This window comes from Gymnoscopelus braueri (genome assembly GCF_963280865.1).
Source record: "Gymnoscopelus braueri genome assembly, chromosome: 6".
NCBI classification, from domain to species: domain Eukaryota; kingdom Metazoa; phylum Chordata; class Actinopteri; order Myctophiformes; family Myctophidae; genus Gymnoscopelus; species Gymnoscopelus braueri.
Window position 1 is genome coordinate 12,752,998 of NC_137607.1, and position 72,089 is coordinate 12,825,086.

A 72,089-nucleotide genomic window follows, 5' to 3' on the forward strand; every position below is an offset into this window, starting at 1 on the left:
ACTGTTAAGGTCCTTACACACCGGGGCGATTTTTTTCATGTGAATAATACGTTTTTTTAAAAAACCTTATAAAGTCAATGCAAGCTTACATGGAGCGAAAAAGCGTCTTTTAATTATTTGGAACGAGTCCGAATTTTGCGTATATTCGCATATTCGCCGGTGTGTAACCGCCTTAAGGATTTAGAAGACATTTGTAGAATCCCCAGGAGCAAAGATTTGAGTTAAAAATTATTTTCATGATTTAAAAAAAAAATAGTAGATCTACAAGCTCATAGGGCGATGAGCTTGTATATCTGCTATTTTTGAATAGCCAAAGTATAAGATAATGATTAAAGTGGTTAAAATCTAAAATAATGAGAGATGCTTTCCTGGTCTTAATGGGTTAAGTCAGAACGAAGAAAACTCCATTGACCTCCACTGTAGACAGCAGAAAGGTCCATACCACAGCGAAGAAAAACAAGAAATAGGTTTTGTACTGTATGTGTTTTAGGTGAACTGTCCATTCAAAAACAACAATAGTTTATATTAAGCTGAGACTGGGGCTGCCTGGTGCATTGCATACACAGTAAACAGTGCAACAATTCTGAATAACTTACGACTGGAACACATTTCACAGCTTTTAGTCAGAGAGCAAGTCATATTTAAAGGTAGGATAAGTGATATTCCTTTGTTAAAACCAGTGTTAAATAACTATATATTCTGATAGTAATCATTGCTATAGAGAGTTTGTTCAGTAACAGGAGTCTCCATGTCTCTCCAGCTCTTTAATAAACAGAAAAATGCATTGTCAGGTTCGGGACACCAATTTGATCCAATCAGGAGAGAGAAATCATACAGGATAAATAAGTGAAATTGGAAGTGATGACATTAAGAAATGGGCAGACACATTTGCACTGGAACAATAGAACATTTAAGCTGATAAATGGGTATTCTCCTCTGATTGGCTGAATTTGGCAACCCACCTGAATTGTTTTCTTTATTAAAGAGCTGGAGAGATGAGGGGACTCCTGTTATTGAAAGACACTCTATAGCAATGAATACTATCAGAATATAGTGCTTTAACCTTTAACATTTTGTTTTGACAAAAAAATAGATCACTTACCCCTACATTTAAGGACGGCACTTTCTGCATCTGACAGTTTTTTCTGTCCTAAAGGGGGTCTAACTATAGACTCATTTCAGGAGTTTTTTCTGTCCTAAAGGGGGTCTAACTAATTATAGACTCATTTCAGGATTCCCTCATGATTGATTTTTCACCATGATCCCAACATCTGAGAGTCCCGTGAGGTAACCAATCATTGTTTAGCACAGTGGTTCTCAACCAGTGGTCCTTGAGGGGGTTCCAGGTGGTCCCCAGCTAAATGATGGAGAGTTGGTGACCAAATTGACCCTTATAGATCTTTAACTCTTGAGTGTAAAATGAAACCAAATGGACCGTTTAATTTTATGCTCTCAAGAGTCAAATTATTGTTAAACATCTGCATTACTTAATTAAAGAATTGGCATTTTGATCAACGTTTGCCTTATACGTTCTCTCCTATTGGTACCAACATCAATACAGCATGGAATTGTGGACAAAATCGTATCCAACAACAACAAAATATTCTAAGTTTTGGGTCTGAGAGGCTAAATCTCATACAAATGGTGGTCTGTGGCTCAAATGCCCAATAAAATATGGACCTTGATATGAAAAGGGTTGAAAACCACTGGGATAGGATGAGGAACGTAAACGAAGGAAAAGCAGAAGAGGCTACTTCCTGTTACCTTTCCTTGTTCCTTTCCTTTCCATGTTGCAGCATCTGTGTCTCCTCATTTGTACTGGATTAAAACAAAGGCAATGTTCTCTTCACAGAGTACACTGTGAGAGTGTACAAATGGAACCTTACGGGTCCATTTGTTTCCATTTGTACACTCTCACAGTTATGATGGTCCTTGGAATTAAAACGTTTTAGAATCATCGGTATTGCAGTCGTATAGGGCATAGCAGTGGAGGCCATTTTCTGGTTCCACTCCAAACCAGAAAAATACTGACAGTGTGATAAAAATCGGTTCCGTAAACAATTCCATATGTGAGGGAGCCGATTGTGGTTCCTTGATGTTGGACCGGGTGTTCATCTGGGTTCCAGATCCAAACCTTAGTTGTATGCAGGACGTCTGCCGGGTTGAAGAATCCAGTTCATCATTCACACGGAGGCTCTTCTTTGTACAGCTGTCTGGTTGTGCTTTTGGGGGTGTGCAGGGAGAGCTGTGAGAGTGTGGAGCAACCCAGCGGTGATGGTTTCTCTGTCTCAGGCTCCGTCTGAAAACAGATTATTAACCCATTAAGACCTGAGGCAGATTCTACAAAATGTCTTCTAAATCAAACAGTTTTCTGGGGGGAAAAAAACACTTATGTTGCTATAACAGGGGTGGACAGCATTTATTTCCAGAGGGCCATGCTGACTTGGATAAAGTGAGTGAAGGGCCACACATTGTACAATTGAATTGAAACTTGGAACACATGCTGAATTATATCCTGGAGCCAAGGTATGGCACCTGCCATACGCCTTGCCAAGGTAGTCACGGAGAATATTCCATGATTTTTCAATGGTACAGTAAATCGCCGTTTTCGCTGGCAAGGGGACGGTAGACAGAAAAATGTATTAATTAATTCCTGGCAGTGAAAGAGTTAAAACTGCATGAATTTGGTAGACACCCCAGACTATCTTTACAATAAGGTCCTTGCTTTCACAACAGAAATTTTCAGTTACAAAATGTTGATATTATTATTATAATTTTTTTTACACCTGTATTGTACTGTATCACTCTGGGGGGGTAGTTTTGTTTTTCTTTGAGGACTTGGCGGGCCGGATTGAGATGGTCAAAGGGCCAGGTCCGGCCCCCGGGCCATATGTTGCCCATATGTGTGCTATAATATCAGTGGTTCTCAGACTATTTCATGTCAAGGACCCACAAAAATTATGTATTTGGCCGCAGACCCCTATCTCAAAATATGTTGTTCCAGGCCGCCCCCCCCCCCCCCCCCCCCCCCCCCAAGCCCAGATGCGTTCCTGGTTTTAAATGGGTTAAAAATACAAGATTATCATCAGTTGCAAGAAAGCAATGCTTTCACAGAGTGCCGCGCTACGAGCTTGTAGATCTGCAATTCTTGGGGAAAAACCTTGAAAATGAAACATTTTTAACTCAAATCTTTGCTTCTGGGGGATTCTACAAATGTCTTCTAAATCCTAACAGTTTCTTTTTTTTTTTACTTATGTTGCTATAATATCAGTGGTTCTCAAGTCAAGTACCACCCAAAATCACTTGCCCATACCTTTATCTGCTTGGGTGGGGTTCCCATCATCTTATCAGGGTGCAGCCTCTTACTGGCGGTCTCCTGAGAGACGGCAGGTCTGACCCGACCCGGCTGTTGGTCGTCCTCCGCCACACCATCGCTGGCACCCCTGGGTGACAGCTGCTCCTTGCGTGGCCCAAACTTCTCCTCTTCGCTATTCATGGGTGACCAGGAGTACGCCTGACTGAAAACCATGTCATCCATCACAGTCTGATCATCTGGAGCCTCGACCTTGACTTTCCCAACGGGCTTCCACAGGCTTTTACGAACGGTGGGTGTGGATGAGTGGACGCAGGGGTCTCTGGACCTGCCGGGGGTACATTATTACTATTATTAAAAGGGATAGTTCACCCCCAAAATAACCTTTTTTTCTATTGATTAGTCACCCCATGGAGACTTGAATTCATGAATATTGTTTTGTTTTTGTCGCATTCCTAAGCCAATAATTTGATGACCGGCAGCGGTTCCGGTAGGAGACACAAAGAGTCTCCTTTGTGTCTCCTACCGGAACCGCTGCCTACCGGTCCGCTGGTCATCAAATTATTGGCTTAGGAATGCGACAAAAAACATAAAATTATCCATGGGGTGACTAATCGATAGAAAAAAAAAGTAGTTTTTGGGGTTAAATATCCCTTTTAGTTTGATTTCATAGATTTATTTGGCTTTAACAACAACAATAGACGTACACCACAGGACTACATGTAACCACACAGTACATTAACAATACACTAAAATAACCCATTTAGACCTGAGGCCGATTTTAGTTTTCAGAAAATCTTCTATTTTTTATTCAACATCTAAAATAACACAGATGCTTTCCCGGTTTTAAAAGGTATAACAACGTATAGGCTTTCCCGGTCTTAATGGGATAAAATAAAAGACAGAGAAACCAAAGACAGAAAAATGTTTTATAGAAAACATAATCCTTATACAGATTGTCACTTGCCATACAGAAACTGTCCATCTAGTGATTCACCGTCCTATGCCTAAGTGTCCTCAGCCGGGAACTTTAGATTAAAATAATCAAAAAATGGCTGCCAAACCTTGTAAAATCAAAGATTGTTAATATATATATATAATATAATATAAGGGACAGAGCCGTCTCTATGTCTCGTCCGTCAGACTGCAGATGGACCGAGATGGACCCTTCAGATATCTTCCCAAATCTCGCGAGAGTGTGTTGCTGGGATAGAGAAAAGTCGATAACAAAGTAGATTTGTGTCACAAAAAAAAAGCCATTTTAGTATGAAAATCTTGTACATATAGTGTGGCTTGTGACGATCGGGTCCAATATTTAGTTCAGTAACCATGGAGCTAAAGAATTGTTCAGAAGCTGTGTTTACGTTCACTCTTCCATTGGAATCAATATACTCCAAGCTGCTTCCTGTCTCCTAAAAAGGCGTCCACCCACGTCACGCAGAAACGGGAAGTAAACCGGAGAATGCGACTCTTGCTATTTCCCTCTCGGGTAAAATCTCTGGACAGGAGCCCCTGGTAGAATATTTAAAGGTATAGCTTACCCCAAAAAAAAATCTTCTTTTCTATCAATAACACACCCCATGAAGCCTTGCATTCATGGAGATTTATTTTGTTTTTGTCCTGATCCAATAATTTGATGACCGGCGGAAAGATGCTTATGTCTCCGGAGCTGCCGTCAGTCATCAAATTATTGGCTTAGGAATGCGCAAAAAAAAAAAAAATCTCAATGAATTCAAGTCTCCATGGTGTGTGTAATCGATAGGAAAAAAAGTCACTTTGGGGGGTGAACTATCCCTTTAAGCTTCTCAAGTTATCTGTTGAGTTACCCGACATATTAACCCATTCAATCCGAGAATGCATCTGTGTCATTTTAGATTTCTTTGGCTATTCAAAAGGTGCCACGCTATGAGCTTGTGGATCTGCTATTTTTGAAAAATCTAGAAAATGGGCGCAAATCTTTGAATATACAGTATATATATATTCTACACATTTGTAACTCAATATTTGCTTCTGGGGGTCCCTAGAACAAAACATTTTGAGATGGGGGTCCGCGGCCAAATACATAATCTAAAAATGTTTTCTAAATCCTAACAGTATGTTGCTATATCAGTGGTGCTCCAACTTTTCCATGTCAAGGACCCCAAAAATGATTTGTATTTGGCCACGGACCCCCCCATCGCAAAATATGATGAAGTGTGGCTGCTGTTAAGTTACCTGCAGGGGGTCCATGAGGACAGAGGGGTGGACGGGCTTTGGAGGAGACCCGGGGGCCGTGCTGCCGTGCCGCGGGGTGTGCCGGGCGGACTGGGGATGATGTTTGCCCCGCCGCCAGCTCTGGACTCGTCCAGAACCTTTTTCACCAGGCCACTCAGGCGGGTGGTGCGCGGGGTCTCGCGTTTCGTGATGGCCGACGCGATGGCCTCTTGCTTGGCCACGACGTACACGCGCTTCTGTCCCCTGGTCACCGCCGTGTACACGTGCTTCCAGGTCTGGGCCTGGCTGTTTCCCAGCACGTACACGATGGTCTCGTTCTCTGAACCCTGGAGCGGATCAATCAGTACAACATACACCGTCAGGGAAATGAGGAATTTCAGTAGGCATGTAACGATTTATCGTAAATCGATTCAAATCGATTCAAACTGGTGACAATTTAAATCTATTTCATAAAAAATGTATCGCGATGCAAACAGCAGAGGGCGCATTTGAGATAAGACAAAAAAAAGAAGAAAATACATGATGTTTGTAAGAGAATTGATAAAAATAAGTTTTCAGTCATTTGATTCTGTATTGAAAAGAGGATACGAGACAACAGTATTTTAGTTTTTTTAATTAAAGAGAACAAAATACTGGATTTATGTAAGAGAAATAATTTGTCTGGAAAATAAATGTGTGTTTTTTGTGAAAAATCGTATCGTGAAGCTAGTATCGTTATTTGAATCGTATCGTGAGTTGAGTGAATAGTTACATGGATTCATAAAACGAATAGTAATGCCACAGTGGAATGGTCATGGAATGATGCAGGCCTGTATATCAACCTTTCATTACGATGTTCTATTTCAAAATGAATATGTTTGTAATCAGAGAAAAGAACAGAAATCTTGCACACCTAGGAGATCGACAGGAGCGTCAGAGAAGACCACGGGCCAACTAGTATAGAAGAAAAAGGACTCCCACACACTGCCCTCTTTTTTTTAAATTATATATGATTTACAGATACGTTGTTTCTGTAACTAATAAACCTTTTTAATTGCAAGTGAAGAGGGCAGTGTGCAGTTGTCCTTTCCTCTTTATGGAATGAGATCAAACTCGAAAAATATGCTCTTTGCCAGGACGGGTTGACTACCCAGGGACCATAACATTTGGAAGGCAGGCATATTGCCATTTGGAATGGAATCTGAAAAATCTGACAGATATATCTTGATCACATGACCCCCAGAGATACATTTTGAGTTTTGGAGAAAATCTGTAGGAGTAGTAGCAAAAAGTGTTTTGAAGAAAACGCGAAATGGCAGAAAATCTAGTCTAGTTGTTCACAGACACACGAGGACGGACAGGGGCAAAAACATAAGTCTCCGGGCTTGGACCAGCCGACCTGGCGGAGACAATTAGTTTGAATAATATTAATCTCTAATTAAAATGTGTACAATATGAATGATGAGGGAGGGTACCTGGAAGGTGTGGATGGTCCTGGCCCAGGCGTGCTGCAGTCTGCACTCTCTCTGCAGTTCCTTGAAGTCCGCTTTGATCATCCGCCCATCGCCGTCGTCCAGGGTGAGATACCTGCAGCGCCTCTTCCTGGAAGAGCCCTCCTCTTCCTTGGTCACGTCCTGCCAAAGACAAACGGGTTGAAGGTTGAACGTAACTTGCCGCTAGTTTTGCTGCATCCTTGGCCTAAATGACCAGACACAGTCAACAAACAATTAACCTATTATTTCACATATTAACCCATTCAATACGGGAACGCAGCTGTGTCATTTCAGATTTCTTGGGCTATTCAAAAGTCTTGAAAATGTGTGCAAATCTTTGAATATATTTTATTTTAAGTGCACATTTGTAACTCAAATATTTGCTTCTGGGGGTCCCCGGAAACATAACATTTTGAGATGGGGGTCCGCGGCCAAAATACATATCTAAAAATGTTTTAGATATATATGCAGTGGTGCTCCAACTTTTCCATGTCAAGGACCCCCAAAATGATATGTATTTGGCCCCAGATTCCCATCTCAAAATATGTTGTTCCAGGTTAAAGTAAAAAATGTTAAAACACATACCGGTACTGTATATTCAAAGATTTGCACACATTTTCCACGAGTGCCGCTCTATGAGCTTGTAGATCTGCAATTTTTTGAATCGTCAAAGAAATCTGAAAATGACACAGATGCGTTCCCGATCTTAATGGATTAAGATGCAGTTCAAATAAAAAATTATCCACAATTCAGACCTCCCTGATGAAAAATATCTCTCCGTTACAGAGGCGCAGTTTGTCTTTGTCTTTCTTTTCAGGGTCTCCAGTCTCTCCGCCATCACTGGACGTTAAGCTGGCTTCAGCATCCTCTGTGTTATTGATGTATCCGTTCTTGGTGCAGCACACCTTGTCTCTAAGTTGAAACAGCAGCTTACTCTTGTGATCTCTGCAAGCCAAGACAAGAAATCACAGGGGAAAAAAATTGCAAAAATGTTTTTCAAAACAATTTACAATGATAAATAAAATATAACACAATACTGTCAAACTGTAAATTATCACTAAAAATACAATACAAATACCCCAAAAAAATAAAAGAAGTGAGTAAATTTTTGTGTTCACCTGTTTTCTCTTTAATGGGGTGCAATATGGAGAATGGTATTGGATGTTATGTTATGTTATGTTACTGATGGGAAAGGAAAAAGGGGGGGGGGGATATATGTGCCATGCAAATGTCTTCTTAACACATACAGTGCCAAGATCGCATCGATGCGTTCTTTCAAATCCATCGCTTGAGTGCCAGGATCGCATTGATGCGTTCTTTTGAATTTTCATTGTTTAATCTGTGATCGCACGGCTGTGTTTATTTCTCATCAACACTTTCGTTTTCCACTTACGTCACACTCACCCGGAGCCGGATGTAAAAAAAAAAATTCATTTCCGGGTCACGTTGTTTTTCTCCGGTGATTTTCGGCCAGAATAAGGAAAAACACGTTTTTTCACACGGTATAAAAGACAAACGGACAGCTCAACTTCTATTTTCTTTGGTCCGGGTGACTAACAGTCATCGTCGTAGTGTATCACATCGTTTTTAGGCCGATCAGCGGGCCGGGAATTGTCGAAAACGTCACATCCTTTGAATGACCGGATATGACGTGGGCCTGTTTGGGAGGGGGCGAGCGAGGTGATCAATGTTTGGATGTGTTGCTCTCTACTGGTGGAACAATCGTAGGTGCTTGACAACACAATCAGAGAATGTATTTGAATGAAAAATTACAAAACAAAAAAATTAAAAAACACGCAAATTGCTGGCACAGGGGTGAGTACATTATGAATAAACTCTGGCAGTCAATGTGTTAAGTGTATTTTGATTTTGAGTTCATGACTTTTTTTATTGACCTACATTTTTATTTTATTCATGTCTGCCGAATTGTAAATAGCTATTTTCTAGATTTTGCTTATTTGCTGACAAAAATTTAAACTGTAAGATTTCACTGATGCATAAAGGTAAATACACATCTACCGTATGTTTAACAAAAGCTTACATTATAAAAGAAATACTTTCCCGAACAAGTGAATTTCAATTGCAAGTGATTTCAGTGATTTGGAAACCTTGGGACCTCTGACCGCAATGGTCTTTTCATAGAGATTTCTATTATATTCCGGTATACAACAATAACACATGTAGCAACAGCCTTTCGGTGAGACTGAGGTACAGTAGTGGCAGCAGTATCATGGTTCGGCATATACATATGAAAAGGTAAAAGACGTTATGAGTATAGTATGTAGTCACTTACTTGGTTGTGTGATCGTTGTAACGCTTACAACAAAGTTCATTGATCAGTTCAACATCCACCCTGCGAAAATAAAATAATATAATCTATAAATAATAAATGTATATCGTTAAATGTTGCTTTTCATTTTAAATTCTTTGTTGATTTCTTTACCTTCTGAAAGCAATGAACTGTGAGGTGTCATCATCCTTCAACCCAGGAGCAGAGTCTATCAGTAACTTGATGGCATTCTGTAAGTCTAAAACACAAATACTATATACTTTTAGTATACACTACAGCAGTGGTTCTAAAACTGATGTCATGGACCCCCAAAATGATATTTATTTGGCCGCGAACTCCCCATCTGAAATTGTTTTGTGCCAGGGACCCCCAGAGGCAAAGATTTGAGTTAAAAATGTTCGCTTAAAAAAATATACATATTCAAAGATTTGCACACATTCAAGATTTTTCAAAAATAGCAGATATACAAGCTTGCAGATCTGCCAAAGTATAAAATATGGATTAAGCGGTTAAAATGATCGAGACGCAAAATAAAATTGCTGGGGACCCCCTGGTACCCCCTCAAGGACCCATGGGGGTCCCCGGACCCCACTTTGAGAACCAATGCACTACAGTAGTTGTAATCTATCTATCATAAACTTGCTTCTTTAGTGTCAACACCTATGGTAACCAACCTTTTTGAGTACTTTATTCTGAAATAAAATCTTGTTTTTCTCCAAATCGTCACCTTGCTAAACTAATGGTCTAAGTCATTTTTTAAAGTTTTTCAGAAAAACAAAAAAACTGATCCAAAACAAAACTATATGATATTTCTTAATAATTTCACCCAAAATGTTTATAACAAATTATGACTATTTAAATAGAAATAACACTGTCTGTCAGTTATGTAACATAAGAGATTTAAATAGGATTAAATCTGACTTAGGCCCAAAAAAAAAGCAAAAGAATTTACAAAATGGCCTAAATCAGTAAATAATTTGGCTTAAGTCACAAAACCATGTGACTTAGTGACCAAAAAAAGGCCTATTTTGGCCTAAGTCACACTATGGAGTTAGGCCATTATACTAAAAGGGGAGTGAACAGCATGATCCTTTTCAATTAGGAGATGGGCGATTTTACCAGAGGTGGCCAGTGTCATGAGGAGCTGACTTAGGCAAAAATATAATTTTCCTCAAAAAATTACTTAGGCCATTAGTTTAGCAAGGTGACGAAATGCATTTCAGTGAAATCCAACAGATTTAGCTACAAAAGGTGGTAATGACACCATGAGTACTCACCGTCGTCAGACTCCTCCCTGGGTAGACGTATATGGATAAACTTTTTGTCAGCAGATGCCATCTTGCAGGGCCCATTCAGATCCACTATAGCATCGAACTCCAAGTTCCTGTATGAGCATTTTTTCAGTCCCATGTCTGCGATTCTGGAATTAATTGAGATAGTTGTTATTAAAGGGATAGTTCACCCTCAAAATGACTTGAATGAGGCCTCATATACACAGTTCCAAAAAAGGAAAATGAAGGATATTTACAGTCCGGCGTTTTTAACAATGAGCTCCGACTCAGCACGGTGGTTGGTCTTCATCTCGATGGCCCAGGAGCGAAGCTTCAGACTCTCAAACAGGTCGCACAGGGTGTTGCCAGGCTGGATGCTGGGCAGCTGTCTGACATCACCTGTAAGCAATGCAATTGGTTTTGCATGTTAGTCAGTGAGGTCCGTCGAACGTAGATAATAATAATAAACAAAAACTTTTATGCAAGGGATAATTGTCAGCGTGCTGACACTCATGGAGGGGGTTATTTTTAAACAACGATCAACGCGCTGACAATTATCCCGCTTATTACACGGCTACTTAATAAATAAATTAATACATTGACCCAAAATTAACAAATAAAAGTATTTCCTTGCTTAAGATAATGAAAGTATTCCTTAAGTGTTGCGCTGGCCATCTGTCCAGCGCAACACGGTTGCCTCCGAAAACAAGGAAGTGTTGATCAAATAGAATACATTTTCCGTTACTGCATTGTCTATTTCTCTCTTCAAATGTTTTCAAAAACATTCTTGAGAGCAACGTTTAGTTGTAAATGACATTGTGTGTTTGTTTACATGGCTGTCATGTTGGATACAGCATACAATTCAAGTAGTGCAGCAGGTGCTCTGAGCCTTTGATTAGACAGAGGTCTGTTATGGAGTTCATCGGTTGTTATCCAGGAATAACACATCACTGAATTCAGCGATTGACCAATCAGAATCAAGCATTCAACCAAGCCGTGTAATAAGCAAGGGATAATGTATGAGGAGGTGGTCATTATTGAAATGTAAAGCCCGACAGGGTGATTATGCACCGACGTGGAGCAGAGGTGCATAATCACCCTGAAGGGCTTTAAATTAACGGCTTCTTAATAAATTAATTAATTGACCCAAAAGTAACAACAAAACGAAGTATTTCCTTGCTTAATGCAATGAAAGTATTCCATAAGTATTGGGCTGGGCGGACAAGTTCGCCTCGGAAAACAAATGACAGTATTCAATAAGGTAACGGGAAGACTCGCCCCAAAACACACTCACTTCGTGCCGCGCTGCGAGCTTGTACATCTGCTATTTTTGTAAATATTTGAAAAATATCAAAAATATTTTATCATTTTTGAATAATTTAGAATTTATTTGAACACAAATCTTCTCTTCTGGAGGTCCCTTGCACAAAACATTTTCAGATGGGGGTCCGCGGCCAAATATATATCAATTTGATTTGACACAAAAAGGTTTGAGAACCACTGGTGTAGAATTGGTGTTTTCACTATTTTGTTTTAATTTTTATATTCTTTTGTTATTTCTTGAAAATGAGGAAAATGGCCAAAATGTGTATGCTAAGTTGAAAGTGCAGCAGCATGCAATGAGGGTGTAGAAGAAGAGGACGACGTGTGGGCCTCACCCAGTATGACAAACTTCTTGAGCTTGGCGTGCTTGGTGAGCATGGAGAGAACGTTGTGGAGGAGCTGAACACACACCAGGCTGCCCTCATCCACCACCAGCACACGCACACACTTAAACTTCCACTCCTTTGGACAGCCGTTCTCGTCTTTGTCCGACTTCATGAAACTCCACAGCACCTTCAAAGTGTGTGATGAGATGATAATGAACTCATTCAGTCTCCAGGAAAAACACCACAGGATTTCACACACAAAAAACAACAGCATGTCGTCGCACATGACGGTAGCATGCAAACAAACAAAAACTAAAGAATACTTACAAAAAGGGTTCCATCCTCCTATTGTTAAATTACAAATCAATGTGTTTCCATCGACTACTTTTATGTGAAAATTAAAAGGATGCAACAAGATTACAATTAAATTCAAAAATATTAGCATTTACGTTCAGTGCATTTAATGTTACTGCTATTAGAGTGGTTCTGACAGCGTTCGATCAGCTATGTATTACATCCGGCCCAGAGATGACAAAGAGAGCATTAAATGGCCTATTTAAAATGAGTTCTAAAATGTCATTATTTAGGGACAGTTAAGGAAGAGAAGACACATTGTATAGTACAGGACGGACTGATCCTCAGTCAGCTAAGGGTCCATGTGAGTCGGACTTGGTCAAGATCTTACCCATGCCAATAACCACGTGAACCCGATTCTGGGGGCGACGATACAGTGGAAAAGCACCTCTACAAGCTCACTAGCCCCATTACGAACCTCTCCCTCCGCTATACAGCTCCGAGATAAGGTTCCACTGGGCTGGCTACTGGAATCGGTGGAACACCGGGCAAAGGGTCTGTGGATTACCTTTTTCGCCACATCGTATCCAAAAACTAAAGGTAGTCCCCTAATTCTGCGGATGTCTGAGGATTTTCCGGAACCCTAACTTTTTAAAACGGGGCGAAACAACCGCTTCAAATCGTTTATTTAGTTAGCCTGTGGCCATGTTTTCCCATTGTAGCCGAAACGGGAGCAGTACTGGCACCTGACGTAGGGGGTTCTTCCGAGTTGAATGGGTATATTGTATATCATCTATTTGCAAATACATGTAGTCGAGGGAAAACGGGAGGCAGCCAAGTAGTTCGCTTCCATAATCCTACAATAATGTCCATAATTCAAAATGCCTCCCAAGCCTCATACAGTACCTGATGCAGAGTGTATGCAGTGAAGCAGGTCTTCTTGGTCAGCAGAGAGGCAGCTCTACCCGTAGGGGCGGTCAACAGAACCTCATCTGCACCGTGGACGGCTTTCTTCTCCTCCTCCTTCTCCCCCCCCCCTTCTAATCGGGAGAGGAAGCCCGGGGAGAGGGGAGGAGGAGCCTCCTCGTCCCCCCAGCCCTGGGATCCTCCGTCGGTGGTGTCGTTCTCAAAGGCGGCGCAGGCGTCCTTGATCTCGTCCGCGTCTCGGGCGCTCCGCTGCGCGATGGCCGCTTTGAACAGAAGGCTGACCACCGTGGTCTTCCCACAGCCACCCTTCCCGCTGATCACCGTCACCGGGTTGGCGCAGATCATCTCCGCCGCCCGCACCTGGTCCTCGTCCAACTCTATCGGGGGGAGGAGGCTCTCTGGGTCTTCCTCCTCCTCGCCTCCATCACCAGAGGGCTGTCACCATTGCAAAATTTAAGTTGACGATTAATTGTCCCTCAAATAATTGCAATTAACGATTTAATTGTGTGTTTGGCGTTGGAACATATGAATACTTTAATTTTTCCTGTTTGCCATTTAGGCTTCGTAATAAAAAGTTCCACAGTGCAGATATGACTTAAATATACAAAGAAATTATTGACATATTGAATAATTTTATACATGTAAAAATAGCAGATATAGTTGATAATAAGCTTACAACGCGTCACAAAGTGACGCATTGTAAGCCTGTAGATCAGCTATTTCTGCTTTTTTTTATATTCGGAAATGTGTGAAAAAATGTCAACATGGAAACGATTATGCAAAAGATAATTGCGATTATCTCAAATAATTGCGATTGGACGATTATGTCATAATTGTGACAGGCCTACATCACCGCTGGGCTCCGATTTGACCAAAGGCGTCTTTTCGTCACGAGGAGGCGGAATCGATATGGCGTCGCCATCTGACTCGCCGTTTTCATCTTGCCGGTCCGCCGCGGCGTTGGCGCCGGCCTGCATTTTGGACCTGCGGCGCTCCACGGCAGCCACACGCAGCACCTCTCTGGCGTCCAGAGGGATCGTCCACTGTTCGCCCTCCATCAGGCTGCGCAGGCACCCGGTGATGCCCGTCTCGTAGGAGTAGAAGTTGTGAAGCCCCACCTAACAATTGGAAGGAACAAATGAATAAAAAAAAAAAAAAAAAAGATTACCGTAATAAAAAATAGTAATGATAATTCTAAAAAGTGATGGTAGAAACGGTACTAGTGATAGAAGATATCGTTATAATATAATTAGTAAAAGGTAGATACAAATTGTTTACGTCTGAAAAACTAAAATGTAGCCGAAATGTTGTTTCTTTTTGTTTCGTATGTTCTGAAATGTAATATTTGAGGCTCTGTGTTAGTTCATTTTCTTGTGTTTGCTCTTACGTTTTCTCTAGGCTACGATGATAATTAATTTTAAATGGTCATAAGGTGGGCAAAATAAGCTTTGGCTTCAGGCCATACCTTTTCGGCCAAATAGTCATCTTGTTGACTAAGTTGTACAGTAGGTTCAACTGTTTTGTTTAAAAAGTTGTTCTGTATGTTCAACTGTTTTGTTTAAAAAAATCATAACTAACTAACTAACTAACCTTCTTCTGCCTGTCAAACACGACCACGCCGAGATCCCGGAGGAACTGGAGGGACTCCCACGTGTGCCAGTCGGTCATCCGCGCGTCGTCCCTCATCTTGTCGCATAGGAGCTTCTGGTCCATGTACGTGCTGCCCGTGCGATAGCAGTGCTTCTTCAGCCTGTCGTAGGCGCACAGCGCGTTGCGTTGTAACGGCGGGATTTGGTCGAGGAGGTTGCAGTCGATGAAGGCCTGGAGCTGGGCCTCGCAGCGCGTGAGTTTGAGTTCCTTGTTCATCACCTCGAGAGAGACGAGAAGTGGAAACAGAGTTAAAGGGATACTTCACTTTCGGGCCGGGGACACATTTAAAAAAAATATTAAAAATAAATGAAAAAAGTTATGGAAAATTCATGGCCCCCTCACGACACGCAGTGTCCTACTAATGTGTGAGGGGGCCATGAATTTTCCATAACTTTTTTCATTTATTTTTAATATTTTTTTTAAATGTGTCCCCGGCCCGAAAGTGAAGTATCCCTTTAAGCCTGATAGAGGAACACAAACACATTTCTGTGAGGATCAAAATAATAGATTTGAATTGCATTATTCTTAACCCATTCAATCCGGGAACGCATCCGTGTAATTTTAGATTTCTTTGGGCTATTCAAAAATAGCAGATATACAAGCTTGTAGATCTGATTTTTTTCTAATGCTTTTTATCTAGCAAGAATATGTGGCTAATATTGAGCCACTTGTTTGGGTTTAATCCAACTAAGACAAGTAGCATGTCCAATCCAACCTATTAATGCATGTAAAATGTATTAATTTCGCTGGCTGCAGACTGCAGAGACAGGGCAACAGCGCAGGCCAGCGCAGCCTCGCGCTCAATGGCAGATTAGCGACCCGACAAAATTATAATCGAAGGTCAGCCCTAGAAGGTCAGCCCTAGGGAGGCCCTAGTTCCCAGATTGAATGGGTTAAGCCAGTTTTTAGGTCTGATTGGCATGGCCCTGCCCTTCCACGCATATGCATGTAATTCCATAGAACAGAGCATGGCTAATAATATTATTTTTTTAGATCAAAAGCTATTAAAATATGTGATCTAACCTAAGGCCTATCCGCACACGTTTTAAGCTGTGGCGGACCAGGGGTGGAGTTATGAACATTTTCAACTGTAACATTCATCCTAAGATATCATAACATACAACAAGGTAAGAAAACTTTAGTCCAAAATTCTCCTTTAAGTGTTTAAATAAAATGTAAATGTTCTCACATAGAAAAAGTTCTAAGTTTTTCAAATTGATTAGAAAATATTGCACATTTTTTTGGACAAAATATCAGTAAAAATATGATGTATGTGGTCTAGGACTCTCCAACGGGTTGGGCTCTAACACCAACACAATGGAGCCTTACATAGTTAAATCCCAGCTTCCACACATCGGTTGTCAACATCTGCTCCAGTTGGTTCAGCAAGCTCAGATCCTCTGGTTGCAAATCTGCATCCATCTCCTGTTCATTCCCGCTCTGTGGGTCCGGGAGTCCCGGGACGGCTGGCGTAGCTTGTGTGGACACAGTGGCTGTTGGTTGTTGTGGGTGGCATGATGTCAACCTTTCCTTGCCCTTTTTAAGCAGCTCAAGGAAATGGCCAGGCAACAGTGTTGGGAGGTACATCATCACAAGAGGATAGAGCGAAGCTGCATACACCTGCATCCCTGCATCTGTGATAAAGCAGAATGAGTAAGAAAGAGAAAAGAAACAAGAAATTAAAGTCATATATACAGCGGTCACTCGATCTTGTAGGTTCACACTCTATAACATTCGAAGGATTAGACCCTTCCTCACCCAGGAGTCAGCCCAGCTCCTTATCCAGGCATCAGTCATATCAAAACTTGACTATTGAAACACTCTCCTTACCGGCCTCCCGGCATGTGCACTTAAGCCTCTCCAAATGATCCAGAATGCAGCAGCACGCTTGGTCTTCAACCAGACAAAATGTTCACATGTCACCCCCCTTTTCCGCTCCCTCCAATGGCTCCCAGTTACTGCCCGCACAGAGTACAAAACACTGACGTTGGCCTACAAAGCAAACAAAGGTATGGCACCCCCGTATCTTAAAAGCCTGATCCAACCCTACAACTCCTCCCGCTCTCTCAGATCAGCTAACACAGGGAAGGCTGTCAGAACCTTCGCTAAAACTGTCCGGGACAACGCTCCACACGTCCCAGACTCTCCCCATTGCAATTAGAACTGCAGACTCACTCCCAATCTTCTGCCGTAATCTGAAGACTCACCTCTTCAGACTCCATCTCAGCCCGTAGCACTTGCCCTCGCCTTGACGACCTTGCAGGATTATGCAAAGGCTAAAAATGTAACTTAGATAGCATGTTATGTAGACAGATGCCAGGTCAATGTTGACCTGGCATCCTATAGTGTGTATAGTTTCAATGTAGGCTAATGATAGGTTCTTGGTTTACTTATGTATTAGTTATTATTAGATTATCAGTTTACTTATGTATTACTTTATTATTAGATTACTATTGTTACGCATTTGATGTATTATGTGTATTATGATGTATTATGATGCATTACCTTGTCTCCTTGCTTACTGTAAGTCGCTCTGGATTAAGAGTGTCTGCTAAATGCCTAAACTGTAAACTGTATCAGCTTGCAGGAGGGGCCATCACTATGCCAGCTTGTGATGGACATTTTCATCGATATTTAATTTTGACCACAGACATACAAAATAAGTGATGAATAATTTTACCAGAAATATATAATGAACTCCTAATGTGCCATAGTGTCTATGCCCATGTGCTACACGTTTTACAATGATAGAATTTATGATTAACCACTAAGCCACAAAGAAATATAAGTCATTTTTTTAAAGCCAATTTACTACAGCCTATAATACCCAAAATGGGGATGCCAGGGTTAAATAGGTTACCTATTCTGAAAAAAACATTAAGACTGCCAGGTGGCTAAGACAGAACATTAAACGTGGCATGGAGAAACTCTATTCCATATTTGGGATTTCAATAATTGGGTCTTATCAGTACAGTAAATGCTTCCATCGCACGTTACATGAGCAAAGGGCCATTTAGGAGGAGAGGTGAGTGGGTGTGTGTCATATGGTTATTATAGAGATTGCTGGCTTTTCAGAGGACAGTGTTACTTGAGGTCAGTAGGAGATCAAGTTCTAGCAGTTCTATAAGCCATTCCAATGAGGAAAAAGTGACGAGAAAGTGACGACTAGTTGCAGCGTCTGCAAGCTGATAAAAAAGTGAGGCAACAAGAAGTGTAAGGTCCTATAACTTGAATAGCTGCCGGTCAACAAGCTCAGAATGCTATTTTTGTTATTTTAGTTTTTAAAATTGTTCGCCTACAATGACAGGTTGAAACTCTTTTACTGCCATGGATACGATAACACGTCCGTTGGTACTTGGTCCACAGTGCCATGGACGCGATAACGCGTCAAATAGCTTTTTAATTGTTTTATATGAGATTGCGCTGTGATCTTCAAGCCAGAGTGACCACTTTCACTGTAACTCACACGGATACGGAAATAACATCAATAACATAATTTCCGCCTCCATCGACTCTCTGTCTATTGGTTTCCTGCAGATGCCTGTAACTCGAGTTAATTTGTTTGGCCCTCGTTACGACGAGGCACAGCGTTTTCAATTGCCTCTGGCTAAGGGAGCTAGTTCCGGTTTAAAAAAAAATTCTCTGGGTGACGAATAGTGATCCCCTTTGTGTTTACCAACCGTCTTACAAGCGATCATAATGTATATAAATGTTCTGTGGCCAGTTGGGGAGGTGGGAAAGACGCTAATTTTTGACAAAACATGGTATTTTCACCATGCCAAAAAAGTTACCTCACGGGTGAAATTCCCCTTGAAAGGGGACAGAGATCCTGTCTGTGTCCACACACGGTGGATCGATCGATCATTATGGATCTACATCTTCTGTGATCATTTGAAAAGGTTATAAAACACGAATTTCTCTGGCATGGGTGAGTTTATTCATGTATATACTCTGGCAATAAAAGAGTACAAAAATTACAAAGAAAATAAAGTAGTATTCTAAGGCAGTGGTTTTCAAATTGATGTTCCAGAACACTCAGGGGACTCCTTTAGGGGGTTCCCAGCAAAATGGGGACATTTTTAAACACTAAAGGAAGGCCTATTTTATTTTTCGGCTATTTAAAAGTAGCCAATCCACGAGCTTATTGATCAGCTATTTCAAAACATTTTGCAAATCTTCTCTCCCTGGCACAATTATTTTTTCAAAATGGAGGTCCGCATCCACCACAGACATTTTGGGGGTATTTGACATTAAAATGTTTTGACAACCACTGTCTACGGGTGAGGGGGGACTAAGTCACTAAGCAACAACATACCTGACTTGGTGAATCTGGCTTTTAGGCACTGGGCTGCTCCAACATTGCCGCCTTGCTCAAATTCTTCCAGGACCTCCATCAGGTTGAACAGGGTCACGTCTCTGTGAGGCGGGAGCCACTGAAAGAACTGGGCGAGAAGCTCTGGCGGCTGGACGTCGCACGCGGTCAGGAACAGGGACACCATGGAACGCCATCCGTCCCGGTCCAGGTCACGGCGTAGTTTGTAGCTGGGATATCCCTGAACCAACAGCTTCTTCCCGCGGCGCCGTGCCATGCAGGTCACCTCCCACCAGGGGCTGCGCAGGGCAAAGCGGCCCTCCACCTGGTGCCTGTTACCAGACACCATGTCCTGGAATGTAACTGGATGGAGAGGAATGAAACATTTAACATAGGGCTGCAGCTATGGACTATTTTCTGACTGATTATTCTAATGATCATCAGTGGTGGAAAAAGTTACAAGTAAAAGTCCGGAATTCAAAATGTACTTGAGTAAAAGTACAAAAGTATTGGTATCAAAATGTACTTAAAGTACCAAAAGTGGAAAGTACTCATTATGCAGAATGTCCCATTTCACAAAGTTTTTTTTTTTTTTTTAAATAGCCGATCTACAAGCTCACAATGTGTCGCATTGCGACGCATTGTGAGCTTGTAGATCTGCTATTTTCAAATGGCCGAAATGTATATAGAGCTGAAGAGGTCTAGTAATATTGATCAAAATCTACAAAGTAAATAGTAACTAAAGTTTTCAAATAATTGTAGTCAGCGGTGTCATGGTGATTTCTTTACTGGCAGGACGGTACTTTAATGACGTCACATCCACGCGCGCGCACGGTACACGCACACCGCGCGCATGTTATTTTACCTTAAATTAGGAAACATGTTTGTATAGGAAATGTTGTTTAGCTTAGTTTTTGTCTTTTTAAACTAATACAAATTCAAGGAATGCCATGAATTATAGAGCTGAAACTAAAAGTTTGCTTTGAACGAGTATCTTTCTCTTCTTCGACGGTGGCTGAGGCATTGCTGCGTGCAGACAGGATACTGGCAGCAGATAGGATACATTTTCACACTCACTTGTAAACCTGTGATGCAAAGTAGCCATTTGGGTACTTGGCTTGTGAATCTACGGGGGGGCACGTTCTAGCGTGCACGCACGTGTACTGTACCGTGCCGTACCTTGTGCGTGACAAAATTACTGGCCACACGCCGTCCTACTCCGTGTGGCCTCCATGACACCACTGATTGTAGTGGAGTAAAAGTACAATATTTGCCTTTGAGATGCAGTGGAGTAGAAGTAAAAGTACTGAAAATTGGAAATACTCAAAATTGGGTTAGGTACAGTAAACATTTTTTATAATTGACTAAATCGAGTCTAATTAACAACTTAAAAGCCACATTTGATACTGCAAAAAAAGACAATACACACAAAGCTACACGTCCATGTTATGGGCTTGCAGATATTTTTGTTAATTTTGGTATTGTATTTGAAAAATAATAGAACATATAAATACAGAATCTTTTCTATTATTTTATTCCAGTATTTAAACGTTGCCACACTCAAGGCATGTGGGCTAGATGCAAACAACCACCAAGACATCAACAGTCCAAACTCTTTGCAGGTGTACTTTGCACTCCATCAGTTCACAACCTTTTATCCTTGGAGCCCCCCTTCTTGCATCTTTTACTGTACATATTCATGATGTTTTTGCATAGTATTGTATATCTGTCTGTCATTAAAGGGATATTTCACTTTCAAAAAAACTTTGGGTCATTTTATCGTCTACTCAGGCTTTTGTGAGCCCCCCCCATACCGTTTTTAAGTTGCTTGATTCAGTACTTAGATATTTGATATTCATTTTATCAGACACGCCCCCTTCCTAAACAAACCCATTATAACTTCAAACTCCATTTTTAGCATGTCAGAATCATCAAAAACACCCATCCTTGGTTCTGGTGACTCACCCTGCCCTCCTAACACGCGAGGGGCCGGGTTTTTTTCGATAACTTTTTTCATTTACTTTTTTCATGAATCTAACATGCTAAAAATGGAGTTTGAAGTTATAATGGGTTTGTATAGGAAGGGGGCGTGTCTGATAAAATGTATATCAAATATCTAAATACTGACTCGAGCAACTTAAAAACGGTCTGGGGGGGGCTCACAAAAGCTTGAGTAGACGATAAAATGACCCAAAGTTTTTTTTAAAGTGAATAAATGTTTAGATGAATTGAGTACAAAAGACCCCAATGGAAACAAGCCATAGTGCTTTCTTGGGTTTCAAATCCTCTTATTCACCTGACTTGTTTCCTATAGGCTGTGTTTTCCACTTCCTGTCGATTTGATCCAATAAAATCCAATGAAACTGGTCAGATGACCAATGATATCCAATGAAATCGACAGGAAGTGGAAAACACAGCCTAGGAAACAGGTGAATAGCAGACCTTGTATTGAACTGTACTTCCCTGTGCTTGTCTTTGCAAACTGTTAATAAAGTATTCAATCAATCAATGAGAATTTGAAAACAATGTTGCACATAAAGCTATAATCATCTGGGGAACCCCAGTTTGGGAACCACTGTCCTACATTAGCCTGGGATCAAGACTATCATAGATCTATTTTATCGAGTCTGACTTTTACTTTCGTATCTATGATAGTCTTGGTCTCTACCCCCCTAATAGTCACTGGACATCCGCGCGGAAAGGCGGTACTTCTCCGTACATGTACAAAAAAAATCATATAAAGTGCTGACCCTGTAGACACGGATGCTAACTCGACATTAGGAACCAGTGTTCACTGTATTAGCCCGTATTTTTCAATAGATATGCGTTTTAATCCCGTCTGTGGCCACCCCGATTCTGTCGGAAATTCCCAATGGGCGGTAGTGATGGAGCGCATCCGGTGAAAACCAGAATTACACTCAATGTAAACAGGAAGTAAAAGAGGGGTAAAGAGTGGCGTTCCGTCACACACGGGATTAAAACACTTCTTTATTGAAAAATACGGACTAATACATTGAACAAACACACCGGACACCGAGTAAACATTTGGGCCACGCGGGTAAGCACCTTATATTTTGCACGCGTACACGTTTGGAGAAGTACGGGCTTTGGAGCTGACATTCCAGGGAAATCTGGGAGGGGGGGGTGGTAGCTAAGACTCTCGTAGAGATATTCTACGAGAGTCTTGATCTAAGGCTAAGCCAAAGCCAAGGCTACTACAACATCATTCACCTTCATCACGAGAAGGCACGGAGGAGCGCAGCCTGTGTCCTCCTCCTCCCTGCATCTCACTCATGTCCAGGAACTCGGGTTCCTCCTCTGGCTCTTGGTCAGACCCAGAGTCCTCCTCCTCATCTCCTCCTCCTCCGTCCCCGGCGACAACGGCTCTCGTTTCGGGGGGTAAAATGTAACCGATCAAGGTGACGTCCCCCACGGGGGTCCCCAGAAGAGACATCTGGGACTGAGACATGTTGTTTATTGTTGTTGTGGATACATTGCATCTAGGCTAGGGTCTCTGCTGTCTGGGACTCCCGCCGCCTGAACGTGGGAGTTTGTTTTGGTGCGAAAGGTTGCCCACAGATCACGTGCACTGTTGCCAGATTTAGCGAGAGAAATAAGCAAGCAGGTCTATGAAAACAAGCCCAAAAGCACTTTAAACCTATTATTTTATGCATAGGCTGTTTGAAAATAGCAGATCTACAAGCTTGTAGGTAGGTCTGCTATTTGCAAAGAAATCTTGGGGGAAATATATGTATGTTTTAAACTTTTTGGCCTTTATTTTATAGTTGTTGTTTTTTTTACAGTAGAGACAAACAGGAAAGAGGGCGGGAGGGGTAGGGAGAGACACGCAGCAAAGATCGCCGGGAACGGGACTCAAACCCGCGATGCGCTGTCAAGCTGCTTATGAGCCTAGCGCCCGGACCGCTACGCCAGCAGCCCGTGAATGTTACATTTAGAAGAAAAAAAAAACTTAAACAATACAAATCTTGCATGGCGGTCCCTGGCACAAAATGAAAATGTTTGAGAACCATTTGTTTATACAACATTAGGAAACAAGCCCCAAATGATTAACTACACTTTAGAAACAAGCCCAAATAACTGCCCAAAAAACAACTTTACAGAAAAACAAGCCCAAAGTTGCTTATAATAATCAGACATGGCAATACTGAAGTCTTGTCACAGATCACGTGGTACGTGTTAAGGCAGGAAGTTATTTCGAGCATAATACAACAGAAGTGAAGGTTGCTGCCACCAACTGGTCAGGAAAGGAACTCAGGGTATCTGCAGGTTTAGGTATAAAGTCAGATAAAATGTAAAACCTTTTTAAGACTTTTTAATACCACTCAGAATTACATTTAAGTCCAATTTATCAATAGCAAAAAAGCACATAACGACAACTCAGATTTAGGGTACATTTTGTAACCATATTTCATTATAAAATATTTATCGATATATAAAGTATATATTCGTGCAAGCCATACACGTTTTTTTTTGTCTTGCCTTTTTGTTTGCATTTTCAGTTTAGTTTTGATTCGTTTTTAAAGTGTGTTTGCTAGTTTAGTAATAGTTATTTTTAAGACTTAGATTCAGTTTAGTGTTTTATCAGTTTTAGTTTTCATTGTAATATGGATTAGTCAAAGGCAAGATTGAACAATGACAGACATTTTGAAATAATAGCAAACTCAAACACATGCGGTGCGTTGTGAGCTATTTTTTGAAGATTTCTGATAAAGACTAAGGATATTTTCTCTATGATTTTAGTTAGTTTTGTTCAGTTAGCTATCTTTTTTTTGTAAAGCCTCATTTTTATTTGTATTTCAGTTAACTAAAATGTTTTTTTGTTTTTTTTTCAATTCTAGTTTGAGATATTTTGTTAGTTTGACTCAATAACTATAATAACCCTGTTTGGTTTTATGTTTGAATCTCTTGTCCTCCTCCTTGATGTGACAAAGATGCTTCATCCTCGTTGGAAAACTGACGTTCTGGTTGAAAAGAGGAACCTCCATTGCTGAGATCTCCTCCAAGGTCGGGGGCTGACGTTCATCAGTAGCAATTGGAAGCCATAATGTTGTAACGTCACATGGAGTTATACTGTGTTATGTTCAACTCCTTTCAACCAATGCTATTCTGCAAAAAAAAAATTACAAAGACAAGTACATTTTAAGAAAATGTCTCTATGGTTTTAGTTAGTTTTGTTAAGTTAGTTATCACGTTTTTTTATTAGTAAAGCCTAATTTTTATTTATTTTTCCAGTTAACTAAAATGTTTTTCCAATTCTAGTTTTATTCTAGTCATTTCCTTAGTTTTACTTAACTATAATAACCGTGTTTGGTACATGATGACAACTTGCTCAGTACTGGAAGCAGAAAGATGTGGAAGGTCTTGGTTATGAGCCAAGTGACCAGGGCTGCCAACACTCCTGGATCCAGCAGGAGTCTTCTGGATTTCAATCCATCATACAGAGATATTAACATTTTAAAGTAATGAATGGTTATTATTAAAGATGGGTCTTACATTGCTTCAGTCATCAAATCAATTTCTATAGACTTACTTTTAGCGTTTTAATGGATGAAATTGTACCTCCTTGATTCTCACATGCCACATATTGTAATGTTTATTTTGTTACTGTTGACTCTGTTTTTGATCATTGTAATGCAGTCAGAGTCTGTTACTTCTGTGTCTGTGGAACAGTTCATAACAAACACTGTAAGCTTTGTTGTAAACCCTTTCCTGTGAAAGTATAGGCTAATGTTTAGTTTGTAATGTTGACAATGCAATGTTATATATTGGTGTGTGGGTTGTGTGAGGGTGCTCAACATAACATAACATAACATAACATAACATAACATAACATGTCCAACATAACATGTCCAACATAACATGGATCCAATCTATTAAGACTGGTGTCCATAAGGTCAGTCTATGACATCAGTACTATGATGTCAATACTGTGTATGTTTGTCTATATCACTACCCAGGACCCAGGTTATTGTGTGGTAGTTGGAGGACAGTCTATGGAGTTAGTACTGTGTGGAGTCAGTACTGTGATGTCAGTACTGTGGAGTCAGTACTCTGGAGTCAGTACTGTGATGTCAGTACTGTGACGTCAGTACTGTGGAGTCAGTACTGTGATGTCAGTAGTGACGTCAGTACTGTGATGTTAGTACTGTGGAGTCAGTACTGTGATGTCAGTAGCCTACTGTGACGTCAGTACTGTGGAGTCAGTGGCCTGACGTCAGTACTGTGGAGTCAGTACTGTGGAGTCAGTGGCCTGATGTCAGTACTGTGGAGTCAGTACTGTGGAGTCGGTAGCCTACTGTGACGTCAGTGCTGCGACATCTAAAACAGCCACTATTAAAGTTGCGATTGGTACGTAACTGACATTAATGGGGTCAAAGGTATTCCTTGGAAATAATGTCAAATAAAACCTATATGGATAATAAAAGGAGATTCAAACGACCCAACACTGTGGCTGCCGTGTCAAAACGTGATGAACAAACAGAAAATAGTAACTCTAGTGACACCATGAATAATACATGAGGAATAAGGTAAAGTCCACCTAATGGATTCTTGGTATTCCCTGACACCTTGTATAAACTAAACTTTTTAAATAGACTTCTAAATAGAAACTAAAAAACCCAAGCATATGGCTAACATATAAAAACCTGATCTCCATCTTAATGGCAGCAACAATTCATCTTCATCATCATACATTGCGTAATATATAAATGTATTATATTTTTTACATAATGTATATATAGATATATATTACTCCTCTTCACCCTGCACTTCAGATCCAGCAGCTTGTGACAGATGTAATCTTTCACTAAATTGAAGCAGCATTTGCGTGTGTCAGATGGTTGAGTGTCGTCTGAGGTGAAGTTCCCTGCATCTTCAGCCAGCGGTTCATCCTGGACTGGAGGTGACGGAGGTGGAATGATGATGATGTTGATGTTTGAATCTCTTGTCCTCCTTGATGTGACAAAGAGATGCTTCTTCCTCCTCGTGGGGAAACTGACGTTCTGGTTGAAAAGAGGAACCTCCATTGCTGGGATCTCCTCCAAGGTCGGGGGCTGAGGTTCATCAGTAGCCATTGGAAGTCCTAATGGTTGTAACGTCACATGCAGTTATACTGGCCCTCATTTATCAACGCGGTAGACCAAATAATGGGCGTACGGCGAGATCACAGCAACTTTCGGCATTTATCAATATATCCTGGCTTTTAGTTTAGCGTACCGCACGCTCAGATCTCACGTCTGGTCGAAGGCAGTTGTTGACAAATTTACAACACATCTCAATAGACCAATTACTTGTTTACCAACATTGAGACTGGACGCACAGGTGATTGTTTCATGCAATCAATTGCAAAATATTGTTTCGGGGTGCGCTGGTTTCAGTATATTCAACCTCCTCTTGTGTGTTGGCTAGTGAGGTGCGCCCTAGCAAGACATGACAGAATGGGTTTCATTTGGTGCTGGCCTGCGCGCGCATACTGGTTCTTATCAGTGTGACGACGTCTGTTAAGGGGTCTATAGACCAACGTGCTGTGCAAAGCAACAACAACAAAGTCACAAGTCACATACATCAATCAGTTAGAACAACATTTTTAGACTCAAATGCAGTGGTGTACAGTGTAAAGTAACTAAGTACATCTACATCTGTACATCTACTCAAGTACTGTACTTAAGTACAATTTTGAGGTATTTTTACTTTACTGGAGTTTTTCCAATGTTCAGTATTTGTAATTCTACTCCACTGCATCTCAGACAAATATTGTACTTTTTACTCCACTACATTTATTTGAAAACTTTAATTAGTAATTTACTTTGTTCAGGGGAGGACATGAAAGAATTATTGAAAACAGTAGAAAGGGAATTGATGAAGTTAAAGAAATGGTTTGATAGGAAGTTGTCACTTAACCCTTCCATTGTGTTAGGGTAATTTTTTAACCGTTTTCAACTTTAAACAGGTAAAAAAGTACCCTTTACATTTGTTTATTGGAACAAGGCTTCTTGATATCCTCAAAAATAGCCATTTTAACGCAACAAAATTATTTATCATCATTTTAATTAATTCTGATGGTCTCTATAAAAAAGTGACACTTGTGGTGTTAGGGTCCGAAATGACCCGGCAGAGAAGTGTGGCTCAATTCCCCCCAAATTGTCAAAATTCAATGTTTACATGTTTGAGAGTGAGAGAGACTTGTCCTCAATTAGCATTTGCTATCAGGAGTAAAATAAAGTTTGAGTTTATGAAAAATAAATAAGTATCTTTTTTTTTCATTATTTCTTTTGGAAGTGTGTTCTAATGTTAGTCTATTATAACTATATAACATCATTATCCATTTTCTTCATTATAGGAAATGTAATGAGTGAATTTTAAGAAAATAATAAATTAAAATACATATTTTTTGAGTATTTTGGGCTGAGTTAAATCACAGGTCAAATTTGACCCGCTAACACCAAAAGTGGACCAAAATAAACCATTCATTCATTTACTTGTTACTTTGAAGATTGTGAATATTATTACAAAACATACATTAACCACTTCAACCCTATATATATTTTTGGCTAGTTGAAAATAGCAGATCTACAAGCTGTGAGTTTAGGCATGGGCAGTGGAACATTTCCAGAATAAATCTGTTATTTCAGCAATTCTTTTATACTCTGCAAACAGAGCTTTTTTTTTTTTCATCTCAGCAAGGCCGGAAGGAGGCAGAGATGATGTTTGTGACCTGTCTGTGTCTCTTTTGTGCCCATATACTGTATGGCGATATCTGTACGTGTCTCTCTGCCTGTGACCCTTATACAGTATGCCCATATATGGAGATCTCTGTATCCATCTGTCCATGTCCCTTTTATGTCTAGATTTGGAAATCCCTGATGTCATCAATATATGCCTATATATGGCCATGCCCATATATGGGCATATCGGTTGAATCGGCAGTTCTGGAAAACCGTCTAGCCGACCAGCTTGACACAGGGAGAGTTATTTTTAAACTACAGGGAGGTTGTTCTCCTCATCAGTCTTGCATGAAGATGGGCTAACCCCAGACCAGCATCACAGCTACTAGGCCTACAGCAAAGAGCCCCAGAAAGGTCCCCACCACAATGCCAAATATGAGCAGGCCCTGGTGCCCACTGTCATCCGAGGACCAGGACACAGAGACAGTCTTGGCATCCTCTCCCAGCCTGTTGCTCACGCTGCAAGTAACAGAGGTCAGGTTTGCTGCGGGCTCCACGGTGATCTTGTTGGTGGCCTTGCCAGTCTTCTCATTGTAGGAAATCTCCTCATTTGTGCCGTTGACGTTCCACGTGAACTGGGGTGCTGGTACTCCCTCTGCCTGGCAGGTCAGCTGGACGTCGTCTTGGGTCAGACTAGTGATCACTGGTGCACCTTCCACAACCAGTTCAAAGGACCGGTGACGTGTCCACGGAGCCATGGAGACCTCACACACATACAGGCCTGCATGTGCATAAGTCAGCTTTCTGAACAGGGGTGCCTCTGTCTTCTCACCATCCTTGGTCCATATCACTTGGGCATCGCCTGAAGCGTCCATCTCCAGCTTCACCACCAGGGGGTCCCTCACCATCTTCAGAACCTTCCCTGTGGGGCTCAGGCTCAGGTCCAAATAGCTAACAGCAATGTATCGTGAAGCTTCCATCTTCTCGTTGTCAACCAGTGAACACTTGTATTCGCCACTGCCGTCTCGTTCGATGGTCGGCAAGGTGTAGGTGTCCAAATTCTCCACCGAAACCGTCTGGCCCTTGAGGTGGAAGTTGTAACTACTGGGAGCAGGATTGCCGTCCCCATGGCACTTCAGTGTCACAGTGTCCCCTTCTGCGATGGGCCCTTCAGGTGTCACCGTCAGGCTCACCCTCTCTGTTGGATAGTGAACAGGAAAGGTCAGCGTCTCATCAGACTCCACTGGACCCAGCTCGTGGTCTGCCCGGCAGTTGAAACGGGCGTCTACGTCCTCCCTGGTGGCCGTGTACTGGAGAGAGGAGGAAGTGGTGGACAGACCTGTTGTGGAGTCTATCTTCACATTGGAGACGACAACGATGCGTTTCCCATAAGCTCTCAATGGCAGGCCATTCTTCTGCCACGTGATCTCAGCAGCAGGGTGGGCATCCCTCACAACGCACGTTCCCAACGTTGTGAGTTTATCCTTCTCCAGGAGTTCCGCTTTGTCCACGATCTCAGGTTGGACTGTCGTGTAAACCACAACAGAGATGCTACGCACCCGCACGTTGTGTTGAGAAACCACCACGCAGGTGTAGACCCTCCGGTCCGTCAGCGCGCTCTGGCCGATCGTCAGGCCGGATCTTTCGTCGATGCTGACCCGTGTGGCGTCATAGCTGTCTGTGGCCGGTGCACTGGCGGCCTTGTCGAAGTGTTTGATCAACACGACCGGGGTGCCGTCGTCTTGCACAAATTTCCACATGGTGAGAATCCGTTTGTCCCACAAAGGAGTTCTGTCGTCGCACGGCACTACGGTGGTTTCTCCGTATAGGCCGACAACAGTTTGCATGCTCCGCGCTTGATGAAGCATCCCGGTCCCGATGAGGAGGACAATTAACAGGAACGCAGACAAATTCATCCTCCTGAATCAATCTAAACTAGAAAATGTGCTCCTCGGAGCACAAGTCTCCGCCAGCAGACTATAGCAATTATATTATCATAGCAATAACTAATGACTGCGAGAGCAGCTTCATTAACTTCTAATTCTTGTGATCTGTACCGTTTCTTCTTACTCGTGTTATGTGCTTGTTGATGTTATCTTTCATTATTTGAATACTTTGACCAGTTCCTTTTTTTCCTTTCGATGTTCTCTTCAGACTCTTCTACTTTTTCTTCCAGAGATTGTAGCAATCTTTGCTGTGTCATATTGTCAGCATTCATGGCTAGTCTTCGTCTTTTGTCATTTAGCGATTCTTTGTCTCTGATTAATTTCATTCTTTCTTTATGATTCTTAGCTCTGTTTAATTGAAGCAATGCTCTGTTTACATTGAAGCAATCTATCATATGGGAGTCGTCGTAATTGACTGGTTTGTTCAAATACTTGTCTGTCTTCTTCATCTTCATTGTCTTGAACAGTTTCAGCAGTTGATTGGTGTGTTTGATCTATGTCAGTTTTCTCTAGTGCTACATAATGTATTTGATCAAGGTGGCCAATTGTTATAGTATTAAGACTTCGGCCTTGTTGTGGGATCAATTCAACTCTAGTCCTCTTCTGTGTTACTGTTGTAGATGAGTATGCTTTCTTAGCTTTGGCCTTCTGCGCCTTTGTTTGACCAATGTTACACACATACGCACAAGGGACACACACACGCACGGACGGGTGATTTGGACTAGAAGATACTGTTCCAATCAAGACTGATTGATCCTGTCTTACCTCGCTTCAAAAACGTAAACGGATTTTTGAAGTGACACACCTATTTATAGAATTGTATTTCGTCATGCATCCCTCTAGCCAATCAAAGGCATTGGTGTCAACATATTAACACGTATTAAGACTTCGGCCTTGTTGTGGGATCAATTCAACTCTAGTCCTCTTCTGTGTTACTGTTGTAGATGAGTATGCTTTCTTAGCTTTGGCCTTCTGCACCTTTGCTTGACCAATGTTAGGTGTTCTCAGAGGGACACACACACGCACGGACGGGTGATTTGGACTAGAAGATACTGTTCCAATCAAGACTGATTGATCCTGTCTTACCTCGCTTCAAAAACGTAAACGGCTTTTTGAAGTGACACACCTATTTATAGGATTGTATTTCGTCATAAAGGATAAGGATAATTCCTTTTAACAGGTCGTTCATGAAAGTCCTTGCGGTCTTGTTTCCAATGAGAACCTGTGAGCAATTGGGGTTAAGAGTCTTGCTCAGGGACAAATTTCATATCATCGGCACATATGCTGGGATAGTCTGGAATCGAACCTGGGGCAACCAGGGCCAGCTCTGGTTCCCTAGGCGGGCTCACTAACCACTCAGCTATGGCCGCCCCTATATGCGTCATGCGTCCCTCTAGCCAATCAGAGACATTGATGTCAACATATTGACACGTATTAAGACTTCGGCTTTGTTGTGGGATCATTTCAACTCTAGTCCTCTTCTGTGTTACAATTGTAGATGAGTATGCTTTCTTAGCTTTGGCCTTCTGCGCCTTTGCTTGACCAATGTTAGGTGTTCTCAGAGGGAAACACACACGCACAGACGGGTGATTTGGACTTACTGAAGGTACTGTTCCAATCAAGTCTGATTGATCCTGTTTTACCTCACTTCAAAAAGTAGTGGCTCTTTGAAGTGACACACCTATTTATAGAATTTTATTTCGTCACGCGTCCCTCTAGCCAATCAGAGGCATTGGTGTCAACAAATTGACACGTGTCACGTGGAGCTTGCCCAATGTTAGCTTGGCTAACAATGTTTGCTCACACACGGCGGGACGAAGCGAAAACATATTCTCCACCTTCGGCGGAGACAATTAGTATTATGTGAATAATGATTTCCGGGTCTTGCAAGTGGTCGTTGGAGAATCCGAGAGCGTTGGTTGAATTCAATACTGTATCTCTTGAGATTACTGTGATTACCTTTTATATCGTTGGCTGCAGTGCTAGAGTCATCACGGTGATGTCACTATGAGTCAGTCATAACCAATAGGGAGTCCTGATGTCAGCCATGCCCAAATATGGAGTCTATGATGTCAGACTATGTCAGTTAGCTCCATTTATGGAGTTCTCGGTTGTCTGTGACGTGGCGTGGAGTTCAATGATGTCAGACTGGCTTATAGTTACTCTGATGGCAATCAGGTTGCTATGGTAACCAAAGCAACTTGATATCAACAAACATGGACACGGCAAAAGGCCTTTTTAACTTCAACATGGGAATTAATTTTTGATTGGGTGTTTTCCATTTTGAAATACAGGACATACATACATAGACAGAAATAAAAAAATGAAAACCCTAACATAATATGTCTGAGTGTCCCTTTTGTGCCCATATATGGAGATCCCTGTATCTGTCAGTCCATGTAAGATGTATGCTCATATATGGAGATCTCTGATATTTCCCATATATTGGCATACCCATACATTGCTTTGCCCATATATGGACATATCGGTCGGATCGGCGGTTCTGGACAACCGCATATCCGAACAACTCGACAGCGAGCTCTTGCCGATGCACACAGCCGCATTTGAAGTCGGTCAGTCCGATACATGTGCACGACCATATATGGGCATAGAGCCTTCTATTGGAGAGCCTTCTATTGAATATATATGCTCATAGACCATATATATTATAGAGCCTTCTATTGGAGAGTTGCGTCACCTCCGTTCACTTCATCGGGCCAGAATTGCGGCTCAGGAGGAGCCGAATAGTGACAAAGTCCTGAACCGTAAGTTTAGGGAATGCACTGGAGTCTATGAGCGTTTGTCACTATTTCGAGTTTACATGAACAAATCACTCAGCTCATATGGAGCTGAGTGATTTGTTTGCGCCTGATGCCATGACGACACATTGAGGTTAGACAACACACTCCATGCCAGGCTACTCTCTCCCTATATAGGGATAATGGGTTCAAGTGGTTAATACATGACTCCTCCACTATGACTCATATAAGGAGTTCCCAATGCAGCTATGCCCAAATATGGAGTGTGTTGTCTAACCTCAATGTGCCGTGCCATCATGGCATCAGGCGCAAACTAATCACTCAGCTCCATATATATGGGCACAAAAGGGGGCATGCCCATATATGGGCATATACTGATGACATCAGGCCTCTCCATATATGGGCATAAGAGGGCCGCGTAGCCCTCACACCCTTCTATTGGAGAGTTGGGTCAATGAGGGGGCAGAAACAGCACCGGTCACGTGGTTCATGTAAACTCGAAACAGTGACAAACGCTCATAGACTCCAGTGCATTCCCTAAACTTACCGATTGGACGGGCCCGATGAAGTGAACGGAGGTGACGCAACTCTCCAATAGAAGGCTCTATAATATATATGTGGCATAAACAAACCTGATATGCCCATATATAGGCATATAGAGAGATCAGGTTGTCCAGAGCCATAGATCCGACCGATATCCCATATATGGTCGTGCACATCAGGGGCAGCCTTAATGATCTGGGGGCCCGTTTCAAGAGCTCATATGGGGCCCCCATATGCACCCCCCGCAAAAAAGGAAAAAAGAAAAAAAAAGTTATTATTATTATTTTCTTTTAATTAAAAAATAATTTGTGGACTGAAGTTGGTTTGCTTCCACAATCCATAATGATGCATTTTTGAACTAAATTAATTAGGCTATCTGCACTTCCACCATGGACAGACAGCTAAAACAACTCACTCACATGATTCACTTGAGCTGAGCCCTGATTTATTCAGATCTACATCCTCTTCTTGCATGAAATTCTTGGACGTCGGCCAGCCAGAGGCGGGCCCCGGACTGGGATGCGAGCAAAAAAAATAAAAAAAATAAATAAAATAATCCTTATATAGATATCCAGTTGTCCAGAACCGCTGATCCAACCGGTATGCCCATATATGGGCATGCCAATGTATGGGTATGCCAATATATGGGCAATATCAGAGATCTCCATATATGAGCATAAAATTTACAAGGAGTGACAGATACAGGGATCTCCATATATGGGCATTGGGCACAAAAGGGGGGACACAGACAGAAAGGGTACAAGGGGTACTCTGACACTATCACTCAGACATATTATGTTACGGTTTGTTTTGTTGTATTACGATTTTTTTATTGTTTTTTTGTGTCTATGTATGTTCTGCATTTTAAAATGGGGGCTGACGTTCATCAGTAGCCATTGGAAGTCCTAATGGTTGTAACGTCGCATGGAGTTATATTGTGTTCTGTGTTCAGCTCCTTTCAACCGATGAATCAGAATCTTCTACTTTTATTATATTAGTGTGGTTGCCCTGGCAACCAGACTATAGTACTCTTCCTACTTTATTTCATGTTTCTAGATAAACTTTATTTTGCCGCACTACTCCTCCTACAGTTTTTCTTTCCCAATTTCGTGCCATATGTAAAAAAAAAACGGCTGCACCGGGAATAGTGTGGTTGTATTTTGCTAAGACATTGGTTAAATAGTTTAATTGATATTGATTTAATAGTGCATTAAATGTCCCCATCCACTTTAATGGAAAAATGAAAAAACTCAAATTCTAAGTAACTAGTAACTAGAGTTACAAGACTTGGAGGGGAGGTTCATAATTTAGTGCGAAATTATTAAACAAATTATTACACCAGTCAGCCTCATGGTGGCGTTATAACAGCCCACTTTACCTTTTGGCCTATAACTCTTGAACCGTAGGTTGTAGAATAAAAATCTCTTTTCCCCTAGATAACTTGGGTCATGACGCAACTCCCCATGTAGACCACGCCCATTTTTGAATTTTCTTCAAAACACACTTTTAGCTCCTCCTCCCACATATTTTGTCCAAATGTCACAGAAATCGGTACACATGATCTCTGGACCCATAGAGACACACGGGGACTACAAATATCACGCCCACTTTTGAGACAGCGCCGCTACTCCAGGTCCGTTAGAACGATGAACAGCAGCTGCCAATGCATTCCCTATGAGAGGATATGAAAGTTAGCCTACTTTTAAAATGATCCTGCATTAACTGAAGACGATATTGATTTAAATAAAAATATGTTTCCAAATGTATGGAGTGTCTTTGTCAACATATCTTCTTGTTTTCTTAATAGTTGATGTGTTTCACATTTAATTTGCCACTTTAACGAGTTACCCATAATGCACAGCAGAGGGTAGACAGCAGACGGGCATTTCAGTGACATCACTATCTTTACGAGTGCCGAGCGCCGACCAGTGGCGTACCCACTGTAGAGGCAGGAGAGGCCGTCGCCTGCCCAACTAAGATCTCGCCTCCCCTAAAAAAAAAAAAAAAAACGAAAATGTGTCATTGCGTGCTTAATGTCCTCAAAGTCACGCATCCAACAAGCTTTGAACTGAGCAGATTTGACCTTCTGTTCCAGAGATAATGACCAAAACCTATTGAAAACGGCCACTTTCGCCGGTTTTCTGGGTATTGAAAACCTCAAGGGATGCGTCCGTGACGTATAGACCATGCGACCACTTAAACTCTGGATCTCCGATGCTAGTGGTTTTGACATACTGATGGAGTATATTATAGTATATTGTGGGTAGTATATCGAGATGAAAGATATGGGACATTAAAAAGGACAAATTAAACAAATGGGACAGATTATTAGAACACAACAAAAATCGCTACAGCCTCAGTAGTTAACCAGTGAAATGACGGTATTTTACAATGCCTCTCAGATTGCATTGAGAGCTGCAGTTCATCGTTCTAACGGACCCCGAGTGTCAAAAGTGGGCGTGGATTTGTAGGCCTTCCGCTTCCGGCCGTGTGTCTCTATGCGATAAACATATCCAAACAGCATTTTGATACTCCTTACCGTTCGTCCGTAATTGGCTTCCAAAGTTATTGGGAGGGGCCCGTTTTACAAAGAAGGCCAAAAATTACGAACGAAACGTCCGGTCGATCCCAAATTTTAATCACATGTCGAGGGTGTTTTACTCAACGAATCCCTAAAAGTATTTCCACTTTGATCCGTAGGGGGCGCCACAAATGCGCAAAACATAACTGTTCGATGCAAAAACATGATTTTTGGGGGGATCAATCCTCTCAAAATGAAACGCGAGTGATCTCAGGAGTGACGTGACAACACAATTAGCCCGTTACATTTGTGGGAGGGGCCTATTTCTTTAGTGGGAGGGGCCTATTTCTTAAAATCAAATCGGCACGTATCACGAACGTGGGATCCGATCGACACTGAATTCGAATCGCACGTCGCGCGGCCTCCGAGGGTATTCCTCCCGGCGTATCACTCAAGTCCCGGCGGCAGCGACCCACGACCGGCGTCGGGCGCAACCATACTTTGCAATTTCCCAGAATTGCGACGCGTCTAGTTTAGTTTAATGGTGGGGTGCAGTCAGCTATGACGTCATTGCTGTACGCGTACGAGTTTCTATTTTAATTTTGTCTTTCCTTTTTGTTTGCATTTTCAGTTTAGTTTTGATTCGTTTTTAAAGTGTGTTTGCTAGTTTAGTAATAGTTATTTTTAAGATTTAGGTTAGTTTTTATTAGTTTCACTTTTTTTTATTGTAATATGGATTAGTCAAAGGCAAGATTGAACAATGTCTGACAATTTTAAATAATAACAAGCTCACAACACGTAGCATGCGGTGCGTTGTGAGTTGTAGATCTGCTATTTCTGAAAATACTTTGTTTCAGGGGACCCCCCCCCTTACAATATTTGTGTTGTTAAAATGTTTCAAATTGATTCACTTAAATGACAAAAATGAGTTCAAGACAAACATACAACAAATATATGAGGTTAATTCAGAGGGTTTAACCCTCTAAGACCCATCGATCCCTTTTGGAAACAATTATATTTTATAAAGAAAGATGTTTAAATCTTTTTTTTTTCTGTTATTTTTTCACCTCTAAATCCTCATTGGGTCCTATTGTTTAGTCTTACAATGCCATTGGCCAGGATATTTGCATATAAATACCCCCCACAGAGCAGGGAATCATCACAACTGGAAACATCTCTGTTGGAACAGATCTCTTTTTTTCTCTGGAAGATATTCCTCACAAAAACGTAAGTAATATGCCTGTAATAATTGTTTTGGTGAACATTACAATGTCTAGAACATGTACATATGTTATTATTGTGAAATATATGTCCCAAATTTAAATTAGAGCTTGATTCATACTTGTGTCTTTTTGGAATCGTTGGGCCCTCTTGGTTGCAAAAAATACAAGGGCAGGCCTAATGTTCACCTGCTACTGTTCAGCCTTATATATAGTTTTCACAATAGATTTAAACAGTTATATGTGTATTTCCCCCACTTTGCATTACTATATATATATATATATATATATATATATATATATATATATATATATATATATATATATGAGAGAGAGAAACAGTGAGAGAGAGTAGGCTATATGTGCATTTTTACTTTAATTTCTAATTTCCAATGATATTTGTAACCATTGTTTTAACAGTCAGAACCATACAAGCTGGTTCCTTTGTTCACAAAAACTGAATTGTTTGCTTTGAGCAGTAAGCCTCAGAAAATGTCCACCCAAACTTTCTCTCTCCCCCTAAACAATACATATTCAACCATAGTTTAACCAATATATTCCCTTGTTATTTCTCAGTATGTTTAATTTGCTTTCAATACAACAAGGACAGTGGGACCACTGTGGTACTTGTTGGGGGTTGTGGGGGTTGTTCATTATTATTCAAGGTGTGGTGGGTACTTAGGGGCAATGGAATGATGCCCACTTAGGGGCAATCATCATCACACAATGGTTTGCCAGACAGTATTGTATGACTTGTGAAATGTTGTTTACTGCAGTGATGTGTAAGCACTACTAAATGTACTAATGGTGTGTCTTTATTTCATTTCAGAATGCCACAACTAAAGAAAGGGCCTTGCTTCACAGCCAGGGATGTTCTGGATATCGTGATGAACGGAGAGAGTGATGTTGACATAGACATCAATGAGACTGATGAAGAGTCAGATGAAGAGGACTGTGGCATGGGGTCCAAAGAAAACGAACCACCCAGTGAACCACCCAGTGAACCCACTGACCGCCCAGCAGACATTCAGCCGCCCCAACTGACCAAACCCGGTCAGCGCCGTGATTCAAGATATCAGCTCAGAAGAGACAACTGGAAGAGAGTCCGAGCCACACTCCATACAAGGTGGCACGACCGCATCAGCCATCAGATGTTTGCAAAGACCAAGTTGGACACTTCCCAATGAAGACACAGAAAGGGCGCTGCAGGAGTACTGGTTGTTCAAGTTACACCAGTATGAGCTGCGACAAGTGTGATGTCCGCCTGTGCATTGCAGAAGGGAAAAACTGTTTCTGGGACTATCACCACTGAAAAGAAAGTGATTGGGGGTGCCTGTGTCATTTTGCAGAGCAGGTGTGAATTGTCAGGAATGTGCAGGGTCATATTGGGTGGAGATCAGTTTGCATCCTTTGATCAATGCAAATCAGTGAGTTGGCCAGACAGTATTGTGTGACCACTGACAATGGTTTAGGTTAGGTTTCTTTACTACATATATTGTACAGATTTTTATTTTGTTGTTCTTTTAATAAAATTGATTAAAAAATATGGCTTATTGGTGTTATTATTCATAATGTATACTGTTCTGAGGCTAAATATTATTCATAATTGATCTGAGGCCAAATAATAAACCATATAAATGAATCCTTAAGTTGTTTTAGTGAAGTAATTACACATTTGCCATGTTATCCTTAAAAATGGCCTATAGGAAATTTTGCTACCTGATGGACCCAACGTTTCCATATGGAAACATTTGCGTAAAAACTTACCAAAACATAAAAAATAAAAAAACATTATATTTTCCTCTCCTAAGTACTCCTACAAGACCATCTGAAAGGTTTTTTTTTTTTTTTTGCAAGTAGAAATATGTCCGGGTCTTACAGGGTTAAAGAGTTTAGTTCCAAAATAAGTAATTTAAAAAAGTTTACACCCATAATGCTTAATGACAGATAAAAAGTAATTCATGTTCTTAATTGGCAGCTATGAATACACAGGGAACATTTGATTATGGCATGGGCCACCTTGAAACATTCGGTATACATTAAAATAAATAGATTTTGGCCTGGGCCGTAGCGTGATGGTCCAGGCACCCTAGGTTGCGATGCCTGACAGCGTGTCTAGGGTTCGACTCCCGTTCCCGACAACCTTTGCTGCGTGTCACCCACCATCTCTCTCCCCATTTCCTGTCAGCCTACTTTCCCTATCCCTCTCTAAATAAAGGCATCAAAAGCCCCCAAAAATATTAAAACAAAAAATAAATAAATAAAATGTTTCCCAGACACCACTACACTGTCCTTGTGTAACATCCATAGATGTGTTAGTTTATCATCATATCTTTCTTTTTCTTTTTTTCCTCCATGCTGCTGTTGTGCTGTGTTCTGTACAGCATGCTGTCAGTGGAGTCTGTGCAGTGCCATTCTTAATTGAAAGAAAACAAGTGTTTGGCACTCGGGTGGCACAGGGGTAAAGTACCTGTCCACAACCGTGGAGTGGTTTGAATCCACCGCGGGGCAAATGGTTTGCCAAGCGTCTATATGAACAATTGGCCTGTGTTTGGGGAGGGAAGCTGGGCATGGAGGGTGATCTTTGCCACTGCGAGTTCTCTTTATCTCCTTATCATGTCATAACGTGATAAGTATCTTGTTAAAAAAACAAACTTCTCCGAAAACTAGATCAGTATTTCAAAAATAAATTCAGATGCTGAAAAGAAAAAAAGAAAGGAAGAAACAAAGGAAGAAAGAAAGAAAGAAAGAGCGAGCACCATGTGTGTGGCGTTGGCAACCTCTACATTAATTTTATGGACTCGGAGAGACAGAGTAGGCTGCCTCCATTAGTCATAGCTTTAATCACATGAACCCTAGCGTCCCTATTCTCGGGTGACCATTCACCAAAAATAGTGGATCTACAAGCTCAGTATTTTTGGCGAAGATATGGTGTAGACTAGAGGGCTAGTGGACCCCAGGGGGACTCTGTATATATAGGGTTCTGATTAATATTGTGTTTACAAAATCACTGATATGAACAAAAACAGTGTAATGGAACAAGTAAAAATACCTGTTGTGTAGAAGAATATACTAAACATTTATGTGTTGAAAAACCTTGCAGTGCTTAACCTGAATGTGCCTTGTTTAGTGGAATGGTCGAGTTTCGGTTCTCTTGGTGTCCTTCTTGATTTTATTTATTTATTTTATTTTATTTTGTTTGCAGAGCACTCAGGGCATCACATGGAAAGAATCTATATGTTCCATATATGCAACTATATGTAACCTATATGCTACATATAAGGATCATATATGCGCATATATGTGCATATATACCACATATATGCCTGGTATAAGCTCCATATAGGCTGCATATATCTCACATATAGGTCAAAATCAGGTGCATATATGTGCATATACAGGGTATATAGGTCTCCTATATAGCTTGTTTATACCCTCATATAGGTCATATATGTTGATAATACAAGCCATATAGGTCTCCTATATAGCTTCTTTATCCATATATAGGCTCTATATGTTCATAATACAGGACATATAAGTCTCCTATATAGCTTCTTAATATGTAGGCCCTGTGTCCCATTATAGGATGTAGGCCACCTGAGAGTACTGTTTCTACTGTTTCTATTCCGTACAGTAAATGTTTCAGCTCAGTGGCAGATTCTGTATTATAGCCTGCTGCATGAATCACCCAATGACAGTATGGCATGTGAATGAATGTAATGTGATAACATTAAAATATCATGCAAGACTAAATTAGCACATTTGGGATGTGTTACATCAACACAATGGTAATGTCATCACATTTGATCCTAAATACATGTGACAAGGCAATGATTATGGAATATGGCAAGTGAGGAAAACAAGCTAATTTTCAACACAAACCCATAGCAAGCGAAAATCCTAAATGAGACCTCCATTATGTATCATTTGTGTCTCTAGATAAAGATGAGCACCAGCCGAGACCAAAGTGCATTTTCTCATTCTTCTCAATTTGAACTCCTGAGATATGACACTGTTCAGTCTCACAGTGATCACTGTTTGAGTTCTCAAAATGATCTTAATGGCGTCGCTATTATGGAGTCTCATCTCTGTCTTTCAGTGATCACTGTTTGAGTTCTTGGGATAATCTCACTAATATCTATTTTAAAGAGTCTCATCTCTGTCTTTCAGTGATCACTGTTTGAGTTATTGGGATAATCTCACTAACATCTCTTTCAAAGAGTCTCATCTCTGTCTTTCAGTGATCACTGTTTGAGTTCTTGGGATAATCTCACTAACATCTCTTTCAAAGAGTCTCAGCATGTCTATCTGATCACTAGTTGGGAGAAATATAATTATATACTTCATTAAGATAAAGCATATTAAACTTATGAACTCAAAATGATTTCACTTGTGGGTCAGCAGTGAATTCTAATTTGTAGGTGATTATCAGTTATTAATTTTTTATTATTACAACTGCAGGTCACAGTTTATGAAAACCTGCAGATCCTGTCAGTCAGTTCGGTCCATTCCGTAACAAATCTAACATTACATTGCGGACCGTACTCTATATCTGACCAAGAAAGCATATTCTGACTATATCATATGATGTCATCAATATTAAGCCAATATTTGGCAATGTCCATATATGGCCAAGATAGAATTAATTTACAAATCAAGATCATCACCTGGAAATCCATTCATGAATATAACAACACTGTCCTCATCAAACCCTGCATATCCACACGTGGAGGCCACTGAATCATCACCTCCCAGATAGCAAAAGATATTAATTCAATGTTGGATTTTGGTCAGATTGGTTATTTTTGGTTGAGGTTGAAAAAGCTATGTTGATTCAATGTTTAAATACAGATACGATTTCAACATTTAAAAAAATGTCATTGAATCAATTTAGTATAGATGATGGTTTTTCAATGTTGAAATGCCCAACAATGAATTGACATTGTTTCAACGTGTAGTGCTGATATTGCACACCCCCCCCCCCTCACCCTCCCCTCCCCTCCTCCCCCTCCCCTCGCACCCCCTCCCCTGCGAGAGGGTAGTCGTCACAACTCGCGAGACCATCTAAATCTCATGGGACTTGAGTTTTTCAAAGGAAACATTGGCGCGAATTGAGGCTTTGTTGACAATTCACAAATACCACTAAGACAAACTGGTAAGTCCTTTACAATATAATGTATTATGCAATTCATATACCATCATCTGGCTGTCATCGTTTGACTAAATGTTAACTTGTGAATTATTACCGTGGCAACTACAGTGCAGACCTGAGCTTGTTAGCTAGCATGCTAGCTAATAATAGTTGACTGACTGGTAAGTGAGTTCTTATGGGAATAGAATGTACTATCCCGTTCAGATACCGTCACCCGACTCTCATCGTTTGACTAAATGTTATCTTTATGCTGTCCGGGGTTTGTAGCTTGTGTTAGTAAATAGCAATGCATGTTATTAAAGCAGCTAGCATGCTAGCTAACGTTAGCCCACCGTTTTGTTAGCATGTTTCGTGATTAAAATGTACTTTCATTTGTTTATATGTGTGTATACAATAACAGATTATTAGCGTTTTTAACAGTTGTATAATCATTGTTGTAACCAGCACTACTGTGAAGCAGTTCGTTCATTTAATAGTGGTGAACTAACAAGGCAGAATGTATGGTGCTAACTCACTAGCTACTGGTGTTGTTAACCCAACGGGTACCAATTCACTTTGCCGGAAGCACTTCCGGTCTAGACCGGATACGGAAACTACATCCGTGGTTGCATGTGTGTATGTGAAAATATACCGGATATAGGAGGCGGGATCTAGAGCATAATAGAAACCAGGTTAGCTCATGGAAAAGGCTTAATACCCTTAGTTAAAAGTAGCAATACCATAATATAAAAATACTCTGTTAAAAGTAAAAGGCCTTGTGTTCAAAATGTTACTCGAGTTAAAGTACAAAAGTATTGGCATCAAAATATACTTAAAGTACCAAAAGTAAAATGTTTGAAAATAGCAGATCTACAAGCTCACAACGCGTCACGATGCAACATGTGGTGAGCTTGTAGATCTGCTATTTTCAAATGTCCTATGTATAAAATAGGGCTAAAGTGGTTAATGTAAGTTTTATAATAATTTATATATATATATATATATATATATATATATATATATACATACGTGTGTGTGTGTGTGTGTGTGTGTGTGTGTGTATATATTATATATACGTGTGTGTAAAATATTTTGGAAGGACCTGATAAATTAATAATTTGGCTGATATATATATATATATATATATATTTATATACATTGTTTTGTGCATATATTTATTGAATTATTTGTTTCCCTCTAAATTTTCAGGGTTGTGCTACAAGAGGACTGGAGAGGATTCACTGCAATACACAAGGCCTGGCCAAGTATAATAATTATAGCAGCACGGGCACCACCTCTTTTCTATTTAGACCTGTTGTAACCTATACGTTGTTATACCATTCAATCCGGGAGCCACCTCTGTGTCTCATTAGTTGTTGCTATATGTATGGCAACATAATGTTTTATTAATTTTTTTAGTAAAAATTTGAACGTTTTCAGAAAACTTAGGTTAGGTTTTAGGAGGTGTTTTTAGAATTGGCCTAAGTCAGATGAGCCAGAAAACAGCAGTGTGAAGCGATTTTTTTTTTCAAGCCACCTAATTTTCCAGGTGCAGTGGTGACACTGTCAGTTATGACACTAACTGCTACACCTACTTTAAGTATTGCCATGTATAATTCCAGTGCTGCCAGAATCCAGCCAGTACCCTTCTGTACCAACACCAAATGCAAGCAGTGGTATGTCATTAATTACTAACATGGCAAAACCAAATGTAATTGCATGAAAGCTTTACAAGCATTTAGTTCAGGTTATGTGTTCAAAGGTTACAGCGTCCACTATTCATGTCTTGTGTTCCCTTCTTTTAGCCTCTGGAGGAAGCTGCTCGGAGGATAACCAGCCTAATAATGGTAAGTGAACCACTTCACAACTACTACCTCAGGGTGGACAGATTGTAAATGTGCTTTAGATAGAATTCATAGTTCATGTTTTGTGTTCTCTCATTTTAGGCTTTGGTGGAAGCTTCTTGGCAGAGTTGGAGTCAATGGACCCCTGCAATCATGGTAAGTAGACTAATAGGCTAGATGATTCTCTCAGCCACTCTTAGTGTGTCTCCAGTCTGTTTCAATAGGTGGTGGTGGGATTTCTAGTCGTGCCTTACTGGAGACCTTACTTATTTTGCAAGGATCTGTTAATGTTGGCACGATATTATATGAGAACTTGTATTTTACAGTGACCAATTAGGGCTATTTTAATCCATTTCAGGAGGGAACCACACTGGACAAGCATGGAATGGTATGTCTGTTGTCCCTGTGTCAACAAGAGCCTTTTTTATACATTTGTGATTATTTTATTAGCCATTACTAAACAGTTGCTGTGCCTTGGCTATTGTGCCATGACATACTGTAACTTATTAAAGACTGACATATTTGAACTTATAGCTCCTGCTACTCTAAACATTAAAACATACAGTCTTGATAAATTGCATACAAGCTTTTTTTAATATTTTAATTGTCCTCTTTTTAGACTTCGCTGGCAATCATCACCCCCAAGGCTATAAAGGTGAGTTAACTAACACATTCTCAAATCACTTTTTTTTTTACCACCAGACATGCACTAGGTACACTTGCTAGTGTATATGGTGCTCATTGATAACTACTTTGATGGTGCTTATTTGCCTTATTTTGTTCTGTCTGTCTTTCTCTAGGAATGCCAATGTATAACTCCAGCCCCTACCACACTGTGCCATCAGAGAAAACAAGGAATAAGAAGAGGGCCTTCAAGGACACGCTGATGCAGGACTGCATGTTTGGTGAGTCAATCTGCATGATTGATTTGATTTGATTTTTTCTTTATTAAAGTGTCATGCTTCCAAAGGAAGCCCAGCCCATATGGACTTACAGGACACTAGTATTTCATTTGACAAACGATGAACCGACATAATAATTCAAAAACAATAAACAAACAAATAACAAACTAAAACACTCAAGCTTCCTGCCCATGGCAGATTACATAAATACAACTTAAAATACAACATTGGGCCTGTTACCTCACATCTTAACAGAGGACCGGACAAGAACCTATTTGAAGAGATGAGATTGTCTTCTACTCCAGGCACTAGAAACAAAATGTGCCGTCTTAAATACCTCATAATTAAACAACCACTCCAACTTCTGGCCATCATCTTGCCAGAATAGATCAGGTTTTTGTTTTTGCATTACATCAAATAAAGCAACCCTCAAATCGTCATACAGAGTACAATAAAACATAAAATGGAATTCATTTTCGACATCTTTCAGGTCACATACATTGCATATCCTATTCTCTTCTGGCACAGCTGAGAACCGACCTACCTCAATAGCAAGAGGCAGGATACCAGCTCTCAGCTGAGCACACAATGACCGCTGGTTTCTGGTTAAAAAGGATTTGACATAGGACTCAGTACCAAAACACTGCTTAATCTGGACATATGATCTAAGTTTTGGCTTAGACCATATGTCGTTTGACCATTTCTCTTTGTAATTACAAAATATTTTTTCTTTCAACAGGTTAATGTTACAACGAAGCATATTATGAAACATATAAGCCAAATCTGCCTCTCTGAGAATAGAAAACACTTCCTTTATCCAGGGGTCATTGTGAGCCTTAGCCCAGTTGAAGACCTTTTTTGTTAGCCTACCCTCTGGCACCTCAAAATACTAGGTTTACTACAGTGGATTTGGCAATTTTTATGATGGATATTTAATTTAATTAAGTATTTTAACTTTTATCTCAAGTAAATAAGAACAGATGCATTTTCCTCACCATGGAATGAGCCTGATGGAAAATGCATCCACTCTTAAAGAAGCACTTCACCCATTTCCAACCTTAAGTTCATATAAGTGGTCCTCTGTAATGCTCACAATAAGATGGCACCATTTCTGTCTCAGAGGTGGTCTTTGCCTGTGGACAGTTCAGAAACCTGCCTACCAGTGACATCATTTCAAGCTAATGGACATTGAAAATGATGACCTGTCATGTCACTGGTAGGCAGGTTTCTGAGCTGTCCACTGCCCTCCTGAACAGAGTAGACATGAATGGTGGCATGTTTTACGAGCATTAGTGTGGATCAATTATATGACTATGGGGTTGAAAATGGGTGAAGTGCTCCTAAGGCCACCTGCCAGCTTTCTTATTTATCTTTATAACAAGTTTTTTTTACTTTTTTCCCCAGCGGCTGCTCGTCAATTTGACCGAATTGCTATACAGGAATGCACTGCAGAAGTGGCTGCGTCATGGCACGATGACCTGTGCCACGGCCTGCTGTTCTGATGGCTCCCACCATTCATCTGAACGGAGCTGGCGATCACGTATCCGCGTGCACCCCATCCCCTGCACTCCTCCACAGTCACCCAACACAAACACCAAGCATGACGAATGTCCACTACCATGGAGAGGGTCGTTCGATGGCGACAGACATCCTAGTGGTCAGCGAGCCCCGACCTGACCTGAAGGCAAGATGGGAGGAGGCCCAGAGCACCTCCCCATCGTTCGACGAACTGATGGACCAAGCGGACGTGCTGATGCACTACGGTATATTAATCACAACATGAACATTAGTATTCACTCTCAACAATATTCGGTGTCCGGAGCGCTCTGCTTGCTGCTGAAACATTGGTAATTCATATTGGTCTTATAACTTCTGTTATTGGTTAGGGATTCACATTTAATTGTAACTAAGATTAGGGATTCATTAATAAAACATCAATGATGAGTAACTTCTTCTGTCTATTCTCTTGGGTCTGTGTCCTTCCTGAGCAATCCAAACGATCACGTTCAGAGGTTTTGCTACCAGATAACCAGCAGGTAACTTAGGATGTAGCCTCTAACAGCTCCCACCTGTGGGGGAATGATGCTCTATTCATATACTGTAGGTGGCCCAGCCATAACAGAAGTCATGTTGAAATTGTACAGGTATAATTACAAACTGGAGTAATTTAATTTAACCTGGTGGTCAAACTGGATGTCCACGTACTTCCCAAAGCGACTTGAGTTGTCATTCTTCAGGGTTTTGGCATTTCCAAAAGCCTGGCAGGGGAAAAGGAGTGTCCCGGAGCTTAATTTAATTTAATTTTATATCTTTTTTTTTTTTATCCAGCTGTTTGACACTTTAAAAGCCATAATGTTTCATGTTTTCATATTATAACTTGTTTAAATAAAGTGTTAAAGTTCTACATTGGGGTTTCTATTGGATTTGATTAATGTGTACAAACTTATCACCTATTTTATAGGTGATATAGGTATCATATAATTATGTTTCATTGCATATATGTAGATATAGGTACATACAGGTCATATATGTACCTATATGTTACATACAGGTCATATGTACCTATATGTAACATACATAAAATTGGCACCTTTCCTATATGTATATGTACATATATGCACATATATGTACATATATGTATATGCACATATATGTACATATATGCACATATATCACATATATGTACATATACATATAGGAAAGGTGCCAATTTTATGTATGCGAACATATATGCGGTCCTATATTACAAACATATATGACGCATATAGGTTCTTTCCATGTGGGAAGCAGATAGAGGAGAAAAGGAATGGCCGACTGCTATTGGGCCAAGAAAGAGCATATCTACAAGCTAACGTGTCGCAACGCGTAGCTTGTAGATCTGTTCTTTATGGCGAGCGACACTGTGGAATTGCAGTATATGCAATTGTACACCTGTAAGGGTCCATTTGGACCCCTTGGTAATGTTGTGAACCAGCAGCTTAGCTCTTATCAACTCCAGATCTTATCAGGCCACAACTGTTTACATATATTGTGGAGGTGATTTGTTGTGTTCTTGGAAGATACAGTATTTAAAGGCCAGTAAACGATTTTGAATTGTGTGTTTTTGAAATATGTAACAAATTGTATAATGCAAGTCAATGAAAGACAGAAACCTTGTCCAAATATGGAGTTTGTCAGTTTTTGTCAATATGATGTCAGTCTTTCCCAAAGCTCACACGCAGCACCCCTCTGCCATGCCAGGTGCCACCTCATTCACCGGCTTCGAATGCTATCAATGCATTGAATGGGAGATTATCACGTTTTATCAGACCTTTGAATGGGCGAGTAGGCGACGAGTAGGCGCGATTTAGACCTACCCGCGATTTGTCAGACCATTCATGGGGCGTAATCAGGAGCTACTGACCTACTTGGAGGCGGAGCAGTCCCCACAACAATATTTACGATTCTGTGCCTATCGGTACATAACTCGAACGGCGCTGAGTAGGCACAGGCGAACGTCACACCGTTCAGGACGGCAACTCGTCGCTTTAGCTCCCTCGGTGGTCCTTTACGGGGTGACAGTTCACCTGTGACTGCGCGCCTCCGTCATGGTCCGAAACCAAAACCAAAACCGAAACTGAACTATTTAAGTCATCTCCGTTGGTAGGTCAGTATGTCTTGATAACACCCAATGAATGGTCTGATAAATCGCGGGTAGGTCAGTATGTCGCCGATTTCGCCCATTCAAAGGTCTAATAAGAGGTGATAATGTCCACCGAATCAGGTGCCTCATTACCTTATTACACACTTTTTGGATTTGGAAATACACTCTGAGAGCGCACACTGACTCTGAGTGAAGCCTGATTTTCCGAAACGTCTGATTGAGTCAAACGTCACTAGTACTCGGGCATAAAAGAGCACCCTAGATAGTTTTTAAGTTGCTTGATTCAGTATTTAGATATTTGATATTCATTTTATCATAACGCCCCATTCCTATACAAACCCATTGTAACTTCAAAGTCCATTTTAACCTTGTTAGATTCATTGAAAACACCCGTCCTTGGTTCTGGTGACTGATATTGTCCTTCTAATGTGTGAGGAGAGCGTGTTTTTTCAATTTCTTTTTTCATTTATTTTAAATAAAAATAATGAAAAAAATAACATAACATGTATAACATGCAAGCAAGCTGTGCCACTTACATGGAATGTTATATTAGTTACATTATTTGTTTTGCTTACTTTGCAACTGTCTGCTAGTTTAATGGTTTTATTGGCTTAAAGGGATATTTCACTTTCAAAAAAACTTTTGGTCATTTTATCGTCTACTCAGGCCTTTGTGAACCCCCCAGACAGTTTTTAAGTCGCTTGATTCAGTATTTAGATATTTGATATTCATTTTAACAGACACGCCCCCTTCCTATACAAACCAATTGTAGCTTCAAACTTCATTTTAACCATGTTAAATTCATCAAAAATACCCGTCCTTGGTTCTGGTGACTCACCCTGCCCTCCTGATGCGTGAGGGGGCCGTGTTTTTCCGAGAAGTTTTTTCATTTATTTTATTTTATTTTTTTATTGTATTTTATTTTTTTCATTTTCCAAAAAAAATATTTAAAATAAATGAAAAAAGTAATTGAAAAAACACGGCCCCCTTGCGTATTAGGGGGGCGGTATGAGTCACCGGAACCAAGGACGGGTGTTTTTGATGAATCTAACATGGTTAAAATGGAGTTTGAAGTTACAATGGGTTTGTATAGGAAGGGGGCGTGTCTGATTAAATGAATATCAAATATCTAAATACTGAATCAAGCAACTTATAAACTGTCTGGGGGGTTCACAACGGCCTGAGTAGATGATAAAATGACCAAAAGTTTGTTTGAAAGTGAAATATCCCTTTAAGTAGGCAACTTTACAGATTGCGTTACAGAGTACCGTTTTAATTCAGTGTTCATAATATGTTTATAGGATGATATATTTGAACTGTATTAGCCATAGCCTACTGGTGACAGTAGATTGATACCGTTGTCTGTTGAAAATGTTTTGATCTGTGAGCCCACCTAACTGCCACATTATCTGTAGCCTACCATACCCTACTTTTCCATTCACCTCAGTCTTATCTTGTAATAAAGAAATCATCATGCGTCATGTTGGAGGCTTTTGTGCTTATTACTCCTGACCAAAGTCTCTCTCTCTCTCTCTCTCTCTCTCTCTCTCTCTCTCTCTCTCTCTCTCTCTCTCTCTCTCTCTCTTCCTCTCCACGCTCTTTCTCAGATCATCACCTGTTCAAAGCAGGTACAGTTTTTTTATTCTTCTTTTAGACCAACAGTGTACTGTTGTTTTCACAACTTAAAGAAACACTTGTATGAGGGAGTATCAACTAGCATGAACGCTGTTCAACTAGAAGACATTCAACAACAAGTCTGAAGTCTACAGATAAAGAACATGGACGGACTGGACTCACTACATGTAAGAACTGTACCAGGAAACAATAACAAATATTTGATGCTATTGTATAACTGTAATAAAGATGCAAGCTTTTTAAATGTGTTCATTAAAGGTAGGGTACGTGATTTTACTTTGTTAAAATAGATGTTAAATAGCTTAATATTGTGATAGAAGGCTACTCATTGCTATTGAATGATTTTTGGTCTGAAAATGCACGCAGTCCACCCATCTGTCGGCTGCCGTGTTAAGTGGTCAGATGCAGTGTGCCACGAACATTTTTGATATTGTATAGTGCAGTGTTTCCCAAACTGGGAGTCGCCCCCCGAATGACTTTGGGTGGTCCCTAGCCCTATTCGGAACCTCTCCCTCCGCTGTATAGCTCAGAGATTAGGTCCCACATTACTCTGTGCCTATTGGGGGGGGGGGACACACCGGCGAATATTTTCCACTATGCATGATTCTTACCCTTTTCTGCACATCGTATCCAAAAAGTAAAGGTCGTCCCCCCTGCTCTCAGATGTTTTAACTTTTAGCGGTGAAGAAAATCTAAGCGACGGGTTGAAACAAGCGTTTAAATCGCTTATTTAGTCAGCCTGTGGCCAGTCAACCCCCGTTCACATGCGCAGTAGTAGGCTACTGCTCCCGAGATTGCATTGGGAAAACATGTGGAACCAAGTCAAACTAAATGTAATGCCTACATTTCCAAGTGCTTGTCAGGGTGGGGGGTCCCCAGTTTTCAATATGATTATTTTGGTGAAGACCAGAAGGAAGGTCATACTTTTCAAAAAACAAACAGCCAATTCCTTTTTACCGTGCAAATAATGTTATTACTTCATAAACCCATTTTTTACTGGTGGCCTATATACAACACTTATGATTGAGTTGAACTTATTTCCTGAACTTTTTTTTTTCCATTCACTTCAGTCTTATCTTGCAGTAAAGAAATCATCATGCGTGTTGGAGGCCTTTGTGTTGGAGGCATTTGTGCTTATTACTCCTGACCAAAGTCTAACTTTGGTCTCTCTCTCTCTCTCTCTCTCTCTCTCTCTCTCTCTCTCTCTCTCTCTCTCTCTCTCTCTCTCTCTTAAAGAAACACTTTTATTAGGGAGTATCAACTAGCTGGATGCTGTTCCATTACAAGCCATTCAACAACAAGTCTGAAGTCTACCGATAAATAATTAACATGGACGGACTGGACTCACTACATGTAAGAACTGTACCACAAACAAATATTTGATGCTATTGCATTACCATGCACCCATCTGTCGGCTGCCGTGTTATAAAGGGCAAGACCACTTTGGTAGAGGTTTGGGTTGTGTAGTTACCTTGCCATGATGTACAGAGCCGAATTTGGGGTTGTGGAGGCCCCTGGGCTTGAGTCATTGATGAGGCCCCCCTACCATAAAATGATAAAATACAACTACTCGAACTATATATAGGAATTATGACACATGCATATTATTGGCATAATTGAAAGCACATGAGGAAAAAGCAAGGCCGTACACTGAGAACAACAGGAAAAAAAGTTTGATGACGTCTCATCCCATTGACACACAAAGGGGGACCACACAAAGACTGCTTGCTGTCCAACAATGAGCAACTGTACATTAACAATGTACAGTTAAAGGTAGGGTAAGTGATATTTTTGGGTTAAAACAAAAAGTATTTTGTTAAAAGGTTAAAGCACTATATTCTGATAGTACTCATTGCTATAGAGTGTTTGTTCAGTAACAGATGTCTCCCCGTCTCTCCAGCTCTTTAATAAACAGAAAATACATTTTCTGGTAGGTGTCAAAATCTCAGCCAATCAGGAGAAAGTACCCATTTTTAAGCTTCATTTTTATAGTGTTCCAGTTCAAATTTTGCCTGCTCATTTCTTAGTGTCATCACTTCCAATTTCACTTGTTTAATCTATATCCTGATTGAGTTCTCTATCCTGATTGGATAAAATTGGAAATGAAACGAAAATGCATTTTCTGTTTTATAAAGAGCTGGAGAGACATGGAGACTCCTTATATGGACAGGACACTCTATAGTAACGAGCACTATCAGAACATAGACCCATTTTGCAATTATTTGAATAATTGCAAATCACTACCCTACCTTTAAGTGCAGAATGATTCAGGCCTGACTACAAGTAAGACGCGCGAACGCGGGAAGCGAACGCCAACAAAATTAAATAATAATGAAAAGAAATCATCTAAAAAAAAGTAACCAATAAAAAAATATATAAAAAATAGAAAAAAAATCTGCGTTAAAAGGAGCATCTTAGAAAAATACAAATTCACAAAAGAAAAACTTCACCCACTTCCGGGGGGCGGAGCCAAAATCCGAGGCCGAAGTATTTGTTCGTAGACCCCCACTTAGGGGGGGTAGAAAAAGTTTCGGAGCGATTCGGGCACTTTTCATTTAACATGGGGTTTCAATGGGGAGTTTTCAGGAGCCTTCTCCGGGGCGTGACTTCAGGGGGAAGGGGCGGGCTTAAACGCAACCTTGACAGGTGTGTTCAGTTTTCAAAGACCTTTCATTTGATGTATGTACGTCTATATTGGACATTTACTTGGCTGCACACAGGGCTGAGGATTTGAACCACACATACTGCACACAGAGATACAGACACAACCCGAGCACGGTTTCATAGTAAGCTCCACTTGCGCGGAGGCGCGCCTTCGGCGCGCCTCCTTCTGCTGCGTTCGCAACAATACAGTTAAGTGCAGCAGCATGATTAGGCTACTGTCAACAACAACAACAAATACCACATGGCTTTTGGCTACTTTCAATTGTTTGGTAAATGAAACTGTACATGACGTACAATAGTGGTTGTACAACTTTATAGCATGTGGGTCTGTCTTTATTGTCTCTGCCAGGCCGAAAGGCTGGCAAGAGGGGTATGTTTTACCCCCTGTCCCCTGCAAAACACATTTCTTGACAGTACTCCTACAGATTTTGTCCAAACATCACGCAAATCGGTACACAGTATCTCTATATAACGAAGCTGGTCTTTCAGATCTTTCATATTCCATCCTGATTGGCTTAAAATGGCTTCCAAAGTTTGCAGGAGTGCTCCATTTTGAACAAAATGACTCAAATCATGTACACAGGACGCAATTTCCGTGAAATTTTGCACGCACATTCCCACTATGCCGAGGAAGAAATACCACTTGAATCTTTTTAAATCAGCCTCATGGTGGCGCTTTAACAGGCCGATATGTGTTTTTACCTACAGCTGCACCGATCTGTGTAAAACTTTGTATGCGCACTCCGTAGAGGTCAAGGAAAAACCTTTGCCCTGCATTTTTCACATCTGCCTTCTATAGCGCCAATATTACTCCTTATGATTTTATCCTAATTTTACGCAAATCGGTACACATGATCACTAGTCATTTTTCATATTCTGTCCTGATCTAAAGTTTGCAGTAGTGGCTTGTTTTGAACAAAATGCCGCAAATCATGAATGCAGCATCCGATTGAGGTCAAACTTTGCACACACACTATGTTGAGGAACAAATGCCACCCTTTTAACATTGGCACTTTTTCTAGTTTCTGACATAAGTTTACGGGCTCATGTTGGTTTTGGAGTTTATCACAAGCCATAGTCTATGTAGTCTAGTCCAGTGGTTCTCAACCTTTTCAGGCCACGACCCCCCAAAATCATATTTGAACTGGGAACCCCTCAAAATAATCATAATAATATATGAACTGGGGACCCGCCAAAATAATCATAATTGAACTGGGGACCCCCCACCCTGACAAGCACTTGGAATTGTAGGAGTTGAGGCATTACATTTAATTTGACTCTGTAACACAGATAAATATTGTGAAAATAGCCACTCTACAAGCTTGTAGATCGGCTATTTTCACAATGTTTGCCTCTTTCTTATATTATTTAACAACGTGGCAGATATTTGACCAGTTATAGGCAATAGTTTGTTATGGTCTTTTTTCTTCTCTTTATTTATTTTGGTATTAAAAAGGTCTTAAAAGTCCTTAAATTGTCACTTCACTGTCATCTGGGGACCCCCCAAAAATCATGTGGGGACATGGTTGAGAACCACTGGTCTAGTCTAGTGCACCTGACTGTTGCAAGTGCAACAACAGCAACAAGACAGACACCCGACAAAAGCAGCGTCCAAGTGAAGTTAAACAGTCATCTTTAGGAAATATTTTCCACTGCCGTGGTTTCCTACAGTGGATGTCTCTTTATCAGCTATGGTTTCCAATCAAACTAAGCCTCTTATTTAAAAGCGAAAATTAAACTTACCTGGAGTTTATAAAATAGCCTTTAAAAGCGACCCAACGCAACGCACATCGCTTTGATGTCAATAATATTATAGGTTCCATGGAGGCCAGCAATATTGAATAATGATATAAAGTTGATGCATTTATCCAACAGGAAAAAGTCTGCAGCTTCTGACAGAGTGCAGGTCAGAGCTGCTGTCTGGCTCAGACCTTGTTGGCACATCAAAGGCAGTCGGCACAGATCATGGGAGAACTGATGGTCACATTGAAGCACATTACAACACCAATTTCACCGGATTTGGATCGTCGAGTCAGGCTATAGGCCGACTTTACAATTTGATTTAAAAAAAAAGAAGAAAAAAGCAGCCCACCCTAGCCCAATGGTAAATCCAGCCCTTACGATGTAACTCCAAAGGTGGACAAGAGATTGAAAATAATTGCTCCATTGATTAGAAATTGATCATTAAAAATATGCTCCTCATTGACTTACATTGTACGCTGAAACAGCTCTCAAAGTCACTCTTTTAGCACGTAAACAAACACAAACCAAGTTGATTCAGACAATATAGAACATCACCAAACCCAGTAGTTTATTTCTAATGAAAATGTCAACTTCCTGCGGATTTTACTATTTGAAGATCCGGTTCTGTGTTTTCTTCTTTATAAAAATAGCAAAATCAAGTTAACATTTGTATTAAAGAAAAACAGTACTGGATTTGGTGATGGTCTATATTGTCTGAATCAGCTTTGTTTGTGTTCGTTTACGTGCTAAAAGAGTGACTTTGAGAGCTGTTTCACCGTACAATGTAAGTCAATGGGGAGCATATTTTGAATCATCATTTTCTAGTCAATGGAGACATTATTTTGTATTTCGGTAACTACACAACCCAAACCTCAAACAAAGTGGTCTTTTGGTCAGATGGGTGTGCCGCAAACATTTTGAGATTGTCTAGTCAGTGCAGTGTTTCCTAATCTGGGAGTCGGCCCCCAAATTATTTTGGGTGGTCCCCAGATGATTAGCTTAATGTCAAACATTGTTTTCTCATTCAACAGTAAAAAACAACTACATACAGTATAAATGTTTACAGGGTTTCTGCACAATCTGCAATATAATGACTTTTAAGACCTTTTTAATACCATATCGGCCAAATTGTCTAATATTACGTATAAGAATCTACAAGGCAGCTGAGCTTGAAGTTCGTCTATTTTCACAATATCTATTCGTGGAACCGAGTCAAACTAATGCCTGGTCCCCAGCTCAATTATTATTATTTTGGGGGGTCCCCAGCTCAACTATGATTATTTTGGGGGGTCGCGGCCTGTACAGTTTGGGAACCCTTGGTCTACTCTAGTGGGTTGGGACCCATATTTGGGTCGCGGACCATTTTTTATGGGTTGTGAATATCCCCTTTTTTTCGTTTCCTACATAAAAAATATAATATATAAATATATATATATATATATATATATATATATATATATATATATATATATATATATATATATATATATATATATATATATATATATATATATATATATATATATATATAGTTTCAAAAGATTAGCTAAAAAGTTTGGGGACCACTGGTCTAGTGGGTCCCCCCTGATCCAGGATATGTTCAGAAGTTCCACTGAGCTAGTTTCTCAGCTAGACATGTCGTGTAGAACACTGCCCTCTGCTGGAATTATCATGAACATGCAGCTCCTGGTGCTGAATGCTACTGGTGTTAGCCTACTACATATTTGGTCTTTTGGTCTCTGGTCTTCTGAATGGAGTTGAATGTCACCATGCCAAACACTGCATCACTTTATTACACTTCATAATTTAATAATACTCAGTCATTTAGACAGACCTACCACAAAGTGTGTGTGTGTGTGTGTGTGTGTGTGTGTGTGTGTGTGTGTGTGTGTGTGTGTGTGTGTGTGTGTGTGTGTGTGTGTGTGTGTGTGTGTGTGTGTGTGTGTGTGTGTGTGTTCTAAAGGCACTGGAAGGAAGTTCATTTTACTATCATTCATCTTTATGACACAGCTCACACAGTAGGCTATTGTAACAATACCCATAGACATAATACAGTAACAATATAATACCCCCTATATAAACTATACATCTCAAAATTGTCCTTATCATGTAATAATTGTGACAGGACTACCTATGGTTATGTGTGGTGACAACTACATTCAATGTAGGGGTAAAACTGGGTGGAAACAACTTGGAAATAAAAAAAATAACACCATAGGGCGCTCTGTGGCACAGTGGTAAAGTGTCTGCCCACCACCACAGAGTGTAGGGGTTCAAATCCACCGTAGTGCTTCTGGCTTTGTGGTCTATATGAACACAATTTAATTCGGGGGAGTTAAGCCAGGCGGAGAGGGTAATATTTGTCACTGAACGTAGTCATACAGGCTGGGGGCGGAGCCTGTCAGCGGGGAGTGTTAAGCGGGAGGAGTAGGACGAAGGCTCTACGTCCTCCCTGTGGGGGCTCCTCACTGGCAGGGGAGTCAGTAAGATACCACAGCAGTGACAACACACAGACATGTGTGTGGGGAGGAAATAATTTGCATAACAACTAAATTGGGGAGAAAAAAAGGGTTAAAAATCACCAAAAATAAAGGACAATAACACCATTGCAGAATGAATACAGTGACTTTAGGGCAGTGGGCCTTCATATAAAAATTGTTGTCCATGTTCTCATGAGTTCTTCTATGTTTTGGATCTGCAGGGATCAACCTCAACTACACCGAGAGTCACCATCATCAGCATTCTGCAGGAGTTGGGAAAAGAAGACTTCCAACTGTTCAAGGTCAGTGGTACTAAAAGCACTTAAGTTAAAGTAGCAATACTACGATATAAAGATGCTGTGTTACAAGTAAACGTTGTATATTCAACATTTTTACTTGAGTGAAATTACAAAAGTATTGATCTAAATATACTTAAAGTAACAAAGTAAAAGTACTGACGAACTACAAATGTTTTTTGAAAATAGCCGATCTACAAGCTCACAACATGTTGCGTGTTGTGAGCCTGTAGATTTTTCAAATAGCCGATGTATAAAACAGGTCTTAATTGGTTAATGTATAATGAAAAAGCTGTCAAATAATTGCAATAGAGTAAAAAGCACAATATCTGCCTCTGAGATGTAGTAGTGGAGAAGTGTAATGGAGTATTGGACATACTCAAGTAGAGAAGAAGTATTTATAAATAGTTATTAAAATTACCTTCCACCACTGTTCAACTTATGTATGAGCGGCCATGGCTGAATGTGTAGAGAGCCCCCCCCACCCCCCACCCCCCCACACACACACACACACCTGAAAACAGAATTACTTCTTTAAATTACAGTTTCATCTCCGTGAACGTAAATCCATCCCCTGGAGCCAGCTGGAGGACGCTAACATGATGGCCACCAGTGATCTGATCACACAGACCTACCCTGAGAAGGCTCTGGACATCACAATGGAGCTTCTGAAGAAGATCAACAGAAATGATCTATTGGAGACGTTTTCATATGTTGGGCCACCAACCAAAGGTAAATGATAGGAGTGGTTCACAAACATTTTCCCCAAATTGATACAAGTTTGACCGCGGACCCCCATTTGAAAAGATTACGTGAAAGGTACGGCTGCACGATTATGGTCAAAATGATTATCATGATCATTTTTTATCAGTATTGATATCATGATCATTTATCACAATCTTTCAGTGAGTTTAGTGACAAAGGTTATATAAATAACACTGCTTTCACAATCATGTTGTATTACTGAACATTCATGCTAATGTACACATTTTTTAATAAAAATAAAATCGGTCCTTCTTATTCACCAAAATTCTTTGCATCTCAGAACGAATACCAAAACTTAACACTAAATTAAATGAACAACACACTGCTTTCACTTTTACATTGTCCCTGCTAATTTACACATCTTTGCAGACTTAAATACTGGTTGTATGATGGATGTGAATACAACTCTTGAACCTCACTAGTTAACGTACATTTTAACTGATATACTTTGTTGTACAACAGTGTCGTGCACCGCAAATAGACGATCTTACAATGTGTATCACATTTTAAATCAATAATCGGACGATCATGTTCATTTATTTGTGGGAAGCGAAAATCGATTAATTGTGCCATAGTGCCAGGGACTCCTATATGAGAAGATTTAAGATAGGAAAAAAAAACAAGATCTAGATTGGCTAATTCATATTAGCTAAAACATAGAATAGGGTTTTAATAGCCATCATTTTCAAACTGTTTCTCATTTTGCTGGGGACCTCCTGGAACCTCCTCAAGGTAGAAAGCATTTAACTCACTTGACTATCGATTTTGCAGTTATAACTTCATATTTGTATTATAGTTAATGTTATAAGTAGGCCGACATATATTATAGAGTAGAAGTAGAACTTCTGTCACATTGAGGCATATGAAAAAAATGACTTCTAATTCTGAGTGCGTTGAGTGTTTTGATTTAATTAAGTTTGTTTGGACAACGCACCAGAGTGGTCAGAGCGTGGAGGTTTGTTACACGGCAAATAAAAAAAACCCTCTGTATTAAAAGCATACTTTTTTGTATTCTCTCTCTCTCTCTCTCTCTCTCTCTCTCTCTCTCTCTCTCTCTCTCTCTCTCTCTCCTAGCAGATGTCAGTGATGATGGAGAGTCTTCAGGTAGCAGTCTCCTCACAGCATCCTCACAGCCACCACTTAGGAACAACAAACGGCCAAAGCACTGGTCCACTTCTCTCCCAACTTGCTACAAAAAACGCTCATGCAAAAGTATATAAGTACTTCTACTTTTTCCCACCTTCACATGTCTCTCCTTTTCTAATATTCATAAAGTGCTATATATTTCTGCTCGCAATTTACTTCGGATGGTTCGTTTCAACAGCCAATCATCATCATCTGTGACAAAAAGTGAGCACCCGAGCGAGAGAGAGAGAGAGAGAGAGAGAGAGAGAGAGAGAGAGAGAGAGAGAGAGAGAGAGAGAGAGGACAGAAATATTAGGCCACAACTTCTTACCGCACGTAAATAGTGTCTGCATGTGCTCCTGCCTACAAGTGCCTGTCAGGGGTACTTGGAGAGCTCAGCAAATCGAGTGCACAGACAGGGAAGCAGAGCTCATTTTCAGCTTACGCTGTTGTGATACTTACTGTGATACTGTTGTGAACTCTCAAGTGACGTTTATGGGGGAAACATGATGAAAGCATTTGTTTTCGCATTGGTAGGTCAGGATTTTTTTTTAATACACATTTAAATTAAATTAAAAAATATATATATTTTAGAACTACATTTGAATGGCAATTTTAGCATTCCAATATTCCAATTTTTTTCTTCTTCTTTTTTCTGCGAAGTGGACGCTATGTCAATGTGTGTGCGACACCTCTTCTATATTATATTATTAATTCATTAGAACTCTTTACAACTTCTCCGTGTGTGTGTGTGTGTGTGTGTGTGTGTGTGTGTGTGTGTGTGTGTGTGTGTGTGTGTGTGTGTGTGTGTGTGTGTGTGTGTGAGAGAGAGTGTGTGTGTGAGTGTGTGTGAGAGACACACTGCAGGCAAGGGGGCGGGGGGCCGGGTGAAGTCAAGGCACAGACCGGTCGGCTATGTTGTTTAAGGACAAAGGACGCTTATGAGAAACAACAAAAATAAAACCTGCCTTAACAGTTGCGTGCATTAGCGCACAATGAGGCTAAAGGAAACATTCAGTCTAAATAACTAAATGTCCAGTTTGCTAATTCACAACTACTACTACTATTATTTGAAACTTTAAATTTCTCTAAATATTATACACTTTCACACCAGCCTACACAGCCAGCACGCCCACTGCATCCCATATGGTTTCAAGGTGGCCTAAACCATATGGGCCTCATGTCGGCAATGTCAGCGGGATCCACTTGGGTCCCAACTGGGATGCCCATGTGGGATATAAGTGGGTTCTATCTGGGCCTTAGGTGGCTCCCACCTAGGCAATTCTATGTGGGACCGAGGTGGGTCCTAACTGGGTTGCCCATGTGGGCTATACGTGGCTATGTGGGACTGAGGTGGGTCCCATATGGTTTCAAGGTGGGCTGAAGAGCTTTTGGAGAGAAATGAGACAGACTCTATAGAGCACTGCAGAGGGGTGTCCAGCTGATGCTCGTTGACGCTCGTTAATGTTATATACATCAAGGCAATTATGTTTCTGCACTCATTTTCGGTTTCGAACAAGTATATCCCTTTTGGTCCTAAAAACACAGCTTTTCAATTAATCGGTTAATCGATCGATTAGGTTATCAACTATCAATTAATGAATTAATCGATAATTTGCATCCGTAATTTTTATATATATATAAATAAACAAATTGACATTTCTAATACTTTTTTATAATCGACTGAATCGATTAGTCTGATTAAGCACTTAAAGCACCAAAAATAAATAATATAAAGATAACACCATTGTAGAATGAATACAGTGACTTTAGGGTGGTCTTCCATGTACAAATCTAAGTGTTTTCCATGTTCTCATGGGTTCTTCTATGTTTTGGACCTCAGGACCTGCAGGAATTGGGAGAAGAAGACTTCATACAGATCAAGGTCAGTGGTGGAAAGAGTACTCAGGATTGTATTTTTTTAAAGCGGCACTATGTAACTTTTTTGTATGCATAAAATGTAATTTTGTCCAATCTGTATGGTAGAGTATGTTAACAATATAACTTATATAATTGGGGTGGTTGTATTTTGTCTCCATGCTCTTCTCTTGAGACATTTAGATCGTGTCAATGGTCATGTCTCACCTAGACATAGGATCTGATACAAATTTTCACCTGATGGTCAAGATTCAATTTATCCCCTGAGCAAAATTTCTGTTTCTATTTCTGCTAATAGAGCTCTATTAGCAGAAATAGAAACAGAAATTTGCAGAAATCGTTTTCAAATCCGGGGTAGAAGAGGAAAGTTACATAGCGCAGCTTTAGGTTAAAGTAGCAATACTACAATAGAAAAATATACTGCTACAAGTAAAAGTTTTGTATTCAAAATTGTTAAAGTACCAGAGCAAAAGTATTATTTTGTTTAATTTAATTTAAATTTCAAAATGTGTCTATGACAGGATAGGGCCAGTTTAACATGGGGTTTAACTTGATCCTCCCTAAAAGCTTATAGGGCAGCTACACACTGTAGGACTTTTAAAGTGGTCGGGGAGTCATCAGATCGTTATGTATTTCACACTACATAAGTCTCTTTCTTTCTTGAAATTGTCTGTCATTTATCGTTGTGGTTTTCACACTATACGATTGATCGCCGACAAGGCATCACACACTGCAAGATATTTCACCGGGATGCAATCCAGACCCAATACATAATTTTTTTTAATTCCAATTCATTTTAACCGACATCTCACAAAAACGTGCAATGCTCCTGTGATATATGCGCGAGACAGGACGCTATTGATTGACATTAAATGAAACCCCATTCATACTGTGTGGTGTCCAGTCGGCGACAGAGCCAAATATCAAACCTGCTAGATATCTAGTATTCTCTCAAGAACAGATCCATCGCTGCGCTTGAATCTGTCGATTGCAGCGATAAGAACCCGTGCACATTGGCTACAAGTGGGCGTGCCATCAGATCAGGAAGCAGGCCGCGCTTTACCCAATCAAATGTAGTGGGCGGGATTTACATGTGTGCTGCTCGTTCCCCACTGGAAACAAACCGAAACTCATTTAACAATAGCGTCCTCGGAGCCGACAAAACCACGGAAAGTTAGTAACATTTTAACTTGCTCTTTCATCATAGAAACAAGTGGGCTTATAAATAAAACGATCCATGTTCTTTGGGAGAAATGGCGTTAGTGTTCCGTGGAGAAATATTGTTAGTGGTAATGAAAACATAGTCACACCACCAGAAGTGAAAGGCAGAGCACTATTATCGCTGCCAAATCCTCTCACAGCGCATTTCACACACATCGAGCAAAACCTCGGCGAGCAAAGCCCGATCTTGCGTCAGATCGGGTATTTGTCGGCAAGCGCCAAAAAGGGTCCCCGACAGCATAATCGGACCAAATATCTTGCAGTGTGTAGTAGCAACCAGTAGGGACAACCAGCAGCAGTTTGCCTGCTGATCTCGATGATCTTGAGGGGACATAATTTAAGGATTTAAGACATATAAGAAAGCGCTAACCCATTAAGAGATTTAAAAACAACCCTGCTTATTCAAATCTATTTGTGGTCTGGTAGTAGCAATAATTAAAGAAAATGTTAGGATATTAACTGATTTTGCAGACATGGAATCATTACGCTGCACCACTTTTATGTCCCATATGCCGTGAAATCACCCTACCATGGGGGGAGACGTAAAAGGCGATAGCCCTTGTTATTCATTGATATTACAGTTTTCTATGATGCATTCATCTCCACCATTATCTTTTTCTCTTGCAAACAGCACATTTTGTGATGCAGAACAAGGCCCAGTTGATTCAAGATGTTGCCCCAGTCATGGCTATAGTAGACAGTCTAGGAGACGGGGTCCATCCTGAGCACTATGCTGAGATTCACGCTGAGAAGACAAGCATGAAGCAGATGAGGATACTGTATTCCAAGGTGCTACAACCAGGGGGAACAAACACCAGAGCAACATTTTACAATGCTCTTAAACAACACCAACCCTACCTGTTGGAGAGGCTTGGTAAGATCAGATGTACTGCTAAGGGCAGGTACACACTGTAGAACTTTTAAAGTGGTCGGGGGTCGTCTGATCGTTAAGCATTTCACACTACAGGAGTCTATTTCTTGAAATCGTCTCTCACATATCCTTGTGGTTTTCACACTACGATTGGTCACCGACTAGGGATCGCACACTGTAGGATAGTTCACTAGGATGCTATCCAGACCCGATAAATACATTTGTTTTTATTTGAATTCATTTTAACCGACGTCTCATGAAAATGTGCACAGCTTCCGTGATATGCGCGAGACCGAGACAGGACGCTATTGATTGTTGAATTTAAATAATTAATTCTCTATTTCTCTGTATGTATGTATCTCTCTCTCTCTCTCTCTCTCTCTCTCTCTCTCTCTCTCTCTCTCTCTCTCTCTCTCTCTCTCTCTCTCTCTCTCTATCTCTCTCTGAAACAAGTCAACCAGCTTAAAAGTGCTCAATGAAACTCAGAAACAGTGTTGCCATGTCCACTTATTATAAGCGACTTTGGGCTTGTTTTTCTGTAGAGTTGCTTGTAAATATCGGTTGTTGCGGGTTGCGTTTTTTGGGCTTATTTGTGTAGTTGCTTATTTGGCCTTGTTTCCTAATGTTGTTTAAACCAGTGGTTTAAACAAGTGGTTTAAACAACAGTAAACCAGTGGTTTAAACAACACATAATATGTATTTGTCCGCAGACCCCCCTTCTGAAAATATGTTGTGCCATCATAGACCCCCATACAATATTTGTGTGGATTTGGAAAATATTCCACAATTTTCTCAAGATTTTTCTTTGAAAATAGCTGCGACGAGTTGTGAGCTTGTAGATCGGCTATTTTCAAATATCCAATGTATTTGTAAATAGGTTTAAAGTACTCACGTGGCCTTTTGTTGGGCTTGTTTTCATAGACCTGGTTGCTTATCTCTCTCGCAACATCTGGCTACACTGTTCAGACAAACGGCGTGTGTCACACGCATGCTGCACACACAAAAAACCTTGAAAACAGTCGGGAAGCCATCGCCGAGCGTAATTATCGTGGCCGTATCCTCTCGCAGAGCCTTTCACACACAGCGACCAAAACCTCGCCCGATCTGCGTCAGATCGGGAGGTTTTGTCGGCGAGCGCCAAAAAAGGTCCCTGACAGCATAATCGGACCAAATATCCTGCAGTGTGTACCTGCCTTAAATTCTCTCTATTTTATATTCACTAAAATATAAAATAGGGCTTTAATAGCCATCATTTTTAAACTGTTTCTCATTTTGCTTGGGACCCCCTGGAACCCCCTCAAGGTAGAAAGCATTTAACTCACTTGACTAGGCCTACGTATGTTATAGGGTGACCACCCGTCCCGAAATTGTACCGCCTGTCCCGCGTCCCGCACAAACGGAACAATGTCCTGCGAATCAAAGATTCGAGAGAGAAAAAAAAAACTGCTATTATATATATTTTTTCTCCAATATATTAGCGTAGGCTTATAATCTGAATATTATTATGGGGATATGATATAATCCTATAGCCTACTAGGCTATAGGATTATATCATATCCCCATAATAGTATTCAGATTATTCCCGCAATACTCATTGACGAGAAACGCACGCAGCCCCAAAAAAACAATCGCCCCAAAACACACTCGCCCCTATTTTTTTCGCCGATCGAGGCCGCCGGATATACCTGGGGCGAGTGTGTTTTGGGACGAGGCGTTCTTGTATTATATCCCGGCCACCAGCAGCAACATGTGATTCATTCACCGGCTTGTTTACAAGTCGAATTTGGGGAAATAAAATAATCAGGAGCTCAACAACATAATAAGAGGATACAAGAGCTATCTGTGCTAGACCCCCGCCGACTCAAACTAACGACCACAGGAGTTTATCATCAAATCCAAAGATTCGTTGTGAATAATTATAAACAAACAACCTCCTGGTGCTTCCAAGTTGGGAGGAGTGTTTTCACCCAACAATCTTCACAACGATCCACCCAACGATCGCTTTAAAAGAGAATTAGTAATATCATATATACTGTTATGTCAGGTGTTACACAGACTCCTTCCTTCTTCTCAATGAGAAGACAAGTTGAGAATAACCTGGAAACTCTGATTTGAAAATCTCTGATCTGAAATCTCTCTCTCTGTGTGTGTCTCTGTCTCTGTCTCTGTCTCTGTCTCTGTCTCTGTCTCTCTCTCTCTCTCTCTCTGTCTGTCTCTCTCTCTCTCTCTCTCTCTCTCCCTCTCTCTCTCTCTCTCTCTCTCTCTCTCTCTCTCTCTCTCTCTCTCTCTCTCTCTCTCTCTCTCCTAGCAGATGTCAGTGATGATGGAGAGTCTTCAGGTAGCAGTCTCCTCACAGCATCCTCACAGCCACCACAGGATGGTAAACAATCATTTATTTCAAAGGGAGATGTTTGCATGTATTAAAAAAGGAAAACCCAGAGTCAGTAAAGGTGTCAGAAGACAAAACGTTATTTAAGATTGAACTGAACATTGCTCAATGTGTCAAGAGGTTAATTTGATTATTAAAGTCACAAAACAGACTACTGTAGGCTTCTGTTGTCTAGCGATACAATGGGATATGTCACATTCTGTGAAATAGTGTTTTTGTTGTGTGAAGTTAACAAAAGATTATAATTTACATCAATATCTAAAAGAACTGTTCTCTTCCTTACAGATTTGCTGGTGGAAACACGAGAGAATGCACATCCGATTACATTCTACCAAGCCAGGCTCAAAACTAATGTTGAGGACCCATTTGCTTGTGTACCTGTAGGGACAATCCAAATGACGGATAAGAAGCTTTTTGTAGAATGCTATTCACGTCTCAGAGTCATACATTTGGATGACGCAGAGCTCAGCAGTGAGCATGAGGTCACACTGATGGACCTGAATGAAGCAGGGCAAGAGATCCAACTCAGTGAAATCTTTGAACACCCTTCTGGACAAAACATTCGCATAAGAACAGTGCTGTCCATTGGTATCGCAGGAGTTGGCAAAACCTTTCTCGTACACAAGTTTGTCTTTGACTGGGCAAGGACAACAATTCAACATCCTCATCTCATATTCGTGTTCCAATTCCGGCAGCTAAATCTGCTGAAGGGTCAAAGGTTTCGTTTGGCACAGCTAATTCACAAATGCATCAACGCAACTAAATTCATCCCAGAAGAGGCTCTTAATTACATCTTCACAACGCTGCAGATGTCAGGAATCTCTAACTACGACAAGAGTCCCTTCAAACTTCTGTTCATCCTGGATGGATTAGATGAAAGTTCCCTTAAATTGAACTTCAACATAGACCATAACTGCTCTGATGACTTCACAGAGTCCACCTTACTGGAAGAGCTGCTTGTAAACATCATACAAGGTAAACTGCTTTGCGGTGCTCACATCTGGATAACCACACGCCCTGCAGCAGCCAAACGGATCCCCTCTGCCTTAGTTGACACTGTGACATGGGTGCAAGGGTTCACTGATAACATGAAGGAGGAGTACATCAGGAAGAGATTCGATGAGAAACGGGCTAAAATAATCATCTCACACCTGAAGGCATCAAGCAGCCTCCACACCATGTGTGAAATCCCAGTCTTCTGTTCAATCACTGCCACCGTTTTGAAGGACATGTTGGATAAAGGAAAGATAGACGTTAAAGGGTTAGGGTCTCTGCTGCCAGAGACCCAGACTAACATGTACTGCCACTTCCTGTTGGTTCAGACAAGGAGGAAGAAGAGGAAGTATGATGAGACTGAGGTGAATAAAGAAGAACTTATCATGGCTTATAGAGCAGTTCTTCTGAAGCTGGGCAGGCTGGCTTTTGAACATCTACAGAAAGGCATACTTATTTTCTACCAAAAAGACCTTGAAAAATATGATCTTGATATTAAAGAGGGCGCACTGTACTCAGGACTGTGCACAGAGATCTTTAAAAGAGACACTGACTGCTTCCAGGAAACCGTCTACTGCTTTGTTCATCTGAGCATTCAGGAGTTTCTGGCTGCAGTTTACCTGTTCCACTGTTTCACAGAGAGGAAGATGGAGGTACTGGAAACATTCCTGGATGACAGGTCTGACCACCAGAAGCTGTTACCGAATCCCATGTCACAATTTGAGCTCAAGTCCATGGATGACTTCCTGAAGAAAGCCATGCTCAAAGCATTGAAGTTGAAAACGGCCACCTGGGCCTCTTTGTCCGCTTCCTTCATGGCCTCTCACTGGAGACCAACCAGAGACTGTTAGGATTCCTGCTGGGTCAGACAGAGAACAGTCCAGACAACATCCAGAAAACCATCAGGAACCTGAAGGAGATGAACACTGAGGATGCCTCTCCTGACAGCTGTATTGCCATCTTCCTATGTTTGATAGAGATGAAGGACCACACAGTAAAACAGGAGATCAACAAGTACCTCGTGTCAAACAAGAGTTCAAAGAAGGAACACTTGGTCAAGTACCTATCAACTATGCGCTTCTTGCGGGGATTAATGGCAGTGATGGTGAAGCTACTTTCAAAGCGTAGCTTATAAAGCTACAAGTAGCTCACCATGGCAGTAGCTTGATCAAGCTACATAGCTACCCCTGGAGAAATGTAACTTGTAAAGCTACAGCTACATAGGAGAAAGTAGCTCAGCTACTTTTTTTTTTTTTTTTTTCAGCGTTAAATTGAGAATGTATGTGGTGTATAAGAAACTAAATATAATATCCTACAAAAAAGCTAGCAGAAATATGCCTCTCAACTGAGTTCTATTTAAAAAAGGTTGACATTTTCTTTAGTAAACATCTGTGTTCATAAAGTAAAAGACTAGAGACTTAATTACACAAAAAAGAGGATAGTGATATTTGATCGTCAATCTTAACACACAGACAGTCTAGTCTTCTTTAAACATAAAACTGTAATGACACTTATTGTCTGCACTTATTATCTAATTATTCATATGTAAAAAAAAAAGAAAGACTGGTCTCTTGTATAATGATAGCTACACCTTTACACATTAACTAAACAATGTTACATTCTCTCTGAAAGATTCCAGCTACCTGGAAGGAATGCTGCATAATATTTTATTTTTATATGTCAACAATATCTGAACAATTGGGTCTATATTTCTTTAGATGCCATGGCATAATCTCTTGTTTACGCGACACATGAGGAGTCTCCCAAAGTTCTTAGGTGGTTCCGTTTGGCACTCATCCATGCCAACGCTGAAAAGCCGCAATAACTGGCAATGTTGAAAATGAAACAGGTTGTCAAAAAACGCACAGTGAAATTAACACCTAAAGCACACTACAAAAGGAAAAGAAAATCAAAACTGAGCAAGGCATCTAGCGTGCAGAAAACTATTCTGGAGTTGATGCAAAACGGAGGATGCAACTAGGAGGTGTAATGTACTTTCATTAAACATCTCCACATAATCAGGGAAGCAGCAGGGGCACACAATTCCCTTTTGCCAATAATACCTCCTGAGGAACAAGGAAAATATGACTCATGGTTCAAAGCAAAAATGATCAATGTGAATGAATTTATTGATGAAGTCAATGCTTGGACAAAAAAAAATGTTAATGAGGAAAATGAAATTAATCCAAATGACAGCATTTCCACTGTTGAAAGTAGAAAATCAACACGTAAAAGTCACACAAGGTCAGGAACCAGCGGTCCAGCAGAACCTTCCACCTCATCAGCTTGCAGGCAAGCAGAGGCAGAGAGAGCTGCACTTGCTATTCACGCAGCAGCATTAAAGGAGAAGCATGCGCTGAAGAGGAGGAAAAAAAGGAGGAAGAAATGCTGCGAAAGAGAAAGGAAAATCTGCGAAAGAAAAAGGAAATGTTGGAGCTGGACACACAACTGGCAGCTGCTGATTTAAGAATAGCAGTAAAATCCCCCAGTCACCAAGCTCCTTCACAAACACAATCCGATGGAAAGGACTCATACTTCAGAAAAGGAACGAGGTTAAAGGAACCCTCAGTCACACTCAATCCTCAAGCCAAAGATTACCAACCATCCACGCAGCAACATGATACACAACCGACTACAGGATGTAAAACTATAACAGGATGAAATCCTCATCACACCCAGATTTTAGAGAGACAGTTTTGCAACCACTGTTACTACCATCGAAACCCCTACTTTGGAAGACCAAACAGTCTAAACCGGTTAAGCAAAGTAGTGCATTCACTCACAACACCATTTGTGTATGCTGCTCTCAACCCCACACACTGGACCAATGTTCTCAGTTGGAGAAGAAGACACACAGGGACAAGATTAAGGAGGAAAGGAATCTGTTTTGACTGCCTTTGCATAGGGCATCTGAGCAAGGATTGCGGGAAGCCCTTGACTTGCTCATTGTGCAACCAAAACCATCCCAGTGTTCTTCACATTGACCAGGAGGACAGAGTAAGCAACACAGACCCTAACCAGCCAAGGAAACCATCAGTGAGTAATGCACTTTGTCTCTTTACAAACACGCGGCGATGGGATTATGTCAATTTTGCCTCTCCATATTGCGGAGAAATTACTGGAATACTAGTGCCAATGCAGCAAACCGAAAGATCCTGTCCTGTCCGACTGTCTTCTGCAGGTGCAATGGAAGGAATAAAGACTCAAAGTATGAGTAAAGACTAAAAAGAGTACACTGGTTAGGCTCTAACTTTTTTTTGTTTTTTGTTTTGAATTTTTATTGTATGAATGTATGGCTCTATTATGTTGATTTGTATGTTTAATTGTTCACGGCCTCCTGACATTCTCAATTAGGGGCCGGTGTGTTGGAGCCAAAATGCCTTACTGTTTATTTTTTGTTGGCGTTTGCATGTCTTTGTTTAATGAGTTTGTCATCTTTATGGAGTTAATAAATGGATTGACATATCCAAAGATACAAGCACTCTCTGGACTTTGAATTAATTGCAGGCGTCATTCTAAAGTCAACCCAGTTGCCCCTCGCAGGAGTTAAAGGTAAAGGGCTCTACAGTATTCAAAAGTACAATTACAAAGTACATTTTCAGAAATGGTCAGAAATAACAGATGTACAAGCTCACAGTGTGTCGTGCTGTGGCATGTTGTGAGCTTGTAGATCGTCTATTTTCACTATATTTGAAATAGGGCTTAAGACGTTATTTCATAATATTTATATATATTTTTTCAACAGTAACAATATTTATTTTTAAAATGTAGTGGAGTGAAAGTCTTCTAGCTTACAAAAAACAAATACTCATGTACCAGTACTCAAGTAAATGTACTTAAGTACCAGTACTCAAGTAAATGTACTTAGTAACTGACCACCACTGGTGTGATGCAGTGTTACATTTTTAGTCGAAGTCTTTTGAATAAAATTCCATTTATATGTTATTCATCTGAAATGTTTTCGTTTTTTAGTGTTAATCTAGTTTTAGTTGATTAAATATCATAAGATTTTAAGTTGACTAAAATGTATTTTGGCAGATCTTGATAGCGTCGTAATGCCTGATTTGTAGCCTTGGTGCAATGCTGAATGTCTTCAACAAGGAACTGGATGAATGGAAGGAGATGAATGATGAATAAAACGGAAAAGAGGATTAAAGACCTGAAGGAGGAGAGGACAACTCCAGAGCTCAAGATCCAGAAAATGGAAAAGTCGTTGCAAGAAGTGGAAGCAGATAGAGGAGAAAAGGAACGGCTGACTGCTATTGGGCCAAGAAAGAGCAGATCTATAAGCTAACGCGTCGCAACGCGCTGTTTGCTTGTAGATCTGTTCTTTATGGCGAGCGACACTGTCGGATTGTAGTATATGTTATGCTTATCGTTTAATTTAGCACGTTCACCAAATAATCTTTGTCTTAAGCGGCTGGAGAGAACCAACATCGCGATGCGACACTTTGTGATCTTGTAGATCTGAAATTTTCATTGTTAAATAGGGCTTAAGTGGTTAATTAATTATGGATTTGTTGTTTTTGTAAGTTTAGCACCAATTGTATCTTTTGGGTCTGAAAAGTTTGTCCTATAGATGCGTTCATCGGTGGGCGATGCGAGAACATAATGTCCCCCCTGCCTTCGGCCCGGCAGAGATGGAAAAAAAACTAAGCTCGCCACAACTCACGTTCACAAAATATTAGGCATGCTGCAAGCTCATTGGCTGAGGGCTGAATCAACACTGGCTGACAACAGCCAATCACAGACAGGGATTTGGGGGGAATGTGACGTCATGAATGTTCTTGATGATGCGTCAGAGTGGGTAGAACTGTGGGGTATTAAAGACATGGGCACACACACAACCTTGGCCTAACATGGTTGCCGAAGACGAGGAAGTGAAACTGCAGCTAGTGTCAGCGGAACCCGTTTCATGGAGTAATAACCTGTTGCCAATGATCACTGAAGAGACGTTTAGAGACCGGTTCATTAGGAGAACCAAGGAAAACCCCTTTGTCCCTATAGGGTGCGTGGGAACGGCAGGGGCTCTGCTGTACGGCCTCAGAGCCTTCAATCAGGGGAACGTGAGGCGCTCCCAGGCCATGATGAGGGTACGTGTTGTGGCTCAAGGCTTCACCGTGGGCGCGTTCATTCTGGGCATCTTCATAAACGCTGTGAAACCCAAGAAATGAAGAGCGGCATAACCTTTGTGGCATGCGCTCTTTTCAGGTGAGCCAAGTGTCACAGGGGGCTGTGTGGACTTTCGGAGATAGAACATCATTTTAAAAGACACCATGGGGTGTGTAATCGATAGAAGAAAAAAACATTATGAGGTGAAGTATCCCTTTAAGTGGTTAATTGTCTCCGCCAGGCCGAAGTCTAGTTCATAATGTGCCCTTCCTAGAAGTGTAGTGGCTGGGAACTACTGGGCTGCTAGAAGAGCAAAGTGAGCTGAACACTGA

General features: G+C 40.7%; 3 protein-coding genes across 4 annotated transcripts; 1 reads left to right on the forward strand and 2 right to left on the reverse strand.

Annotated features, from left to right (window-relative positions):
- Positions 1-2,039: 2,039 nt before the first annotated feature.
- LOC308086518 (DNA helicase B-like) lies at positions 2,040-22,904 on the reverse strand. Of its 2 annotated transcripts, none has more exons than XM_080430076.1 (16): positions 22,624-22,904; positions 19,396-19,755; positions 16,410-16,714; positions 15,021-15,299; positions 14,279-14,548; positions 13,410-13,865; positions 12,219-12,396; positions 10,818-10,959; positions 10,567-10,709; positions 9,443-9,527; positions 9,293-9,352; positions 7,755-7,944; positions 6,982-7,140; positions 5,549-5,853; positions 3,314-3,641; positions 2,040-2,299 (listed from the first exon to the last, which is right to left on the reverse strand). In XM_080430076.1, exons 1-16 carry the CDS (start codon positions 22,859-22,861, stop codon positions 2,180-2,182), a joined length of 3,618 nt encoding a protein of 1,205 aa, XP_080286202.1. In that variant the 5' UTR covers positions 22,862-22,904; the 3' UTR covers positions 2,040-2,179. The 2 variants fall into 2 exon arrangements, with proteins under 2 accessions (XP_080286202.1, XP_080286201.1); XM_080430075.1 differs by having other exon boundaries at positions 5,528-5,853.
- Positions 22,905-28,435: 5,531 nt separating this feature from the next.
- LOC308086342 (CD166 antigen homolog) lies at positions 28,436-29,992 on the reverse strand (the record flags this gene model as incomplete). Its single annotated transcript, XM_080429863.1, has 1 exon — positions 28,436-29,992. The coding sequence occupies one exon, from the start codon at positions 29,990-29,992 to the stop codon at positions 28,436-28,438; it is 1,557 nt and encodes a 518-aa protein (XP_080285989.1).
- A 16,550-nt stretch (positions 29,993-46,542) lies between these two features.
- On the forward strand, positions 46,543-67,780 carry LOC308086343 (uncharacterized protein; the record flags this gene model as incomplete). Its single annotated transcript, XM_080429864.1, has 6 exons — positions 46,543-46,705; positions 57,329-57,409; positions 63,024-63,266; positions 65,572-65,643; positions 65,938-67,092; positions 67,398-67,780. 6 exons carry the CDS (start codon positions 46,543-46,545, stop codon positions 67,778-67,780), a joined length of 2,097 nt encoding a protein of 698 aa, XP_080285990.1.
- Positions 67,781-72,089: the final 4,309 nt, after the last annotated feature.

Bases quoted from the DNA above. Each gene is read 5' to 3' on its own strand.
- LOC308086518 (XM_080430075.1), bottom strand. From the start codon at position 22,861: ATGTCTCAGTCCCAGATGTCTCTTCTGGGGACCCCCGTGGGGGACGTC. The intron at 10,960-12,218 runs GTGAGGCCCACA...CATTGCTTACAG, and splicing joins CAAGAAGTTTGTCATACTGG to GTGATGTCAGACAGCTGCCC. The intron at 7,141-7,754 runs GTCTGAATTGTG...TGTCTTTGGCAG, and splicing joins AGATATTTTTCATCAGGGAG to GACGTGACCAAGGAAGAGGA.